Raw genomic sequence first — 72,089 nt, 5'->3', positions numbered from 1 at the left:
TGCATAGACCATGATTGCGATCAGTAACTGGAAGAACCCCCTCAGCTATAGCCAAGCGATAACCTATTGTTGAAGCCACAATCTGGTATCTTGATAAGCCTATCTTGATGCCATCAGCCCAAGTTTGAGGTGGTGAGAAGGCACTAAGCAGAGCGGACCGACTTCCATAGAATTTTCCATAAGCCTGCTTAATTGCAGGGAGGGCCTTGACAATATGGTCGGCGGGTTTTGTGAAGAGTCTAAGATACACACAGCAGATGTAACATATGGCACGAGCTTTGCTCTCATTGTTCTCGCCAGGCTGCTCCTCATCTGTCATGAACCTTAGACCTTCGGGGGCTGCTGGTCCAGATGTTCCTATTGGGGCTGTATTAGGATTGGTGTCGTAGACTAGATCTACCCTGGGAAGAACGTCAGAGATTAGAGGTCTCGAAGTGCCCCTCACACCTCTTAGATTTAAAGCACAGATTACCCATTCCCTTAAATCAGCTTCAGAAAAGGACCCATCATTCATATGAGTTTTCATGTTTGCCCACATGCTGACTATCTCTGAATCCTCTTTTGTAGGAACATTAAACAAGTTCAGACTGTTTAAGTAAGTTGCTTCAACATACGGGGTTTGTTCTGGGTTGTTTCCCAATCGGATTTTCCCTATCTTGTCCAAGCCCGCAAACATGGGATTTACATACGTAAGTGCTTCTATTGGGATATTCAGTGCCATTGTGTTCCAAGTGTGTGCGTGCGGAAACTTAGGTCTGTTGTGTAATGTGCAGATGTGATTTCGTCTCGGTTGCTTATTATCTCTTGTTTGTTGGTTTCATATAAGCAAAATACTCATGAGAGGCTTCTTTGTCACTAAGTTTTTTGTGTGGGGTCCACCCATGTGAAAAGAAAAAGTGAACCAACAAATAACACTAAAAGTAGTGTGAAATTTTTTCTTTGTCACCAAGTTATTTGTGTGGGGTCCACACTAAACCTTGTATAGCAATGCAATTGATATGCTTAATAAGTTGTATATAAATAAATATTTATACTTATATTTATATTTATATTTATATTTCTCCATATTTTAATTCTTCATAGATGTGGTGTGTAATACTTTTATTTAATAAGTATTGTATATAATAAATATTTATTTATTATTTATATTAATTGTGTTCCTTAGATCGTGTAACAAATTTGACTTCACATGGTATTCGTATTCACGGGAGTCTCTGGATGTTCAGACATTCAATCAAATATTAGATTGAAAAGAACAGTTACAGCTCCTACTCCATGCATGCTTTAATTCTTCATATAAGTCTTCACAAGTCTTCCTAGGACGTCACACGTTTTCTTTTTCCATGGTGTGGGTCCTCACACCCTCATTAATCTCACTGCATTGCTTTATCTACTTTCCACATGGGTAGACCCCACACGAATAACTCAGTAGACTAACGTTCTCATATTTATTTTATTTATTATTATTTTAAAACGATGCAAAAACAAACGTGCTCAATATCCGAAAATACTTTTAGGGGTGAACAAAGAATGGTAGAATTGATTTCACGAGAGATTGTAGGAATCAGAACTATTTGCACATGTTTACCTGGTACTTAATGACTCTACACAATATAGTCCCATCAGAAATATACAAGTTATCAATATAATGTAACTACTTATATAGTAAATGTTAAGGGAAGAGCAATTGTAAAATTAAAAATAGAAAGAAAAAAACAAATTGTGACGTTAAAATAATAATAATCAAGTACTTAATATTAGATGGACTCTTTTGTAAATTTTTTTTTTTTTTTTTTAAAAAGAATGGAATATATATATACTACGTATTAGTGGAGCATCAATATCTACTCTTTATTTATTTTTAGATTAAAATAGGTATTTTGAAAATCTCAAAATTGTTGACACCCTTTCATTTAGAGGCAAAGGAGATTGAAGCATTTGAATTATTTAATGGATAGGGATTATAATTTTAGTATTTATCTTTTAGTTGATGTAAGTTAAATATTTATATTTATCTTTAAAATTAGTTTATTTTATACTTATAGTTAGTTGGATTATCTATAGAATTAGTTTGTTTTGAATTTATAATTAGTTGTGATAGAGTTGTAACGCAAGTAAAATACTTGCATATAGGAGTTTGTTTCTATGTTTTATTCTATAAATAATCAAAAAGGCATGCTGAGATAGAGGTCCAGCACCCTCAGAATTCTTATTATTATTTGTTTGCTTCTTCAAGCCTTTCTAAGAATAGCATCCTTGCTATTTCTTCTTCATCTCTACCTCAATATCTCAACCTCTCTCTTTTTCTCTCTCTCTTCTTCTCTCCTCATTTTTTCCTTTTCTTTTCTTGCTATATCCATTATCTCCCCCTTTCTATTCTCTTGTTACGTTACTATAAATTGTTTACGGAAAGTCCTTTTAACTAAGGCATTTTTGAACCCAAAATAGGAATTTATTTGTTCCCTTTTTCTTCGTCTGAGAGTCAACTTTCTCAAAGGGACTTGTACACACAAATTTTGTAAGTCTGCAATAGAAACAAAATATGGAGCAAAATAGAATTTTATTAATTTATGAATGTGGAGTACAGTCCTTTGTAATATCTTTTACAAAAAAAAGAATGGTCATCTGATTCAATCTCCTTTTTGTTTTTGGTTGGTTGGATCCAAGGGCTGCACGAGCTTGTTCTTGAATCACTGTGGAATTTGATGAAGAACGGCACGTTGTTGGATGTGCTTGATGTTCTTCGCTTTTGGGTTTCGATTCTGAATTTGTATCTCAATTCTAAATCTCTGGATTTCTGAGTCTCTGAACTTCTGAATTCTGAATTTGTGTCTGAATTTGTAAACTTCTGAATTCTGAATCCTCTCCCCTTTTTTTCTTCCTCCAAGCCTCTATTTATAGGCTTCTTGGATTAATAGGATGATGACACGTGTCATCTCCTGATAAGGATAAAACTATAACTGGGCCGGGCCGGTTATATTGTGATAATTATCCTTAAAGATAATTATTCAAAATATATTTTATTAGGAATAATTATCATTTCATTTAATTATCTGGGCTGGGCTAATTAAATAATTTAAGTGGACCAAGCCTGGTAAATTAAATAATTTATTTAAACATTAGGCCTATATTTAATGGGTCCATCCGTTAAAACCAAAGCCCACTAAATTTTAGTGTCTACAAATTGCCCCCACTTCAAGTCCCAATTTTGACAAGACTTGTCTCTTTTTTCAAGTGAGACTTGAAGTTTCTTTTTTTTTTTTTTTTTTCCCATCTTAATTGTACTTTCCTATTTAAATTGAATTATCCAAATCCCAATACAACTTGGAGGTATCTTGTTGCCTATATATACACTCAATATTGTATGGTTTGATATCAATTCCAAAAATCTCTGAAGACTTGTCAGATCACAAATAATTGGTACGTGTGTTTCTTCTTTTCTTTTTTTTTTTTCTTTTTTTTTTTTTCTTTTTTTTCTTCTCTCTTCTCTTCTCTTCTCCACGCTTGCTAGAGCTTTTTTTTTTCTCTCTCTCTCTCTCTCCACGCATGTAGGAGAACAATTTTTTTTTTTTTTTTTCTCTCCATGCATGCAGGAGAAACATATATATATATTTTTTTTCACTCCATGCACGCTGGAGAACATTTTTTTTTTTTTTTTTTTTTTTCTAACCCCCTTTTTTTTTTTTTTTTTTCTTTACAGGGCTTGATTAGGTATAACAACTTGATTTGTGTCAACCGTAACAGGAATTGAATCCTCCTTCTAGACAACACCGATTTGAGCTTTGGTATCCATCATGGTGGTGTTCAAGTGTTTTGCAAAACAAAAGCTGACTATCTTAGAGAGCAAAAATAGTCAACGAGTCCAAGGAACGACATTAAGTGTATATGACTCACTTTTTGGTTGCAATGCTATTCAAGTGCCTGATTCTAACAATAAACATTGTTCATCTCATTGGACATGCACGGCCACATGCGAACTCACCGACTTTGGTCCTGATCAAATTAATGAAGAATCTATTGTCTCTAAAGCCTTGATACTAAATTCTTCACTTCATGAGAGAGTTGTTGAAGAAAATCAGTTTTCACTATTGGGTCTTAATGTTCAGGCGAAGGAAATATCATGGAGTATTCCCTATAAACTTCCTACTGAATTGCAATACACCGAACTATATTGGGAGTGGTTAGAAGATGTCTTGGCGCGTTTCCACGACTTTCTATCAAAACAACAATTATATGGTGCTTTATTCGCCTCCTTATTTTCCTATGATCGTCATGAAGGTGTATTCAAAGCATTCCTTGAATATTGGTGCCCAGCCACTAATACACTTCATTGTTCTATTGGCGAGCTATCAATTTCTCTTCGAGATCTATATATGCTAGGTGGTCTCCCTCACCAAGGAACAATTTATGATGAAGTTATTCCTTGTGCAGATGAACTATCAAGAGCTGGCAATAACAAAAATTCTATCCCTTTGAGTTGTCAACACCTATTTTTGGCCTTCCACAGACTTTCCAAGAAGTATAAAGGAGATCAGAATGTGAAGATATCTGACTGGATTAATTTCTGGTTTAAAGGTGCATCAAGACATGCCAAACCTTCAAAGAAATCAACAAAAAATAAAGTTCACCGCCCTATGAGGACCCAAAATCCGTCTGGTGTGATCCCTCCTGTCCGGTCGATGTCCACCAAAGAGAAAGAAGTATTTATCAACCTTGGTGTAGATGAAACATCGAGAGACACCACTTATCTAGCTGCTTTTTTAGCATGTTGGCTCTGCAAATTTGCCTTACCTGCACACCCTGGCAACATAATTCGTCCTGGGACTTTCAAGGTCGCAAGCATGTTAGTAGATGGCTGCAACATTTGTCTTTCCATCCTGGTTCTGGCCAGTATTTACAGAGGCTTGAATGAGATTGTTTCCTCACCAGATCCTGGAAGCTGCTCTGCGATATTTCCTATTCACTATGTATTCGGATGGTTGAGTGAATATTTCAGAACTAATTTCACCATTCCTAATACCAACTATTGGCCTAGAATGACATTATATGCAGGCGAAGGAGGAGCAAGATACTTTGACCATTTTGAAGCCCAAAATTTATTCAGATCATGTAAAGGAATAAACTTAACTCGAATGGCTAAAAGATCTTCAAAAGAGCGACTTATTGTAGATAATGGCGAGATGATAAAGGCTGACTTTGACACTCTAATTAATCTTCGATCATGTTATTTGACATTACGCCAAAATGACCGTCTTATCATTAAGCCGTATAGTCTACACAGATTTAGCCGACAATTTGGGTACCATTAAGATATTCCTGGAAAATTAAAAAATGACTTTCGTACTTGCACCTTAGAGGAATTTTTAAAGCATTGGAACTCATCTGTTCATTATTCTTCTGGTTGTGATGCGTTGCTTCCTTCAACTTTAAGCCACCAAAAATCCTCAGTTACCAGAGCATATGCCAAATGGTGGTCCAGCGTATATATTGATCCATTTACACAGAAAGAAACTACCTCAAAACAATCTAAACGCACGATTTCCCCACCAGAGAAACCAACTAAAATCAGGAAGGTTTTAATTAAGGGGCTGAAGTCAAATCTCCCATCTAAGCCAGTGCCAAAGTTAACCATCAAATCTCATAATGATTGTGACATTGTTGGAGGATCTAGTAGCCATCACCAAACAGCAGAAGATGTCCCACCACTAATCAATAACCGTCGCCGTCGTCAGTTGTCAATGGAGTTAGATGAGGATGTGAAAGCTTATGATGAGGATCGTAACTGGAAGCATGTCACCGACAAAGTGAGACTTGATTCAGTACAGGAATGTGTTGCCACTTCTCTTGATTAATATTTTACTGGGGTACCTAGCAGTTCACAACCTATACAGGTAACTGTTATTTTATATATATATATATATATATATATATATATATATATATATATTTTGTACTGCAAATTACCATTATTTATTATTATTTTTTTAATAGATAAAAGACAGCAAGGGATTTCTTGGGGAAGATGTCGTCATTGTTGCTAACCTAACATGTAGTGAAGAATCTATATATATATATATATATATATATATATATATATATATATATATATATATATATATATATATATATATATATATATATATATTTTGTACTGCAAATTACCATTATTTATTATTATTTTTTTAATAGATAAAAGACAGCAAGGGATTTCTTGGGGAAGATGTCGTCATTGTTGCTAACCTAACATGTAGTCTGCAAATTACCATTATTTATTATTATTTTTTTAATAGATAAAAGACAGCAAGGGATTTCTTGGGGAAGATGTCGTCATTGTTGCTAACCTAACATGTAGTGAAGAATCTATTTATATATATATATATATATATATATATATATATATATATATATATATATATTTTGTACTGCAAATTACCATTATTTATTATTATTTTTTTAATAGATAAAAGACAGCAAGGGATTTCTTGGGGAAGATGTCGTCATTGTTGCTAACCTAACATGTAGTGAAGAATCTATTTATGGACCGTCTGCCTTAGAGTTGGCCACTGCAATAGGAAAAGGTACAGAGATTTCACTACAAAGAAGCAGAGTTAGTCAACACTCGGATGTTTTGGGGGTTGCTGAAGTGACTAGTCAAGCTATGGAGGTGGTTGAAAATATTGGTAAAGATCATGTAGTTATCCCTTCTTTGATTTTAAGAGAACAGGGTCTACCCTTGCATCATGTTGCCCCTTCTGAAATGTCAATTTTCAATGCGGAAGAGATCGTTCTTGATGTTCATCGTCGTGCTGCTTTATTCTTTATTGATTTCATAAAGAATATCATACGCGATACTTCTACCGATAAAATACTGTCTCGAGCACCTAAACTTCAAACACTTTATGAAGGACTCGCAAAACTCCCTGGAGACCATTCAGCTTTGAAGAGGCAAATTGACTCATATACCAATAATGCGGCCAATTATATTGCTACATCTTCTTCATATGCCTGTATGATGACTTCAGACTCTCAATCCCAACGATTGGCCAGTATTGATGCACAGCTCACCAACGCTAGGTCTATAGAAGATGATGGTGCTAAGCGTATAGAATCACTTCAATCTAGTTTGAGTGAAGCTGAATTTAAAGAAGCTAGATTAGTGAAAGAATTGCAAGAAGCCAGGGAAGAGACTCAATGGCTTAAAGTCCTCATATCGACAACGGATGCACAGTTATCTCAGAAGAAGGAAGCCATCACCAAACTTTGGGAAGATCGAAAATCAATAGAAGAAGCTAACGTCATCTCGAATCGCGATCTTGAAGTAGTGAAGCAACTGGAAGAGATATTATGGCAAGAACGTGACGAAATTATCGCTATGGAATTTTAGTATTGATCATCATTTTTTTCCAAAAAAAAGTTGTAACTTTGAATTTTAGCAATAAAACAAATGATTTATTATCTCCATTTTATTTACAAAGATGTTATCATTATTTATTTGTTTCACCGTTCACAGTTTATACTCTTGCGGGCCAGGAGTTTATAAAGAATTTTTTTTTTTTTTTTTTGGGCGCACTGAACTTAGAATAAAAGTCTAAGCTGCCTACGTACCCTCAAAAGAGAGATCAAGTCATCACGTAGTTCAATAGAGATAAGGTTTTTTTTTTTTTTTTTTTTTTTTGCAATCACAGTTTTAACTCATGTAGGCCAGGAGCATAGTGCAGTTTAAGCTCGTACGATCAGGAGTATTGCCTTCATGGGTAGTAGCGCTTCAGGAATTTGCCATTAATGGGCCCCACTCTTACTCCGTCTTCATCAATAATGAGATATGCGCCGTTAGTATAAACTTCGTGAACAACATACGGTCCATCCCATTTGGATACAAACTTATTTCCCTTGCAATTTATGACAATCGGTCTACGAACAGCTAATACTAAGTCTCGAACTTGAAATGACCGAGGTCGAACTCTCTTATTGAACGCTTTAGAAAGTCGAGCTTGATAACACTCTAGCTGTTGTTAAGCTTCTAATCTCTTTCCATCTAATGCTTCCAGTTCTTGAAGACATAAGATGACATTTTCTTCACTTGTAAGACCTTCTTGTATGGCTATCCTTAATGAAGGGATTTGTTGTTCCAATGGAAGAACTGCTTCTACGCCATAGACCAGAGAATATGGAGTTGCTTGAGTAGGTGTCCAATGCGTAGTGCGGTATGCCCATAATGCTTCTTCCATTCGCTCATGCCAATCTCGCTTTGTTTGGTTAACTACTTTCTTCAATAGCTCACATAGAGTCTTATTGAATGCTTCTGCGAGACCATTTGCAGGGGCATTGTACATGGAGGATTTACGTTGTTTGAATCCAAATTTCTCATAAAGGTCAGTTACCCAACTGTTTTTAAAATTCGTCCCGTTATCAGTGATGATGTATCGAGGGACACCATATCGATAAATAATATTGGACTTGATGAAGTTAACCACTGTTTCCTTTTTCACATGTTTATAGGGTGCAGCTTCCGCCCATTTTGAAAAATAATCAGTTGCAGCCAAGATATACAAGTGGCCTTTTGAAGACTTTTCTAAAGGACCAACTACATCTAATCCCCATGCATCGAACAGCCATGACGTCACAGTAGGGTGTAATGGTTCCGGTGGTTGGTGTATGAAGTTGGCATAGAATTGACAGGCTTGACACCTTTTTGCATACTCCAAGCAATTTTTGACCATGGTGGGCCAATAATAACCCATTCTTTTGACCCGAAAGTGCAGCTTTGGACCAGATTGATGAGCTCCACAAATCCCAGAATGTGCCTCCTTCATTGCATGCGTTGCTTCATCATTTCCAAGGCAGCGAAGGAAAAGGCCCTCATAGGAACGCCTATACAATGTATCGTTGTAATAGATGAAACGAGGTGCTCGCCTTCGTATTTCAGTCTTATGGCGTAGGTCTTCGGGAAGCTTTCTATGTTCCAGATAATCAATGATAGGGATTCTCCAGTCTTCTTTCTCTTGTGTCCAACAAGAAACCACATCATTTTCTTCAAATTTATCCTCCAAGACTTGTGGCAAGACCCATCTTTGACATACAGGAACATCAACCAGGTCTTCATCAGTTAACGCCAATGTTATAGCTAAATTTGCCAAAGCATCAACTATCCGATTTTCTTTTCTTGGAATGTGCTCTAGTATAACGCTATCAAACCGTTCCAACAAATGAGAGGCGTAACGATGGTACGGTACTAGATCATCTTTCTTAACCTCATATTCTTTAAGAAGTTGGTTGATCACCAACTTAGAGTCTCCATATATTTCGAGGTCCGTGATGTTCATCTCATTCGCCATTTGAAGGCCGATAATCAAGGCTTGATACTCAGCTACATTATTTGAGCAGTTTTCAGCAAGTGCAAAAGAGTATGGAATGACATGTCTCTTTGGAGAAACAAAAACTACACCTGCTCCAGCCCCATCTGATCGTGCTGCCCCATCGAAAAACATCATCCATGGAGGGAGGATGTCCACAAGGAAGACTTCTTCATCAGGAAAATCTTCAGAAATTTCCCAATCGGCTGGAATAGGATGGTCAGCTAAGAAATCAGCTAAGACTTGTCCTTTTACTGCTTTTCGTGGCACATAAATAATTTCAAATTCGTTGAACAAAATTGACCACCTCGCCAATCATCCGGAAAGGACCGGCTTAGACATGACATATTTGAGAGGATCTGCCCTTGCAACAAGATGTATCGTATGAGCCAAGAAATAATGCCTCAATTTCTTAGAAGCGAAGACAAGTGCGAGGTATGTTTTTTCAATTGGAGGATAATTTCGCTCCGTCGGGGTGAGTCTGCGACTTAAATAATACAATGCCTTCTCTTTATATTCTTCATTATTCTGAGCAAGTAAGGCACCCAGCGATTCTTCTTGCGCAGCAATGTAAAGTATGAGTGGCTTTCCAGGTACCAGTGCTCCCAATACCGGAGAATTGAGAAGGTACTTTTTGATGCTATCAAAAGCATTTTGGCATGATTGGTCCCAATTAAATGGAACATCTTTTTTTAGGAGTCGGTTAAAAGGCTGACAACGACCCGCTAAATTTGAGATGAACCGACGAATGAACGCAAGTTGACCTTGAAAACTTCTAAGTTCACGTAAATTCTTTGGTGGCGGCATCTTTTGAATGGCCTCAATTTTATTAAGATCAATCTCAATACTACGATGACGTACGTATCCCAGGAATTTCCCTGAAGTCACACCAAATGCACATTTAAGGGGATTCATCTTAAGTTGATATTTTTGAAAGCGATTAAAGACAGTACGTAAATCCTGTAAATGATTTCTTCGTTCTTTTGTCTTAACCACCAAGTCATCAACATAACATTCAACAATCTTGTGGAGTATGTCGTCGAAGATCCTTTGCATAGCGCGCTGGTATGTTGCTCTCGCATTTTTTAGTCCAAAGGGCATAACTTTGTAACAATATATGCCTTTAGGAGTGCAAAAGGCAATTAACTCCTCGTCCCTCGGAGTCATTCTTATCTGATTGTACCCAGAGTAATGGTGCGACCGAGCGTGTGCACAAAATAATGCACAACACTTTAGGTTTAGAAATAATGTCAAGTGGGCACCATATTTTAAAATTTATAAAACTACTAAACACTTATACTATGGAGTATGAAGTGAGCAGGGATCGTCCCAAGAGATCTAAACAATTATAGGTTTTCCATAATTGAATTCTACTTTAGTACTTATGTGATTGCCAAAAGGGTTTTGTTTGTGATTAAAACTAATTTTAAACTAAATGATTGCAATAAAGAAATAGAGTTTAAGAGATTGGAAAGAGACTTAGGGTGTAGGATTCACCACTAAGCACATTCCCTAACTCACTCACTTTCAACTAATTGGGGAAATAATACTATGTAATTTATATGTGGCTAACAAGTGCAATGAAAAGTGTAAACCATCAATTTCAAGCATGAATTAACTACCTAATGACAATTAAACTAAGTGTAGTGCAATTCACCCATTCAAAGCATGATTTATCAATCCAAGTTTCAAATTTAACACACATTAATCTAGAAGATAATGCAATTGTGACAAAAAGTATGGAATTCAAACATAAGTATGGATGGTCTACTTACCTAATAATTGAATTGCAATTAGATTAATTAAACTTAAATTAAACTAATTAAACATGAATTTAAAACTAATTAGACAACAAATTAACCTAAACATGTAGTACCATCCATCAAATGGAAGCATTTTTCATCAATTTGAAACACAATTACAACTAAGCAATACCATGCATAGCCATCACAAGAATCAATTAACAAAGAATTCATGTGTAAAATTTGTTTATCAATCAACCACACATAAGACAATATGAGATTAATACAGATAATCAATTGGAAGAATTTAATTCATAATATTCAAGACTATACACTAATTACATAAATTAATCCCCAAAAAGTATGAAAAGAGAGAGAGAATAGGTTACATGCTTAGGGTTTATCCAACCCTAAGTAGAAGAATCAACCACTCATGGTTGATGGAGTCGAAGACATGACAATCCCTATCATCTGCTTCATCTTCTCTGAACTTTTCTTCCAAACCCTAGCCTGTTCTTGCTTTTTCTCTTTTTTTACGTGTTTTTCTAGAGAGAAAATACGATACTACGATACAGAAAAATAAATATAAAACTTTTTTCCTTTCTCTAATAATCTTTACCTAAATAAAAACTAAAACTAACCCTAATCTAATGGCTCACTGGGCCTTAAGTAACAATCTCATTAAAGCCCAACAGTTCCCAAAATGAGCCCAAAAATTAAATAAAAACTGTAATGTTGCTAAGTCCTGGGGGATCGATCCCCCACCCTGGGGATCGATCCCCCCAGAGTTGACAAATTCCTTTAAGCCTTATTCAGCTCCATTTTTGCCCCGGGCTATTTGGTTTGCTTCTCCATCTTTGGGAACATCATCAAAGGCTCGAAATTGACCGCTTTGTGCCATTGTCTGAAAATCTTTGCTTAACTCCAAAAAGGCTTAATTGGACCGTTCTTAGCTCATTTTAACTTTATTGCCCTGAAATACACATAAACATAAATTAGGACTAAAACATAAAATTAAGATAGATGCAAAGACTGAAATACCTTAACTTAGGTGCTGAAATGTGCAACATTTAAGCACTTATCAGAAGTTTTAAATAAATTTTGAGCATGTTATCAATACGCAATAGCGTGAGGTTTTAAAAAAGAGAGGTCAGTTTTTTGAAGGAGAGATCAATGTTATATTTGAAATTAGAGGGGAGATCTTTGTTATTTAAATAATGTAAAAAGAAGGTAAATGTAATTATTCTTATATATTATCTCATTGTACTGGAATTCGATTAAAAATATTGCTAATTTTTTAAGGGGAAAATATAATTTGGTACCATGCTAACTAGGAAGTACAAACATTTCTAAGAGTGTTGTTTTTTGGTTGAACAAGGTAAGGATAACACAGTGGGGTGGTTTTATGATTATTTTATTAGAACAATGAAATTCAATGCATTTAAAAATATAGTATTGATTAATTAGAAAAAAATTTTAATTTTTAATTTTTTTTAGAATTGAGAACTCCAAATAAATAATTTTATTTGTGACTTTATATAAATAAAATGAGTAAAAAATATTATTTATATACTTATATTAATATTTTCTATTAGTATTGTTGAGGGTGAAATCCACGCGGTTTGATATGACACCGTTTTCCTGTAAAGAAGAGAGTATAAGATCGATGAATCTTGACGGCACCGGTGTGGTGTCTCCAAGAGCTCTCCGATGATCAAGTCAGTCACCAGAGGTTTAAAAGAAAGGCAGGGATATAATAATAGTTTTTTGTCGTACCTTTATTGACTGGTAGGATCTCATTCTTATAGTCGCTCTCCTTCAGTTCATTTGCGGGATCAGAGGAGATCCGCTTGTGCGAGATTAGAGGAGATCCGCTTATGCGAGATTAGAGGAGATTCGTTTGTTGCCAAATTTGTCGAGGATATGATTTAACCATTTTGACTTCCTCAATTGTGCCAAGGTTATCCTTACTCTGTTGTACCACGTCATTTTTCATTATCCTTGATAATGAAATATTATCATTCTTATCCGATAGAAATATCATCATTCAAAAGTCAAAGAGATCTGATGGCTGGTCAACACTTAGTTGCCTCTATCGGTAGGTCAATGTAAGTTAGGTTTTTTTTCCCTATCAGTTGCCCCCCATTCCCAAGCTTGCTCGTCTAGCTTTGGAAATGTGAATTTTTTTTGCCTTGGGCACTGTTCCCTTGGGAAAAGTGCCCGCGAGTTACTATTCACATGAACAGTATTTTTTTTTTTGGTATCCTTATGAACTCTTCCCTTAGGTAATGTTCTCATGGGTACTCTGCCCTTGGGTAATCTTCCCTTGGGTACTATTCCCTTGGGTAATGTTCCCGAAGGTACTCTACCCCTTGGTAATGTTCCCGTGGGTAATCTTCTATTAGGTAATGTTCCCGAAGGTACTCTACCCCTTGGTAATGTTCCCGTGGGTAATCTTCCATTAGGTAATGTTCCCTTGGGTACTCTTCCCAATGGTGGAATTAATACGGATACCAAATCAAGGTTCTGTTTTGGAAAGGCATGGATTCAAACCCATGGTCAATGACTCTTAGTGATGTAAAATTAGATTTTTCTTTTGAAAATCCGATATACTAGTTGTAAACTTAATGGGTTTCAGTCAACCCATCCTTTTGGTAAGGGAATAAATTTTACGAGCTGCACTCAACTCGTCACTCTCTAATAAGGGAATGAGCTTCACTCAGCTCGTCCCTTTAGTAAGAGAATTAAATTTTACAAGCTTCACTCAGCTTGTCCCTTTAGTAAAGGAATTAGGTTTTACAAGTTTCACTCAGCTCGTCCCTTTAGCAAGGGAATTAGGTTTTACGAGCTTCACTAAGCTCATCCCTTTAGTAAGGGAATTAGATTTTTGTCAAGCGTCGGGAATGCCAAGTCCTACTGAGCTAAGCATGCTTGATGATTACTTTCTTGTCCCTTTTAATAAGGGAAGTAGATTTGCTCGAGCATTGTAAGCTCACCCTTTAATAAGGGAGTAGTTAATCCTTCGTCTCTTTACCAAGGGAAGAAGATGAAGTTGACCCTTCGTTCCTTTATGGGGGAAAGAGGTGTAGTCTGAAGGAGGGTGACCCCTTTAATATGAGAGGTAGTCTTCTCGTCTCTCTAGTAAATGAAAGAAGCTTTAATTATCTCACCCTTCTGTGTAGAAGAAGGAGTCGGCCTCTCGTCCCTTTAATGAGGGAAGATTTTGTTGTTGGCCCTTAGTCCTTTTAATAAGAAAACATTTAACAAGGTGTAGTCGGCCTCTCGTCCCTTTAATAAGATAAGTAGATTACTATAAGCTTAATATTACTACATAGGTAGGTAACTGAAAACGTAATATTTTATTACGTAAAAATTGAGGGTCATCCATCTCATTGGTGACGGTCACTTTATTGGAAAACAAAATAACTCGTGAGTGAGCTACCCTTCATTTAAAATGATGAACTGAGATGCCCCCAGTCTTTGTTTTGAATGACTTGATAAGGCTAATTCCAGCTGTGAGACAATTGTTAGTCGGTATACTTATCTGAGTCCTCCTCACGATATGTCCTATCGCTTTGGCTGAAGAATGATCTTTTATAGCTGGTATCCTTTTCATCCCGGGTGAGAGGGGCTGACCTCTTCTTGTCCTCTCCTTTATTTCCCTTCTGTGCATTCATGGCGTCTTCAGCGTTCATGTGTTTCTGCGCTCTGATCAACAACTCTGCCATGCTGGTGGGAGGTTTTTTAGATAAGGCGAACAAGAATCTGGAGGTTTGGAGTCCTCCTATGAAAGCGGTCAAAGCCACTTTGTCGTTCACCTCTTCTACCTGCAACATCTCTGTGTTGAATTGGGTGATGTATTCCCGAATCGACTGTCCCTTCTGTTGCTTTACGGTAAGCAGATAGGTGGCCGGCCTCCTATGCCTCTGACCTGCAATGAAGTGGCTCACAAATTGCTTACTTAGTTTTTCGAAGGTGTTGATGGTTCCTGACTTCAGCTTGTTGAACCAAACTTTTGCCAATCCCTTAAGTGTAGTGGGAAAAACTCAGCACACGATTTCATCTGGTACGATGTGTAAATGCAAAAGAGCTTGAAAGGTCTCCAGGTGATTGAGGGGATCTTTGGTCCCATCGAAGCTTTCGAACGAGGGCATCCTGAACTAGCTAGGCAGGGGGCATTTCATAACGACGGGGCTGAACGGTAAATTGGTCCTCTACACCAGGTCATCTATGGCGGCAGGACCTTTCCCTTTCATAGCCTGCATTACATCTTCTATTTTTGCCTTGAGATCCTCGATCTATAGGTCAAAATAGGTAACTTTCTCTATCTTTTCCCAAGAGACTTAAAAGTAACAATCTCATTAAAGCCCAACAGTTCCCAAAATGAGCCCAAAAATTAAATAAAAACTATAATGTTGCTAAGTCCTGGGGGATCGATCCCCCAGAGTTGGAAAATTCTTTTAAGCCTTATTCAGCTCCATTTTTGCCCCGGGCTATTTGGTTTGCTTCTCCATCTTTGGGAACATCATCAAAGGCCCGAAATTGACCGCTTTGTGCCATTGTCTGAAAATCTTTGCTTAACTCCAAAAAGGCTTAATTTGACCGTTCTTAGCTCATTTTAACTTTATTGCCCTGAAATACACATAAACATAAATTAGGACTAAAACATAAAATTAAGATACATGCAAAGACTGAAATACCTTAGCTTAGGTGCTGAAATGTGCAACATTTAAGCACTTATCAAGTAATAATCCATAAAAGAGAGAGCTTCATGTCCAGTGGTTGCATCTACAGTGAGCTCAGGGATGGGAAGAGGAAAATCATCTTTTGGGCATGCCTCATTCAAATCACGAAAGTCCACACAGATTCGAATCTGTCCATTTTTCTTCTTCACTGGAACAATGCTCGAAATCCATGTTGGATATTTGACCTCACGGACAAACCCTACTTCAATCAATTTGTTGAGTTCTTCCTCTATCCTTGGAACTAGCTCTGGACGGAAGAAACGTTGAGACTGCTTAATCGGACGTGTCCCACGTTTGACAGCGAGATTGTGCACTGCAATTTTAGGATCAAGACCGGGCATCTCTTTGTATGTCCAAGCAAAGACATCCATGTACTCAGACAATAATTGAAAGTAATCATTTTCTTCTGAAGGGTTTAGGAATGCACTAACAAAAACTGGTTTGGATTGATCGTCAGTTCCTAAGTTGATTTCTTTGAGTTGATCAACAGTAGCCTGCCCCCCGTCTTCTAGTGTTGGTGGAGCTTTCTCGATATCATCTGGTTGTTCACAGTCAGGTTCCTCTTCAACAGTGATGTGGTATGAAGTAACACAAGACGATTCGCCAGTGCCTTCTATTTTATCCACTTCTACTGATTAATTAGTAAATACAATGGTTCGCCTTCGAGCTTTCAATGTAACATCATTGGTGACATCTATCTCTGTCTTACGTTTCATTCGCGAAGGCACTAGGCTCTGAACCTCACTATTATTCACCACGTCGATGTTAGCTTCTTCTGACTTCACAATCTTGCTGTTTTTTTGTGGTGCATCATGGATAGTACCAATTCGAGAAAATACTGACTTTCGAGATTGAGGTTGTGCAGATTTTCTTCCTTGGTCGTGAAAGCTCATTCTGTTAAAAACAGAGTTACGAGGCAAATTGCTGATATGAGAACTTGAAACATTTGATTCTCGGCTTGACAACCTGTTGAATACAGATGTTCAATCGCATGGAGCTCTTATACGGTCAAAGACTGATTTTTGATGCCCAGTCTGCTGATCTTGTTCATCCTCAACTTCTTCAAACCCAATGTATGAGGTGCTTGACTTCTTCTCCCTCTTCTGTGTCTCATTGAGGCCGTGCACATTCTCACCGGTGACCTCAGCATTCAGTTTTCCAAGGCTTGCAGGATTTGTAAAATCATACCCCGACTTAGCCAAGAGTTGGTATGCTTTAGGATCGAATCCTTCGTCGGTCCTTTGTTTTGGAAGTGATAAATGATCAACCATAGATTGAGAAGGCCGCACGAACCTTTTTAACAGAGACTTGGAAGGTGAAGACTTCTGAATCTTAGGGAGAGAAAGAGTTAACTCTCCTTTAGGCTTTTGCATATCTTCTTTTTTCCTTGGTTTGTGACATCTTTAATTTAAATTCCTTAGTTTCAATTATCTCGATAATAGGTGCCTGCCTTTCTTGTCGCTGAGATTTTGGAACATACTTTAAAATAGGTTTCGTCCGATGTGCTTTTATCGAGACCCATCACGTTTTAGCTACCTTTACAATGTCTGTCACTGAAACGTCTAGTGGATCACTTAATGCTTCTTTTGCTTTTGTAGATTGAATCTCTTGTGTAGACGGAAGGCTTGGGATGGGCACTTCCGAAGGTGTATCATGATCGATATAGAACTTGGCATCGGCAAAATGAGATTCTGCCTCTGTAAATGGCTTATGATCCGCCACAACCTTTTGTACGCCATTTTTGTAGAATTTGAAGCACTGATGAAGAGTCGATGGAATGACGCCATTACTATGTATCCAAGGCCTTCCCAATAACAAATTGTAGGACGTTTTTGCATCAATCACATGGAATAAGGTTTCTGCTTGGAGCTCGCCAATAGTTAGCTTTGCCTGAATCATGCCGATAGCTCTCTGTCCTCCTTGGTTAAAACCTTGAATAATAAGACGGCTACGCGATAACTCGTCAATTGTGATGCCAAGATTTTTCATCGTAAATTTTGGCATTAGATTCACCGCCGAGCCACCATCAACAAGAATACGAGTAACTCTTCGTTCTTTTATGTAACCGGAGACGAAGAGAGGACAATTGTGCGGCTTCGAACCCAACTGAAGATCCTCGTCCGTGAAAACAATTGGTGCACAACATGACTCAAATGTACCTCTGACCACTTCATCATCATCAGATTTTTCAATGATGGCTGTATTATGGTTCTCTACAGTCTGGACTTCATCTTGATCCTCGTTCTTCTCATCATTAAGGCTTGTTTTCTTAGTTGAAACCATGTAAGTTGTTACAACTTCGTCATTTAGGTATCCTTTTGGAAAGAACTCTTGCAAAGTAATAGGCTTCTGACTCCTTTTGCTTATAGAGGTGTGTTTAGTTGACTGTGTCTTCTTGACCTATTTTCTGTTATGGCCAGACTGTTTATGGTGATATTGGGGTTTCTTCTTCCTTTGCCCTCTGTCAGAATAATTAGTCTGAAAAATATTAGTTTGTTGCTTCCATGGTTTCTTTCTTGTCACCAGAGTCCATCCTTCTTCATCATCCTGGGGAAAAACCCTTCTAAATGTTGAAATGTCACGTACACTCCCTTGGCTAATATAGATTGGGATTGGTTCCAATGAACCAAACTGGATAGTTGTGCAAGATACCTCCGAAGTTAAAGGTTGAGAACGAGCACTCCCCACGACAGAGGTTGTCAAAGTAGCAGTAGTATGATTTGAAGTTACAACTTCGTCTGTATCCAACAAGATTTTTCCTTGTTTTGCCAGATTCATCACCACATCCTTGAAGATAAAACACTTCTCAATTGGATGACTGATAATGCGATGATATTTGCAGTATTTTGGATCGTTGATACGTCCCATCTCTAGAGGACGTTTGCATTCAGGGAGTTCTATAACTTTACTTTCAAGTAAACATTCCAAGATGCCAGGAACATCGGAATCGGGGAAGGGGTATTATTTCTTCTCTAACTCCTTTAGCATAGGACGTTGTCTTTCCCTCTCTTGAAACTGGCGAGGCTTTTTATCATCCTTCTTGTCATCTTTAACAGATATCTTGATTGGGGTGGTTGAGATAGCCATTAAATCTTTAGCCGCATTTTTTGATGACTTGTCGCCCTTCTTCCAGTCCTTATTATCTTTGCGTGGTTCTATAGTCATGGGACTTTTGCAGTCATGGGATTTTATACTGATCTCCATGTCATGGGCACGCGTAGCCAATTCCTCAAATGTGCGAGGTTTTATGCCTTGCAGAATGTAGAGCAGGCTCCAATGCATTCCCTGCATACACATCTCCACAGCAGATACTTCTGACAAACGGTCCTTACAGTCAAGACTGAGGGCTCTCCACCGATTAATGTAGTCGATTACAGGCTCATCCTTCCATTGCTTCGTGTTAGTCAACTCTATCATACTAACAGTACGACGAGTGCTATAGAGCCTGTTCAAGAATTCTCGTTCCATCTGGTCCCAACTATCAATTGATTCTGACTTTAGGTCAGTGTACCACTCGAACAAGTTTCCTTTAAGGGACCAGACAAATTGTTTGACTAGTAAGTCCCCCTCTGTTCCGACATTGTTACAAGTCTCGACAAAATGGGCAATGTGTTGCTTGGGGTTACCTTTTCCGTCAAATTACTGAATCTTCGAAGGTTGGTATCCTACATGCATTCTCATACTGTCGATTCTCCTTGTATAGGGCTTTGAGTACATGAGAGTGCTCTGTGAGACACCACTATATTGAGCTCGGATTGTATTCGTTATCATATCTTGCAATTGTTCGACAGATAATGAAGAGACTGAAGAAGATGTATGATTGGTTTGACCAGTCGCCTGTTCTATCCCCGGCGTCTGGTTTTGACTGGTCGCTTGTTCTATCACCGGCGTCTGTTTGGGATTCTCCCTGTGAGTACCTTGTGCTGTAGAATTAGGATTCTCCGTTAGTATTGCTGTGGAAGATGTAGGTTTCCCAGACGGTGGTGGTGTGAAAGTTGCACGATTCTCGGATGGCATTGGTGTTTCACCGAAGGTCTGAACTTCCAATTTATTCATTAGTGTAGCGATTTTCAAGTCCTTTTCTTCAATAGTCTTTGTGAGGTTCTCAATGGAATGAGCCATAGTTGTTAGTTGTTCCTCCACCGTAGCAGCTCCAGTTATCATAGCAACAACCACATCTGAGTATGATAGGCCTTGAGAATCCACGTTCCTTGAAGTGATTGATTGCTTCGAAGTCTGACGTGGTGACTCTGGGGGTGAACCGACACTAGAGTGAGCATCATAGATAGAACGAAGTGAATCTGGTGGTGGAGCCTCCTCTGGAACAATGTCAAGGTTTTTGACATGTTGAGTTTTCACGTTCGCCGGTGTTGCAGGATTAGTTTTCACCACATCTTGCTGAAGTTTGAATGATGCCATCGCCTGGGACTTGCTACGTGTCACAGAGCCCGTCAAGGTACTTCCATCGCTTAATTTGGTCTTCGTGCCACTTTTCATGGTGGCTTTAGCGTCGACCTTTGCAATAGTGATGTTCTTTTGGGCTTTCTTGTCTGTCTGAATCTTAGGGGGAGCCATAGAATCTGATAGAGAAGAAACTTGATGGTAGGAGAAAGAGATGAGAGGCAAAGGTGGTCCCACCGGGCGTGCCACAAATTTGTACACACAAATTTTGTAAGTTTGCAATAGAAACAAAATATGGAGCAAAATAGAATTTTATTAATTTATGAATGTGGAGTACAGTCCTTTGTAATATCTTTTACAAAAAAAAGAATGGTCCTCTGATTCAATCTCCTTTTTGTTTTTGGCTGGTTGGATCCAAGGGCTGCACGAGCTTGTTCTTGAATCACTGTGGAATTTGATGAAGAACGGCACGTTGTTGGATGTACTTGATGTTCTTCACTTTTGGGTTTCGATTCTGAATTTGTGTTTGAATTCTGAGTCTCTGGATTTCTGAGTCTCTGAACTTCTGAATTCTGAATTTGTGTCTGAATTTGTAAACTTCTGAATTCTAAATCCTCTCCCCTTTTTTTCTTCCTCCAAGCCTCTATTTATAGGCTTCTTGGATTAATAGGATGATGACACGTGTCATCTCCTAATAAGGATAAAACTATAACTGGGCCGGGCCGGTTATATTGTGATAATTATCCTTAAAGATAATTATTCAAAATATATTTTATTAGGAATAATTATCGTTTCATTTAATTATCTGGGCTGGGCTAATTAAATAATTTAAGTGGACCAAGCCTGGTAAATTAAATAATTTATTTAAACATTAGGCCTATATTTAATAGGTCCATTCGTTAAAACCAAAACCCACTAAATTTTAGTGTCTACAGGACTAAAGTTGACAATTCACAATCGAACCACCCAAGTAGTTCTGGCACGCCCGTTTTCCATCAATTTAAGATCGGCTCTAGCCAGCCGATTTTAGGGTCAACATTTTTGGCATGCCTGGTGGGACCCCACTAGGTGAGTGATTTATAGTAAAAATATGCAGTCGGCTTCTCAACTGACATACAAATATTCTGATCAGTCAAATCAGCTGATGTACCATTATTCTAATTAGCCATATGGTTGGCCAGACAATTATCAACAATCAGTCGCTGATTATCGGCATGTTCCAGCAATCGACTATCGGCATGTTCTAGTAGTTGATTATCAGCAGACACCAACACCCGCTGATTATTGGCATGTTCCAACAGAAGCCGATTATCGACAAACGCCAACACCCGCTGATTATCGACATGTTCCAATAGTTGATTATCGGTATGTTCCAGAAGTCGCTGATTATCAGTATGTTCCAATAGAAACTGATTATCGACAGACGCCATCAACCGATTATCAGCAAGTGGTAAATCAGCATGTTACCCCCGTATCACAATCTTTGGTACTCGAGGGCAACCGATGGCCAATCAGCAAGAAAGTTAGCCAGAATTTAAGCAGAGGATGAAAACACTAATGGCTCAAATATAACGCCCATTAGTTATACCGATTCCCCATTAAAGAAAACAACAAGAAATGGGGGAGATTGATCAAGAGATTAAAGAATTGATAGCTCAGCTTATCCACGCCGAGGTAGCTCAAGGGTGTAAACGTGCTCAGCCTGTGTACAGGAAACCTTATCCTAACCAAGTGGTAAATCATCATGTCACCCCTGTATCACAACCTCTGTTACATGAGGGGCTGCCGATAACCAGTACTGAAATTGGTCCGTCTTGCCGATCTCGGCAGGAAATTTTACCAGAAAATCGGCAGCAAAGTTTACTAGAATATCATCAGTTACCAACTGCTGATTATCGGCAAGTTTCAGCAGCCGATTATCGGCAGGCGATAAATCAGTCACAACAGATAACTTATCAACAACAAAGTTGGAAAACCTATCAGCATGTTACTGATAAATGGAAGGGTACAAATCGGCTGAAAGCAAAGTGGCATATGTACCGAAATTCTTTGCCGATTGTGACATTTAATAATCGACAAAAACAATCATCAGCTGAAAGAATTATTTTAACTCGCTGTCCTCAGCCCAATTTCAAGAAAAGAAGGAAAAAACTAGCCAATGTTAATTTCAAAAGGTCACTTAGATCTCAGTTGAGAAAATCAGCTGAGGCAAAATCAATTGAAAGAAAATCGGCTAAGACAAAATCGGCTGAAAGAAAATTGGCTGAGGCAAAATCGGCTAAAAAAAAATCGGCTAAAAAATCAGTGATTGCCGGGGGGTATGTGATTGCAAACCCCCAACAAAAGTTAGTCGATCCATATGCTCCATTTCAGCCTGCCAATTATAGTGAGGTCATGTTTACCGATCAGTGGACTTTCTAGTATGATGCAGTCCTGCCGATTGAGCAGAATGTAAAATCGGCAAAGGTTATTCTACGACATATCTCGACTCCTGCCGATTATAGTGAGGTCATGTTTGCCGATCAGTGGACTTTCTGGTATGATGCAGTCTTGCCGATTGAGCCGAATGTAAAATCGGCAAAGGTTATTCTACGACATATCTCGACTCCTGCTGATTATAGTGAGGTCATGTTTGCCGATAAATGGATTTTTAGGTTTGATATAGTCCTGCCGATGGAGCAAAATGCGAAATCGGCAGAAAGGAAATCAGCTAAGAAAACTCCATCCTGGCCCAATGTCATAGAGATAATAGGCAGATCGGCTAGAATGACGCTTCACAACAATGTAATCCCTGCCGATCATGATCATGATTTGCTAATGGAGTTAGAAAAAGCAAGGTGGGGCAAGTCTTTCCTAGGTTTATAGGCTGGCAATATCGGCAAACTATCTAAAAATCTAGGAAGAAGCCTAAATCGGCAAATTTGGCTAATATGAAATAAAGATCATCTTAAGGGTGATTAAGAAGAAATGAAGCTTTGGAGCTCGTTGATTTGCAATCTTATTCCAAGTGACCAGTGCAGCTCTTGTTCAAAATTTCCTTCCAATATATTTTAAATTTCAAAAATCTTATCGGCTTGGGCGACCGACAGCCGATAACACATTTAAAATTGGGGGGCATTGTTGATACCCTTTTCGGTAAATTTTGTATTAATGACATGGCAACCAATTTGGGTATAAATTGACACATGAAAAAAGGTTACAGAAGCTACATTCAGAGGCAAAGGAGATTGAAACATTTGAATTATTTAATGGATAGGGATTATAATTTTAGTATTTATCTTTTAGTTGATGTAAGTTAAATATTTACATTTATCTTTAAGATTAGTTTATTTTATACTTAAAGTTAGTTGGGTTATCTATAGGATTAGTTTGTTTTGAATTTATAGTTAGTTGTGATAGAATTATAAAGCAAGTAAAATACTTGCATATAGGAGTTTGTTTTTATGTTTTATTCTATAAATAATCAAAGAGGCATGCTGAGATAGAGGTCCAGCACCCTCAGAATCCTTATTATTATTTGTTTGCTTCTTCAAGTCTTTCTAAGAATAGCATCCTTGCTATTTCTTCTTCATCTCTACCTCAATATCTCAACCTCTCTTTTTCTCTCTCTCTCTTCTTTTCTCCTCATTCTTTCCTTTTCTTTTCTTGCTATATCCATTATCTCCCCCTTTCTATTATCTTGTTACGTTACTATAAATTGTTTACGGAAAGTCCTTTTAACTAAGGCATTTTTGAACCCAAAAGAGGAATTTATTTGTTCCCTTTTTCTTCGCATCATCTGAGAGTCAACTTTCTCAAAGGGACTAAAGTTGACAATTCACAATCGAACCACCCAAGTGGTTCTGGCACGCCCGTTTTCCATCAATTTAAGATCGGCTCTAGGGTCAACAAAAATATAAAAACAGAGCAAATTTTTTTAGCCCAATAGAGTAATATTTTTTTAAAAAGGAGAAATTATTGTAAAAGATAATGATGAACACTTAGGGCCCGTTTGGGAAGTGTTGTGTAGCGTAATGTAGTGCTCTAGCCTAGAACAGAACAAGTGTTTTGTAGTGTGGTGTTCTGAAATAGGAACAAAACATGTTTGGCGACGAAAATTTGTTATGAGAATTTTGGAACAAAAATATGGTAGAACATGTTTGGCAATGTATTTTGTTCCAAGAAATATGAGAATAAAATATGTTTGGCAAAGTGAAAGTGTAACCAAAATCAATAAAAAAAAACACTTGTTAAATATGTTTGGTAAAGAGTGTTTTTAAATAATGTTTTAATCAATACATTTTTTATAACTTTATTAAATATAAACTAAAAATTAATTATTGTATTATTTTAATATATATATATATATATATATATATATATATATATTGTTAAAAATTTATCTTAATTTATTATAAAAACCAATAAAATATATTCTAAATTGTAAAACCTATTAATGTTGCATATTATTTTGACAGCATTATTTCAATATCGAACTGAAATAAACTTTCAACATATTACACATTACATGAAATTGTATATATTACAGACATGAGTTTCATAAAATATTACATCATTTGTCAACAGGCACAATAAAAGTTCATGAAATAAAATTAAACTAATATATTACATCATTTATCAACAACCACAATAATCAACAACAACAACATGAGAAATAACATAAAGAATATAGTTATAGTAAGACAACAACAACAACCATAAAAAATGTAATTTTGCCGATTTTGTTGAGCTTGCATAACAGCAACTACATTCTCCAACTCTTCCTCCACATGACCACCCACTTGCAGATGTTGGTGCATATCATCCAACCATATAAATGCACGAGCATGTGACTAAATCAGAACCAAGACTTGTATATTATTAGAATGCACCTGTGACACACACATGTAGTTAAAAAAATAATAATAATAATTCAAAGAAAAATGTATACCTCCCAAGCTGGACATCTATAGAATGAACGTCCATAATTCTTTAAAGTTGTAATAGTATTAGTACTGTACTTTACCTCTTCAAAATTTCTCTTACTTTACATGTCTTACGAATTATGGTATATTAGTTGTCTACTCTATAAAATGCCAAACATATTAGCAAAAAAATGTAATCAGATTGTACATACAAATTTTGTAAGTCTGCAAATAGAAACAAAATATGGGCAAATATAATATTTTATTAATTGATAATGATGGAGTATAATCCTTTGTAATATTCTTTACAAAAATAAAAGTCCTCTGATTCGATCTCCTTTTTGTTGTTGGTTGGATCTAAGGATTGCACGAGCTTATTCTTGAATCACCATGAAATTTGAAGAAGAACGGCATGTCGTTGGATGTACTTGTTGTTGATTACTATGGAATTTGATGAAGAACGGCACGATTTTGGATGTGTTTGATGTTCTTTGCTTTTGGATTTAGATTTTGAATTTGTGTCTCTGACTTCTGAGTCTCTGGATTTCTGAACTTCTGAATTCTGAATTTGTGTCATTTGTTTCTGGACTTTTAAATTCTGAATTTGTGTCTGAATTTCTGAACTTCTGAATTCTGAATTTGTATCCGAATTTCTGAACTTCTGAATTTTGAATTTGTGTCCTTTGTTGAATTTAAGAACGAACGGCACGTCTTGGAATGTGTTTGTTGTTCTTTGTCTTCAGAGAGAAAAGAATTTGTTGAATTTAGTGAAGAACGGCACGACTTTGGATGTGCTTGGTGTTCTTTTCCTTTAGGTTTTCCCTCGAGATTTCTGGTCCTTTGGATTTCTGATTCTCTCAATTTCTAGACCTTCTGGACTTTTGAGTCTCTGAATTTCTGGACTTTGAATTTTTGTCCCCTTTTTCCTTTCCTCTAGGCCCCTATTTATAGGCTTCTTGGGATGATAAAATGATGATACGTGTCATCTCCTGATAAGGATAAAATTATAACTGGGCCGGGCCGGTTATATATGATAATTATTTAAAAAAATAATTATTCCAAATATATTTTATTGGGAATAATTATCTTTTTATTTAACCATCTGGGTTGGGCTAATTAAATAATTTAAGTGGACCAAACTTGGGCCAATTAAATAACTTAATTAAACATTAGGCCCATATTTAATGGGTCCATTTGTCAACACCAAAGCCCACTAAAATTTTAGTGTCTACAAATTGCCCCCACTTCGAGTCCCAAATTTGACAGGATTTGTCTCCTTTTTCGAATGGGACTTGAAGTATCCAACTTTTCTTTCTTTTTTTTTTTTTTTTTTTTTTTTTTTTTTTTTTTTTTTTTTTTTTTACGCTTTCCTAACCAACTTTGGATTATAAGATTTCATCTTTTCCTTTTCTGATCCAACTTTGGATTGGAATTTTACTTTCCTATTTGAACTGAATTATACAAATCCTAATACAAATATGAGATATTTTGTTGCCTATATATATCATCAATGTTATAGGGTTTGCCATCAATTCTAAAGTCTCTGAAGACTTGTTAGATTGCGATCTCTGCTTGAACACATAATCGGTATGATTTTTTTTCCACTCTTCTTCTTTTCTTCTTCTTCTTCTCTTTTTCTTTTTCTTTCCTTTTTTTTTTTTTTTTTTTTTTTTTTTTTTTTTTTTTTTTTTTTTTTTTTACACTTTTTTTTTTCTTCCTTCTCATTTTTTTTTTTTTTTTTTCCATTTTTTTTTTCATGCACTCTTCCTTTTTTTTTTTTTCTTTCTTTTTTCCCCCCTCCTTTTAACGGTTTTTTTTCCTTTTTTTTTTTTTTTTTTCTCTCTCTCTCTCTCCCTCTTTTTCTTCCTTCTCTTTCTTTTTTTTTTTTTTTTTCATGTGATCTTTATTTTTATTTTTTTTTTTGTTCCTTTGTTTTTTTCTTTTTTTTTTTCCCTCCTTTCCACGGTTTTTTTTTTCTTCCTTTTTTATTTTTTATTTTTTATTTCCAGACAGTTTATGCTCATATCAAGGAGTTCTTGATTTTTTTTTTTTCCAGGTAAACAGTTTAAACTCGTGTCAAGGAGTGTCATCTTTTTTTTTTTTGGGGAGATAGTTTAAACTCGTATCAAGGAGTTCTTGATATATATATATTTTTTTAGGTAGATAGTTTAAACTCGTGTCAAGGAGTGTCATTTTTTTTTTTTTTTTTCTAGACAGTTTATACTCATATCGAGGAGTTCTTGATTTTTTTTTTTTTCCAAGTAGACTGCTTAAACTCGTGTCAAGGAGTGTCATCTTTTTTTCTTTTCTTTTATTTATTTATTTATTTTATTTCCGGACAATTTATACTCATATTAAGGAGTTCTTGATTTTTTTTCCCAGGTAGACAGTTTAAACTCGTGTCAAGGAGTGTCAACATTTTTTTTTTTTTTTTTTGGAGATAGTTTAAACTCATATCAAGGAGTTCTTGATATATATATTTTTTCAGGTAGACAGTTTAAACTCGTGTCAAGAAGTGTCATTTTTATTTTTTTATTTTTTATTTCTAGACAGTTTATACTTATATCAAGGAATTCTTAATTTTTTTTTCCAGGTAGACAGTTTAAACTCGTGTCAAGGAGTGTCATCGACAGTTTAGGCTCATATCTAGGAGCATTTCAACTTTAATTATTTTTTTACTTTGCAAGAATCAGACAGCAATCCAAGCTTATACTGGAGGGCACAGACTATCTCGTCGTCACTTTGAGGATTTTCTTCTTGGTTTCCTTGACTTAATGTCCCCTGTGATTTTGCACTTTCAGTTGAAGTCATTGTTGTAGCATGGTGCGTTTCTTGATGCAAGTCTCTTGAGTTGATGCTTATAATGAAAGATGATGCTACTTCGTCGTCCGAGCTAAGAAGTAAATTGTCTTCTTCTTCTGACTCACTTCCCTCATCTTCTTGAAGGTTGTCGGGTATATCTGGAACATCTTTCCTAGCACCATGATTTTCCATGCTAAGCTCCATGTCGTGGGCTCGAGTAACAAGCCCTTTAAATGTGCGAGGCTTAATCCCTTGTAGGATGTAAAGAAGCTCCCAGCGCATGCCTTGCATACATGCTTCAACTGTAGAAATTTCAGACAAACGATCCTTGCAATCAAGACTTAAAGCTCGCCAACGGTTGATGTAGTTAACTACGGGTTCACTCTTTATTTGTTTTGTATTTGTAAGCTCTAGCATACTAACAGTACGACGAGTGCTATAGAAACGGTTGAGAAATTCTCGTTTCTTCTGCTCCTAACTGTCAATACCTCCAGCTTGGAGGTCTGTGTACCAATCAAATGCATTCCCTTTGAGGGAACGAACGAATTGCTTGACAAGGAGATCTCCATCTGTACTAGTATTGCCGCAAGTCTCTACAAAGTGTGCGACATGTTGCTTGGGATTGCCTTTTCCGTCAAACTGTTGAAGCTTTGGAGGTTGATACCCAACCGACATTTTTAAGATGTCAATTCTTTCCATATAAGGCTTTGAGTACATGCGAGCACTTTGAGGAACGCCACTGTATTGTTCGTTTATGCAATTCACTATCATGTCTTGAAGTTGTTGGACAGAAAGTGAGGTGATAGAGGCAGCTTCAATTGTTGGATTGGCGGACACATCATTTTGATTATTAATTGGAGTGTTCTCTGGCATAGAATTAGAATGAGGAATTCGGCCTTTGCTGGACTCAGCATTGTCGTCACGCAATTTTAACTTTTCTGTCAGCGAGGCAATTTTCAGATCTTGCTTCTTGAGAGAGTGTTGTAATCTTTCAATTGCATGGGCCATAGTCGTCAATTGCTCTTCATATGAGGTAGTACTCGTCATCATGACTGGCATAGTGATGGAGTCAGAAAAAATCTTTGGCTTTGGGTGGACCAACCTTGAACTTGAACTTGTGACTGGAGTAACCTTTGAGGTTGTAGGAACCTTCCTCCTTGCCTCTAGTGAGGTGAAGGCGGTATTAGCTTGACTTGTTACGTGGAAAGATTTGGCAGATTTGACGAAATTTACTTTTGCCGCGTCGTGTTGCCTTTTGGTGGGAACGGATGCTTTGTCTATGTTTCGTATCATTGGGCTTGCAGAGATGTTAGTACCACTTGACGAAGTTGCAACCTTCTTGCCACCTTTTGTGGTGGTAATGATGTTATCCGTCACGACTGCGATGTCCTTGGGGGTATTTTTACTCTTCGTCTGAATCTTGTTGGAAGTCATAGAATCTGATGATGAATTTGTTGTGGATTTGATGTAGGAGAAAGAGATGAGAGGCAAAGGATATCCTACCGGGCGTGCCAGAAATTTGTACACACAAATTTTGTAAGTCTGCAAATAGAAACAAAATATGGGCAAATATAATATTTTATTAATTGATAATGATGGAGTATAATTCTTTGTAATATTCTTTACAAAAAGAAAAGTCCTTTGATTCGATCTCCTTTTTGTTGTTGGTTGGATCCAAGGGCTGCACGAGCTTATTCTTGAATCACCATGGAATTTGATGAAGAACGACACATCGTTGGATGTGCTTGTTGTTGATTACTGTGGAATTTGATGAAGAACGGCATGACTTTGGATGTGTTTGATGTTCTTCGCTTTTGGATTTGGATTCTAAATTTGTGTCTCTGATTTCTGAGTCTCTGGATTTCTGGACTTCTGAATTCTGAATTTGTGTCTGAATTTCTGAACTTCTGAATTCTAAATTTGTATCCGAATTTCTAAACTTCTGAATTCTGAATTTGTGTCTGAATTTCTGAATTTTTGAATTCTAAATTTGTGTCCTTTGTTGAATTTAAGAACGAACGGCACGTCTTTGGATGTGCTTGTTGTTCTTCGTCTTCAGAGATAAGAGAATTTGTTAAATTTGGTGAAGAACGGCACGACTTTGGATGTGTTTGGTGTTCTTCGCTTTCAGGTTTTCCCTCGAGATTTTTGGCCCTTTGGATTTTTAATTCTCTCAATTTCTGGACCTTCTGGACTTCTGAGTCTCTGGATTTCTGGACTCTGAATTTTTGTCCCCTTTTTCCCTTCCTCTAGGCCCCTATTTATAGGCTTCTTAGGTTGGTAAAATGATGACACATGTCATCTCTTGATAAGGATAAAATTATAATTGGGCCGGACTGGTTATATTATGATAATTATCTTTAAAAATAATTATTCCAAATATATTATATTAGGAATAATTATCTTTTTATTTAACCATCTGGGCTGGGCTAATTAAATAATTTAAGAGGGCCAAACTTGGGCCAATTAAATAACTTAATTAAACATTAGACCCATATTTAATGGGTCCATTTGTCAACACTAAAGCCCACTAAAATTTTAGTGTCTACACAGATCAAATGATAGTTGCATAGCTTTCTGTCACTAAAATTGTAATAGTTTTCTTCATAGTACACTTCATCTGTGGGGTATACTAAAATTATAATCATCATTTGCAGATGTAAGGTTCATGCTACCAACAATCCATATTTTGGAAAATTGCAAATGCGAATACCAGAATTTTGATCATAATAAAAGTTAACATGAAAAATTAGATGGTAGTCTAAATTAAATTCTTCCTTTTCCTAAGATGGAACTTGATTTTTCATATGGCCATAGAACTGCAAATTGTCGTACTTTTCCCCAGTTTTTCAATTGAAGGTGATAGCTCTGTTTTAAAATTGTGAGAAGACTCAATTAAAAAGTCCTCTGAGTATCTGATCTTTTGCTATGGCACTAATCGTGCAGCTTCCTAGATGAGGACCTATTGGTTATATAGTCACAAAACCCCAATTCCCGTTCTAATGCAAGAAAAAGAGAGAATAAAAAATTTTTTTTACATTTTCAGTCTCATTCATCCCTGTATCCATATATATACATATGTCTGACAGTGTGTATATACAAACAAATATAAATATACGATCACACACATAACCAGATATGGAAAACGATAAAAATGATTCTCACTCACTTGGTGTCGACGATGAACGTAATAGATTGAGAATCGCCTGTGAATCCGAGAGTATATAGAACAGCGGCGAAGCTTGGGTTTGCCGGAAAACGCAGAGGTCACACAGGGGAAGTTTTTCTTCAGATCTGCATACACAGTGGAACACCGAGAAGCCCGATCTTCAAACAACAAAACATGTTTTAGACAGAACACAACGAACTGATGAAGAAGAAGTAGAGGAACTCACCGATGAGAAGAAGACACTCTCGGGAAGCTTCGTATTTCGTTCAATGGTGTCGATTTCAACCCTAGATCTCGGAAAGCTTCAGACACTCTCGGTACACTGTGAATCGCCTCTGTGAATCGTCTGGCTTGAACCCTAGAAATGTTCCACCGATTCTATTTATACGTGTTCTCAGAATGCTCCAAGTTTGGGCTGTTGTTCCAAGCTCTACAGTGAATAGTGGGCCTGTTTTATTTTGGGTACACTTTGGAACACCGATTTTTTGTTCCGGAAATTGGCTCATTCTTGCAAATTGTTCTTGCACTGTTGGACACAATACAGCCCATGCCAAACAAGTTGGTGTCCTCAATAGTGTCCATTTGCATTATAGGGAACAGTACAGAACAAGGTAAAGCATCCTCCAAATAGGCCCTTAGCTGGGTGAGATTCATGCATGTGTGAGGACCACAAAGTAGGAAGCTTATAGTAGGATATGCCTAAGAGTGGCGTCATCATGTGATTTCACGTGACACACAGAGAAAATGACTATACGACCAGGAGTCTATTGTAATTTCAATTTTTATAAGTTTGAGACCTATAATTTTGTAATTATATATATTTTTAATTAATAAAAAATTATAAGTTATTAAAAGCAAAAAAATAAAGTCTCATTTAATTCTAAATTTCAAATGTGAAATTAAAAATTACATTCACAATAATTATATTTGTTATTTTGAAGTATAGGACATAATTATTTACTGAGATTCGTCGTAGGCACGTTGTATCTGCTTGGAGGCTTCCTATGTCGTGTCAACTAGAAAAAGGAAGTGCGGACAGAAAAAAAAAAAAAAAGAGGTGGAAAGTAGGTTTGGGGTAATGTGCTGAGAGAGAGAGAGAGAGAGAAAAAAAAAAAAAAAAAGTGAAAGAAATAGGATGAGCCAAAGCTTAAAGATAGTTGAAATGCATTTATATATATTGTACGGTGTGTTAAGGAAAGTGAAAAGAAGGGGAAAAAAAAAAATCTCATCAAATAACCTACTGGTACTTGTCACAAGTGGGACTTGACGGATATTGAATTAGGAAGGGGTTGAAGTGTCTATAAATAGGTAGGTATATAGCACTATTCAACAACTTGAGTTTTTGGATAAATAGGTAAGCGCCACTCATTACAATTCGTATCAGAACTAGATCCAATCCTTAATTCGCTGTCATGCCAATCGCCGGGCTCGAAGGGCATTCTGGTCTAGATCTAGGGTAAGCAGGGTGGCCCGATCGCAGCGAGGATGTTGTGCGGTTCGGGTGGGGGAGAATGTTACAAGTGGAACTTGCCCCACATCAAATTTGGATGTAGGTTAAAGTGTACAAATGGGTGGATATGCAGTACTACCCGGGATCCAGACCTGGCCCGAAAAGCGTCCAGGTCTGGACCTCGGATAGGCAAGGTGGCCCGACCGCAACAAGAACATTGCGCAGGTTTAGGTGGCGAAAATGTTACAAATGAGACTTGTTCCACCTCGGATTTGGATGGAGGTTAAAGTATGTATAAATAAGTGGGCATGTAACATTATCCAATAATTTGAGTTTTTGGATAAATGGATAAGCACCCACCCTTTACAATACTGGAATAACCCAACAACGATTACAACTTTCGGTTTTAAAATTTGTCTAATAAAGTTATAATTTTTAATTTATTTTTGAGTCTCGATGTCAAAAGCGGAATTACTTGTGCAATAACTCTCACCATACTTCAATTTGATGAGAACATCGTTGTCATATAGTGAGTGAGGATACACATTGCATGGTTATTTTTAGTTATCTTAGGTTACACGTAGATTTTTCAAATAAAATTGAATTTTAAAGTGTAATTTAATCAATTACTATCGAAGTGCAACTTATGTATAACCCTATCCAGCAAATGTGTAATGTTTGGTTAAAAAAAATTTAATGTCAAAAGAGATCACCAAACTATTATAGAAAAATAAAAAATCAAAGAAAAAAACAAATAAATTAAACATGAAAAAAGAAGAAGAAATTATGTAGTTAACTCTTTTTTAAATGGGAAAAATTAGAGTAAGAAACAATAAAGAGTGGGAAGAAAAAATATATAAAAACATTTTGGTATTATGTAAATAGTATATATTATAGAGTAAATAATATATTTGTAGCATATTGTATATTATATTATGTCAGCTCGAATTATCATCACATATCTATCAAATGAGACTGGGATTACGAATGGGTTATTGGATTAAATGTTCATTTCACCTTGGGGGGTTATTGGACGGAAGAACAAGTTTTCCTAGCAGAACTCATAGATTCTTCAACAATCATGTTCATCTTAATGAAAAACAAGAATTGGAGGTAATACACTCTTAAACACTGCCCTTACGCAATAGGAGGAAAGAGTACCTTAAAACCTCACAGGCTCACCCTCTGTCCCAGCCAAGGGAAAAATATTTAATAGACTAATTAATATTTGTTTGTTGAAACATTGGATTTTTCAATAGTAACCAGTTCGGATGAGACTTATCAGAGAGACAGAGAGAGGATGATCTTTAACCAAGCCACATCAGAGAAGTGCATGTGAAAGCATAATAAAGTTCATAATAAAGTTCATATATTATATATAGACAGACATCACTAGCTCTCTCTCTCACAAAACACAACATTAACTAATGCAACCTGCATAAAGCAATTACATAACCAAAGTAGTAGCAGCTTGATCACTAAGATCATTAATAAAAAAAAGTCATAAACATTGGTAACTAGCCAAAGCTGGTTAATATCTTTCCTAATTTCTTTTCTTCTCGGTGGTTGCGAAAGTAGCCTCTTGGATCATCCTCAAAGTCTTGCCTCCAAATTCTGGTGCCCTTTTTGCCCGGAGCATTCATATCTGGGTCGTCACGGCGTTGTTGTTCTGAGGTTGAAGAAGATGAAAGTACTAGACTTGCTGTGCCCAATGCCAAAACACCTAACCCCACCGCCATGCCAACTGCCTTGGCTACCTCGGCCTTTTGATTTCTTGGTGGTGGTTTTGAGGCTGCAGATACGAGTCTTGAGACGCCCCATGCCACCAGAACCAACACTGCCACCGCCACCACCACCCTTGATGTGCTCCATTCCACCAGACCTAGCACCGCCACCACCAGTCTCCATGCACACCACGCAATTAGACCTGACACTGCCAACACACAAACTGTAATGGCTATCTCTTTCAGATCCACTGCCTTATGATTTGCTGGAGATGAGAGTCTTGAGATGCCCCATGCCACCAGAACCAACCCTGCCACCACCACCACTCTTGATGTGCTCCATTCCACCAGACCTAGCACTGCCACCACCACTCCCAATATGTACCGTGCAATTAGACCTAACCCTGCCAACATGCAAACCACCAGGGCTATGTCTTTCAGATCCCCTTTTTTCATCGTCTCTTTCTTTGTTGATTTGTTATGGAACCACGGAAGGCAAGAGTGGAGAGCTATTTGCTTTATAGTTTTATTTGTTGGTTAACTTTTTCTTTTCACATTGGTGGACCCCACACAAATAACATGGCGACAAAGAAGCCACTCATGGGTATATTTTATATTACTATAGAAATTTAAATATAACACACTAGTTTTATTTGTTGGTTAACTTTTTCTTTTCACATTGGTGGACCCCACACAAATAACAAGGCGACAAAGAAGCCACTCATATTTTTTTTGTCGCCTTGTTATTTGTGTGGGGTCCACCAATGTGAAAAGAAAAAGTTAACCAACAAATAAAACTAGTGTGTTATATTTAAATTTCTATAGTAATATAATTGTTGTTTGCTATGCTTAATAAGTAGTATATAAATAAATATTTATACTTATATTTATATTACCATTATCTTACTCCATATTTTAATTCTTCGTAAAAGTGGTGTGTAATTCTTTTTTTTTTTTCTAACTATTGTATATAATAAATATTTATTTATTATTTATATTAATTGTGTTCCGTAGATCGTGTAACAAAATTTGACTTCACATCGTTTCTCGTACTCCATGCATGCTTTAATTCTTCACAGAAGTCTTCACAAGTCTTCCTAGGACGTCACACGTTTGGTTTTTCCATGGTGTGGGTCCTCACACCCTCATTAATCTCACTGCATTGCTTTATCTACATTCCACATGGGTAGACCCCACACGAATAACTCATTAGACTAAAAGGTTCTCACATTTATTTATTTATTATTATTATTTTAAACCTATGCAAAAACAAAGAAGAATCAAATCGAATCGAAATTATAGAACCAATTCAGTCCAGTTTTAATTTTTAAGAACTGTTGAGATCAGTTTTGATTTCATCAGAGATTGTAGGAATCAAAATTGTTTGCACCCTTAATACTTATCTAATACCTAATAACTGTACTCAATATGATCCCATCAAAGATGGACAAATTATCAAATACAATGTAACTATTTATATAGTAAATGTTAAGGGAAGAACAATTGTGACATTAAAAATAGAAAGAAAAAAAAAATTTGTGACCTTAAAAATATAATAATCAAGTATTTTTATATGGACTCTTTCGTAAATTCAATTTTTTTTAAAAAAAATGAAATATAAATATATTACTTATTAGTGGCACAATATCAGCTCCTTATATATTTTTAGATTAAAACAGGTATTTTGAAAATCTCAAAATATAAAGATGGGGCAAAAAGTTTGAGCACAATAGGGTAATATTTTTTTTAAAAGGAGAAATTATTGTATAAGATAATGATGAACAATTCGTTGGGTGTGAGGACCACAAAGTATGAACTTATAGTAGGTTGCCTAAGAGTGGCGTCATCATGTGACTTTATGTGCAATACAGACAGATAGAAAATGACTACGATCAGGAGTCTATTATAATTTCAATTTTTATAAGTTTGAGACCTATAATTTTGCAATTATATATATTTTTAAAAAGCAGTTATAATACAATTTAATAAAAAATTATAAGTTATTAAAAACAAAAAATAAAGTCTCATTTAATTCTAAATTTCAAATGTGAAATTAAAGATTATATTCACAATAATTATATTTGTTATTTTGAAGTATTGTGGCATGATCAATTTACTGAGATTCGTCGTAGTCACGTTGTAGCTGCTTGGAGGCTTCTTACGTCGTGTCAACAGAAAAAAGAAGCGCGACGACAGAAAAAGAGAGAGGTGGAAAGTAAGTTTGGGGTAATGAGCTAAAAAAAAAAAAAGGTGAAAGAAACAGGATGGGCCAAAGCTTAAAGTTAGTTGAAATGCATTTATATATATATATATATATATATATATATATATATATATTGTACGGTGCGTTAAGGAAAGTGAAAAAAAAAAAAAAAAAATCCGACAAAATAGTCTATTAGGTATTTGTTATAAGTGGGACTTGACCAACATTAAATTTGGATGAGGTTAAAGTGTGTATAAATAGGTGGACATATAGCACCACTCAACAACTTGAGTTTTTGGATAAAAGGGCAAGTGTTCACCCTTCGTATCAGAATCAAACCCAATCCTTAATTCGGTGTCACGCCAAGAGCCGGATCCGAAGAGCGTCCAGGTCTGAATCTCGGGTAGGCAGGGTGGCCCGACCGCAGCGAGAACGTTACGTGGGTTCGGGTGGGGGAGAATGTTACAAGTGAAACTTGTCCCACATCGAATTTGAATGTGGGTTGAAGTACGTATAAAAGGGTGGATATGCAGCACTACCCGGGATCCAGACATGGCCCGAAGGGTGTCCAGGTCTGAACCTCGGATAGACAAGGTGATCCGACCGCAATGAAGACGTTGCGCAGATTCGGATAGGGAGAATGTTACAAGTAGGACTTATCCCACATCGGATTTGGATGGAGTTAAAGTGTATATAAATAAGTGGGTATATAATACTACCGAAAAATTTGAACTTTTGAATAAATGGACAAGTATTCACCTGTTACAATACTCGAATAACCCAACAATGCGTGAAGGTTCATCTTTGAAAGTTAGCCTATTATTTAAAATAAAAAATGCAAAAATTGTGAGATATATTATTGTAATTGACAAACTTTCAGTGTTAAAATTTGTCTAATAAAGTTATAATTTTTAATTTATTTTTGAGTCTCGTTATAAAAAGCAAAGCTACTTGTGTAATAACTCTCACCGTACTTTAATTTGATGAGAACATCATTGTCATGTAGTGAGTGAGGATACACATTGCATCGTTATTTTTAGTTGTCTCAGGTTACACAGAAGATTTTTCAAATAAAATTAAATTTTAAAGTGTAATTTATTAAATTCTTATTGGTGGAGCATATTATGGACTAAGTCGCACTTTGACAGTAATTGATTAAGTATTTCCAAAGCTCAAAGTATGCAGCTGCCAAAGTCCGACTGGTCCAAACTTAGACCAACGTGTGCACTTTACAAGATTAAAAAGAGAAATTTTAGTTTTTGATAAATTAATTTTTTTTTCCTATTTGGTCTAGATTTGTTAGGGAAGGCATAATTATGAGATTAATTAACATCAAAGATTCATACAAATTTCCTTTAGTAGAACAGGTTTTTGCTTGCTTTCATAAAATCAGAATTGAAGAAAGGAGGATTCGATCTAGCTATGAAGGGAACAAAGCATATGCAGAGTGTTTGTATTCTTCCAACAACTTGAGAGTAAGCATAAAACCTAGAACATTTGGATGAGGGAATCGTGAAGTCAAAGACGTTCAACAATTAGAGCGGAGTGATGTGGAGTGCGTGTGAGCTTGAGATAGAGTGTGTGTACTTTACTTTGACGGCAGTGGATCGTTTCGCTCGAAGCTAGAGAGCAACTAATTCTTGGTAGTGCAAAGTGATGGAGTGGAGTGTGTGAGAGTTTGAGACATAATGGGTTGTACTTCAACGATAGTGGATCGTTTTGCTTGAAACTATGAAGCTTAAAAAGTCTCCAAGATTTTTTCCCGAGTTAGTTGAATTTTTTCTTATTGGGCTTCCACGGTAAAAGGCCCGGTGTCAATCTCTTACTCTCTTTACTTTATTTTGACTTTATTTTTATGCTTTATGGGTTTGTTATTTAATTTTATTTTTGTAAAATTATAATAAGCAAAAATCGGACAAAAAGATAAGTTAAACGTATTAAGTTATATTCCATAACTATTCCGCATAGCGCAATGCTAAAAAAATAATCACAGATTAAAATAAATCCTATCGACATAATAGAAATAGATGGTAATGGTGATAAACTGAATGTTAAGGTCTTGATTAACAAGTACAAATGTCTTGATTAGTGAAAATACAAAACCTTAGCTCAAAGATGCTTTTCCTTTTCTTTTTCTTTTTTTTGTTTTGTGATATCTTTAGATACCGAACACAGATCACTAACAAATTGTCGAATTAAATATTCAATCCATATTCATCATCATTGAAATGGATTCAGGTCAAAATCTAATCTATTAACGAATCTAATATAGATAATGAATTTAATCGTGCAATTTCAAGGGCTTAGGTCGATTAAAGGCCTAATGTGTATGGGCTGGTATTAGGATAATGGATTAATGGGCTTACAATATAAAGAAGAATGGGTTTAATGGAAGTGGGAATCGTGTGGTTATAGCTACCATTCTAGCAAACTGAGCCAAATACTGTTCGAGCCGGGCTTATTTAGTAAACTAGTCTAGACCAAAACCCCCAGCTAGCACAAACCCTCCTCCCAAAAAGGGGAGGTTGGGTGTTTGAGCTTCCAACATCTACACATTGATGTTTTGAGGGACCAATTACTGCCAATATATATAATTTTAGAATAGAAATGTTATATCACCACAATTTGTATAGGGGAAGATTTGGACCAAATCATATTATTTGAGGTTGTTGACACTCAAAATGTGTAGATTTTTTTAGTAAAGAGAGTGTGCAAATCGAATAATATTTAGACTCATCAGTCTTTAGTTAGGGAGAGCGTGCACAAGTCTATGAGGGTGTCCCCCGTCACTTGGGAAGAATCCGACTATCCTCTGAACTTTGTAGATAGGTTTTCAAAGCGAGTAAAAATATTGTCGTCCAAATACTTTCCATTCTTATGGAAGGCCGGTTATTATACATTCGTGTCATCTCTCTTTATGGATAGTTGGATTCTTCCCTCAATTTGGGTTGAAGGGTGTTGAATTAATCAACGATGCATGACATAATTCTGGTTTGACAAATTCGTTTTCGACTTGAAAGGAGTGTTTTTTGGGTGAAAATTATCTATTAAACATCCACTAGCTTTTACTTGTGGACCATGTTGGTTTTCAGTTGAAAGCTTTCGTTTAAGGCTCTGAAATTGCGTTTTCTTATCTTATAGGAGGCCTGTTGATTATTTCGGGAATTTTTATCGAGACTTAAACAAAGTCGGATTCATCTCAATTTTTATATTTAGTAGTTTTTGTTAATTAGGTTTCTTACTCTATTTTTTTCAGAATTTTTAGAGAAGCGTTATTTTAAACTTTATTTTTAGTGTTATTTTTTTCCTATTACAAACACGCACATGCCTCCACTGAGGCTCAAATTCCTGACCTCCCTTTCTCGCCTGTTGGTATTTTAAAATGTTATTTTTCTTTTGCTATTAAGTTTCTTTATGTTTTTTTTTTTCATTATAAATATAAATATGTGTATTGTAGAGAGAAAAATTAATTTTATTCATTTAATGCAATTTCAGGTTTTCTTTAAATTTTATCTCTGAACTTTATGGATTAAAGTTGTTTATCGTTCCATATGAACAACCTTAGCTTCTGCTTAAGTCAATCAATAATCAGAATTTGAATGATACCATAACATACTGGTGTAGCTCACTTCATTTTTTATATAAATCATCAATAGTCTCCACTTCTTCACACGGTTTCTTGCAGTATTCATATGTACTCTTTCATATTACTTCCCATAACTAAACAGAGTTCTATCACAATTTGATTGTACTAGTGAAAGTTTATTTTTTCACCCAATTCACATTTATACTAACAACTTTCATATATAGACACTCAAATTGCATGAATTATGACTTGAACTCCATGCTGTGGACGAACCATAAAAAGCTGAATTGGGGAGTGGACGTAAGTTGGTGAGAGGGTGAACATATATCGTTGCAGAATCATCGAAAGTGCAATCTTTGCTTCGATGATTGCAAAGTTCAAGCCCACGCAAGTTCGCGGTCCAAATCCAAATGGCAGAAATGCAACTGCAGTATTGTTGGTGGCTTTAGCCACCCCTCCTGCAAACCTCTCTGGTTTAAAAAGGTGGACATCTTCTCCCCATATTTTAGGGTCATGGTGAAGAGCTAATGGTGAAATATACAGTTCCATCTGAGGTGGAAGAACTAGCTTCCCTAGTTGAACTTCCTTCTCAACTTTCCTTTTAATGGCAGGTACCGGAGGGTACAGTCTTAGAGATTCTTCAACAATCATGTTCATCTGAGTTAAAAAAAAAAAAAAAAAAGGGGAAGTAAGAATGAAATACATCTAGTATGGAATTGAAAATATATATGGAGGGTGAGTGCTACCGTAACGGTAAGATTGTTTCGAAACAAGAAAATAGATTCTCCTTGAAACGACAGGTAGCCTTTAAGCAGAGACAAACCTACATTGACATGAATTGCCCTCCTGAATTTTTTTTATTATTGACATGAATTGCCCCCCTGAATTTTTTATATTACTAATATACTTTTTTTCAGCTATATACCCCTAAAATATTACTATTGACCCCCCTAAAATATTACTATTGACCCCCCAAAATTACTAAAAGATTCCCCCCCCCCCCCACCCCCGGGCGTTCCGTCCTCAAGTAATAATGGGAGAGGAGGATTTTACAAATTAATGCATCAAATTAACCATGACCCTAATGCATAAAATGAAAATAAAAATATGTAGGAGATTGTGGTTGGCTTACAATTTTGAGTCTTGAGAAGGCATCTGTGTTGGGTGTTTTCAGGCCAAACAACTCCAGCACCTCTTTCCTTGCTATCTCTTGCCAATCTGTATGGACAGCTAGAAGAAGAATAGTCCATCCAAGCAAGGATGTAGTTGTTTCATGTCCAGCAAAATAGAAGGTCTTGCACTCATCAACCATATCTTCTACTGAAATCCATTTGCTCTTGTCTGATTCATGATTAGCCTCCAACAATTTCCCAAGAAAATCAGTTTCTGGGCTATCTACTTCTCCAATCTTCAACGTCTCTCTTTTCTTTATAATCTCAGTTATGCAATCTCTTATACCTTGCTCAAGTTTCTCTGATTCTATGTCATCGCGGCTTTTTAATAGCTGACTGCAAACATGGATGATTAATTACTTAAAATGAGGATGAAAAAGTGTGATTCACCAAGAGTTTTTGGAATGAACCACCACCACAACAAATGTTACAGAGATTTCCTTATAGGATAGTAGGACTATTTCTCAAAAGCAGCATTTTAAACTTACCTGATGCCAGGAAACCTGATTTTGTGAGCATTTCTGGAAATTATGAGAGTCAACTTCATCAACATCTCAAATATACTCTTTCCTTCCAAGTAACTACTCCCAAAAGCTGTCTTGGAGATGACCTCTGATGTTAATATCCTGAATTCTTCAAACACTTCGATTTCTTTTCCTTCGTAATTTTTCCATCTTTCTAGCATCATCTCAGAACTTGTGATCATTGTTGGAATCATACTCTGCAAGCGTAGCATTCCAGTCGTAGTGTCAGTATAAACCATCAATCAAGAATGTTGTAAATAATTAATCGTATAAACACACTTTATGTGCTCCTTAATTGTTTCCAATGATTAGCATAGTCACCATCTTCATCAAAATAACAACAATATGCTAAAACTCAGAAAACAGTTCTCAGAAACTCAGAAAATAAAGGACAGTTTTCAGAGAACTATAAAAGACTTTTCTCTGAAAACATGCATTTTTACAACTGAGTTTTCATAAAACAGTTTTCAAAAAATTGAACCATGCAGAGTTTTTTTGTACAGTTTTCTGATTTCAGTTTTCCGAGAACAGAAAATTGTTTTCATAGTTACAAACCAATCAAACTCTTACTTTCAGGCTCTCGGCGTGAAAAACATGGTTCGCCAATTTCCTTAGCTTTGCCCACTTTTCGCCTTTTGAGGATGAAAGCCCATCTCCTAATAGCTTCTTTGCATAGCCTTCAAGCTCTATTTTTGGATAAGCATCTTCTCTATTGTTCAAAATTTCTTTGACTAGCTCTGCTTCAGTAACAACTAACTGAGCTTGAGGACCATACCAATTGAGAAAATTCTTCCCTAGTAAAAGAGAAGACAATGTTTAACTTAGTGAAATGGTGTCACAAAACTAAAATACAGAAAAATAAAAAAGAAAAAGAAAACTAGTACTATATATGTTAATAGTATGTTACCATATATGTTAACCCATGATTGCACATGAGGTAGAATTCTGGGGTATATGTTATGTGATAAATCACAAAGTGGTCTGCTCATTGATTCTCTTCTCATGTTGAAGATCTCTTTGGTGTTTCCATGGAGGAATTTGTAAGAAGGGCCTCTGATTCCCTGTGACCTCATGATGTACTGTACGCGAATAGGAGTCCACCATACTTTGTGAAGGAACCTAATCAGCGCCAAGAGGAGGAATATACAGACAGAGCATACTAAGAAAACTGCAATATTTTCCAAAACACCCATCTCTTTTCAAGTATGAATTCAAAACCAACCCATCTTTTATACACCTTAATCATGTACTAATTCATATAATTTTTTGTGTGATGTAATGGAGTTGGGAATATTCTTGTGAAACAGAAGACATACATATATCCAGTTGCCAGGTTTGGCTTCATCTGAAAGAGTAGATGATTGCCATATTTTATGAATGATAAGAAATACCAAATCCAACTCAGAAGTGCAATAATTTTACTGAAAATAATATCAAAATTTGGCTTCTTTAAAGCTATCAATTGATGTATGAAGAAGACATGGTGGTCCATAAAAAACTTAATGTTGGTTTGAAAGGGATAATTTCATTGAATTTATATAACATATATGATTTTTTGTGGATTTGATATGTGACTTTATATGTGAAGCTCAGTTGAAATGATAATTTCTTTAAATAGGGATGTAATCCACAACTATATTATATAAGAAATTTAGAAGTGAAGCTCAGTTGCTTGGAATATAATTATATAATAAACTTAATGTCATTGTTGAAAATCTGTACCAGAGAATCTTAAATCATACTTAATGGAAACACCTTTCTTGAGTCAAAATCTCTCTGCTGGTACATGGTCTATAAGATATTCAAGTTAATTATTTATAATTAAAGAAATGAGATAATTATATAGTATGCTTGTAATCTCTCCACTTGCATGACCGACAATGACCGACATTTTTTTTTCTTATTTCTTATTCGGTCATCCATATCTCAATCGAACCTTAATCTCTTTTTAAAAAATAATGGGCTTATACTGCTAGGCCACTGATTCGTTAATCTTCTTTACGAGTTCAAATACCTATAAAATGAAAGTTTAACCCACCAAATGAATCAATTTTATTAGATTAGTACCGGTGAGAGTTGTATTACGTACTAGAATCTAAGAGCATCTCCAATGGCCTCTCAAATAGGCTCTCAAACTCAAAATATAGCAGGTGGATAAAAAAAAGGCACTCCAATGAACCCTCAAACGACCTTTCATATTTTGAGATTCTCAAATATATTTTGAAATATAGCACCTCTCAAATGGCTTCTCAAACTCAAAATATAGCAAGTGGATGAAAATAGACACTCCAATGAACTCTCTCAAATGACCTCTCATATTTTGAGATTGTCAAAAGTTATTAAAATGAAAATAAGGCACTCCAATGGGTTCTCAAAATATAGAATAGTTGTTGTGTCAAAAAATAGCATCTTAGATGAAATGCACTATTAGAACATAATTGTAAAAATATAATATTTTGACACTATAACTCCTTTTAAAATATAAATTTAGTATGAAAGAATAGTATTTTGCATTATAGATGTTCTATAATGTTTCTAAAAAGACTTGTGGTATGGATTTTTTTTTTACTTTCTTTTTTTCTTTTGTAGTCACTGTAATAGAGTTGTGATCCAGTGGTTGCAATCATTACAATTTTTTCTACATACCTATAACTGCTCTTTTGTTTTAGTTAAAATCAATTATACGGGTTGAGACTGAAAGCCTCTAAAACACCACCAAGGTTCAACCCAAGCACGAAAAGCAGGACTGAAAATTTGGGTCGCGTTCCTAATTGTGGTTTTAAAGAACAGGCCCGTGATCGTGGGCTGTATCTCGGGCCCAACTTTTTTTTTTCAACAGTCCAATATTTTAAACAAGGCAACGGTCTTAAGGGCTTGTTTGCCCTGGACCAAAACCCAAAATTAGCTTCGTGCTTTGGTTTTTTTTTTTTTTTCTGCACTTGATTGGAATAAGGGCCGTTTAGGCACTGTTTGGGTCAAGGGGGGTGTTTGTCCCTACCGAAACACAAAAATAGCTTCTTCTGTTTTTTTTTTTTTTTTGGGCACTCGTTGGAATAAGAGCAGTTAGGCGCTGTTTAAATGACACAAAAAGTGACAAAACTGCTTTATTGGCCAAAAACAATTGATTTCAATTTTCTTTTTTCCTAAAAATTGATTTTTTTTTTTTTTTCCCCTTTCTTTTGATCTCTACGAGTGTGTATGTAAGATGAAATATATAGTCATTTTAAATGTGGTCGTTGCAAATATAGTTGGTTGTAAAAATAAAAAATAATTAATTAATTTTTAAAATATTATTATTTTGGAAAGCAAAAGAACACCATTGTAGCACTGCCAAATTTTGGAGAATAAAAACCTTTAAAAATAATGACGTGACAAATTTGGAGATACTCTTAGGAGCAATAATAATAATAATAGACTCCATCATGCACCATCCCAGACATTAAAGATGTCTTGCATGCCAGGTCGTAAGTATATCATTTTAAAAAAAATTGGCTCCTAATTACTACAATATGTTATCTTTGATTGGGTGGATACACTAATGCTGTGACATATATGCACAACACTCAATATCTACTCTATCAAGTATACTGGCCAGCACACAATACACTTGAAACAAAAATATAATTATTCATTCAACGCATATAAATACAAGACACATACAACATATTACATCCAAAATAAAAAAATGTAATACAATTAAATCAAGAATGCAACACCATTATAGATAATTACATTTTAGTGACAAAAGTCTTGCATAAATCTTCATCCATATATTAGGTTTAGTTCTTGGAAATACACTACACTGAAATGAAGACTAATAAGGAAAAAAGGCATTGAAAACCAAAGACAACAGGGGGAACACTTTTCATAAGTTGAAGAACCACATATCCTAGCTTCCATTATTTTACACAATATATTGGCGCCATTTAAAGATCAACAAAACAAGAACACTATAGATCAAAAAACCAAAAGTACACCTTTTAGGCCACCATGCATCTTAATTCCACTGTTTAATCATCTGTTTTATCCACGGCGCAGGCTGCGGAAATAGGCAGCAGGATCACTTTCAAAATCATCACGGAAGATTTTGCTGTAATCCCCTCACCCCCAAACTCCTTATTTTCTTCGGAGTTGAGCTTGATGACATTCAATCCCTTCCATTTGTGTGTATTTTTTAAATCGAACCTAGGACCAATAGGGTGGGGGCACTTTAGGCCTGACCCTTTTACCACTCGGACAATACCGTCACACCTCCCTTCCATTTATTTGTTGTGTGTGTGTATTTCACCATTGAATCTGGATACACAGGTGACAACTTGGCTCCAATCACATTTTCAATTTTGCCAAAATGCAGAGGAATGGAACTAAACCAATTAGCATTTAGTGTATGACCATATTGATCTAAACAAGGAGAAAGTTTCAAATCATTATCATCACGAATGATGCTAGCAAGCTTGTACTCATTCATGAACATAATAATCTTGTTTCTGTCATGAAGACTATATATATATATATATATATATATATATATATATATATATATATATGTATCTTCAAAAACAATTAATTTTTTTTTTGGACAATAACTCAACAAGTGCCAGGTTCATAAAGACAATGGCACCATACTTCATTTTTGTCATGTATGAATGTAAACTTGGACCAAGGCAAACAAAAAAGTGTCAGATTTATCCATCTTCTATACAACTTTATCATAAAAACAGTGGCACCATACTTCTTTTTTGTCATGTATGGATGTCAACTGGGACAAAGCCAAGCACAAAAAGTATCCAATTTACCGACAACATTTTCCCACTGATGATATGAACTACACCGATGACATTCAGTATATCACCATATTGATATAGACAAGGCGAAATGTGAAAATCATTACCATATTGTTTATGTGCATATGATCTTGTTTCCGGAGGAATATCTGTAACTTCTACAACACTATTTTTGGACAAAAAGTGATTGGCTCATGAAGAAAACATCATACTACAGTTTTTTTTTTCATTTAAGAATTGTCAATTGGGATCAAACCAAACACAAAATTGCCAAATTCATCTATTAATCTTCGATAAAAATTAGGGATACAAGCAGGATTGGTTTGGTGAGGAAAATATGGTGATCAAACTGTGACGAGACCAAATCTCTTGTATGTCGATTAGAAGACAATGGTAAGCTGTTGGTATTCCTTAAGTGAGAATTTCACTAGGTTGCATTTATCCTAATTGTAGCAAACAACTAGAAAATTTCTTTCATTGTTAATACAGAATTCTAGTAATTTTTTTACACTTCTATTGACCAAATCATGGAGTAGTAATATATATACCAAGAGCTGAAAATGTAAGAAATGCCAATTATTCCATCGCTGTCGTGTTGTTTTCATTGTCTCCTATACACATAGAGCCAAACATGGCATCTAGTTTATGCCACCAATGTCGACCCCATTGATTCCTCAGCCATTTATACTATATATTACTCAATAATGTACCAACTAGCCTGAATGCAGATCTATTGTTCAAGAACACAAGGCTGTGTGATTGTGCTTGGAGCCATGATAACCATTCTTTCAAGTTGTCTCTGCCTCTACCTACTTTTTACTCTCACGAGGTTCCTTCACAAGGTATGGTGGAAACCAATTCGTATACAACATTTCTTGGCGTCGCAGGGAATCAAAGGTCCTTCTTACAAGTTCCTCCATGGGAACACCAAAGAGATCCTCAAGATGAGAATGGATTCGACAAGGAATCCCATCGATTTATCACACCACGGTTACATATTCCCCATAATTCAGCCTCACACTTATTCATGGATCAAGATATATGGTAATTACAACAACTAAATTATAGTTTTCTTAATCCAAATCAAGTGTCAGAAACTAATTCCTTTTTTTTTTTTTCAACAAACTACTAAAATAGGGAAGAATTTTCTCAACTGGTATGGTGCTATACCTCAATTGCTTATTTCTGAACTTGAGCTTGTTAAAGAGATACTAAGCAATAAAGATGGAGCATACCGGAAAGTAAAGGTGGAAGGCTACGTGAAGAAGCTAGTAGGAGATGGGCTTGTTACATCAGATGGTGAGAAATGGTTGAAGCAACGAAAACTCGCCAACCATGCTTTCCATGCGGAAGGCTTGAAGGTAAATATTGATGAACTACTTCCTCAGCAAAATGAAACATAGCATTATCAATTTACATGCCATGGATTAATATCAAATAGTTGCCTTCCTATCCAGGGTATGATTCCAGAAATGATCGCGAGTGTGGAAGTGATGCTAGCAAAATGGAGGCATCATGAAAGTGAGGAAATTGAGGTCTATAATGAGTTCAAAGTTTTGACATCAGAAATAATTTCGAGAACAGCTTTCGGAAGCAGTTACGTGGAGGGGAAGATCATATTTGAGATGTTGAGTAAATTGGGTGTGATTTTTAGTAGAAATAATTTTAAAATCCGGTTTCCTGGCATTGGGTAAGCTCTCTCTTTTCCCATCCCCTCGATTTTATAAGAAATATAGTGTGTAGACCATGCTAATTTCCATCTAACATTTCATTAATCTTACTACCATGAGAGGCCTTTAGTTGTTTCATTTCCAAGCTTCATTAGGTGATCTGACATTGACTCTGATCATGGCACCAAATTTTACCACGTTAATCAAATCCAAATGTTGCAGGAAAATTTTCAAGTCACAAGATGACATTGAAGCAGAGAAGATAGATCAGACAATTCGCGATTCTGCTGTGGCACTGATAAAGAAACGCGAAGAGAAGGTGAAGTCAGGAGAATCAGAAAGCTATGGGAGTGATTTTCTTGGATCGCTTGTAAAGGTTCATCATGACGTCGACAAGAGCAGGAGGATCACAGTAGATGATATCATTGATGAGTGCAAGACATTCTATATTGCTGGACAGGAACCAACTACTAGCTTACTTTCTTGGAGCATTCTTCTTCTTGCAACTCACAAGGAATGGCAAGAGAGAGCAAGAAATGAAGTCCTCGAATTGTTTGGCAAAGAAAATCCATTTCCAGAAGGCATTGCAAGACTAAAGACTGTAAGCAAATCAAACTTAATTTCAGCTATAGAATTTACTTATATATGTGTAGATTATACTGATCAAACCATCATATATGTGTAGATGAACTTGATCATAAATGAAACTTTGAGGCTTTATGGACCCAGTACAAATATTAGTAGAAGAGTTGAAAGGGAAGTGAGATTGGGGAAACTAATTCTTCCAGCTGACATAGAGGTGCATATTCCACCTGTGGCACTTCACAGTAACCCTGAAATATGGGGACAAGATGCTCATCTCTTCAAACCAGAGAGATTTGCAGAAGGGGTGGTTAAAGCAACCAACGACAACATCATGGCATTTATGCCATTCGGTTATGGACCTCGAACCTGTGTGGGATTGAACTTTGCAACCACTGAAGTGAAGATAGCACTCTCCATGATTCTGCAACGCTACAAGTTCACCCTTTCTCCGAATTATGTCCACTCGCCAATTCAGATTCTCATTCTCCAGCCTCGAACTGGACTTCAAGTCATGTTCCACAAATTGTGATTTAGAAATTTTAGTAATTTGCTTATGTGGGTGCAAATGCTTATCAATAAAACTACCCATGATTGCCTTGATAATTGGGTGACCAAAAAATGAAAGTGACAAATTGTGTTATGTTTTCTTAATTCGCTTAGGTTGGCAATGATTAACAGGGCTTAACAAGATTAATCCTTGGAGGATATTAGCATCGACAATGACAGCCAAACCCCTGCACCAGCAAGGGCTCTCAGGGGTTGATTGCATAACTGATTATGTGCTTCATCAAAGGCTAGTTCCTCACTTCTTGTTGGTCCCATTTAGCATCTTTATCCTACCAGCAAGGGGAACTCAGTCTGTTAGTAGGGTCAAACAAGTACAACGGCATTACCCCAACTTACGGTGGGATGCAATACGAAGATAAATCTAACATTTCACATTATTTTGTATAAAGTGACTTTCTTAAACCATGAACTCAAGCCTTCACGGTGACAATTTGGCATTAAGTGTTAGTTTTACAAGATAACACTTATTCAAGGTCCCATTAATACACTATCTTAAGTTTCTCAAAACAAATTAGTGTTTCAGTCAGAAAAGCAAATAAAATAAAGTAGCGTTATTTGATAAAAATTCATCTGATGTGGAATTTTCTAAACTATCCGATCAAAAATCATAGAATACTAGAGAAAAGGTAACGGGGGGATCTTTGTCCCATAAGAGCCCCGTAATAAGTATTCGATTCAGTTCTCTTAAAGAGATTTTCTTTTTGGGACTGGAGTCTTTTATTTTGAGTCTTGCAATTTGACTAACCTTTTAAGTGTTTTTACCCTGTTGACCCAAAAAGTAGAAGAGTTTTTGTTGTTTCTGCTCATGGTTTGCCTTTTGTTCTTTGGCCTTTCTTTCATAAAATTCCGTTGACACTGGCAAATTAAACAGTAACTATTTGTGGCGGTCACTTAGACGAGAAGTCAAAGTTGGGCGACACATGAGCAAAGAATTTAAATGCAACATTGTGTTCACATTTCATATGAGAAGTATAGTAAACCGATTATTTTTAGAGTGGTGCTATTTAGCCCGACTCAGAAAAATGGACTCCTTTGCAGTCTATTTGACTGTCCAAGTGTCAAGTTAGCTGGGCGTACAATCTTTTGCCAGAAATCCCGCCTATTTCTTGCGTTTGATAAAACAGCCTATACAATAGAAAATAATCTACACAGCCATCTCCAAATCAACATTCTCCAATCATGATTGCAATCTCTCACACATATATATGTGTATATATTACGAACCAGATTTGGTTTTCTTTTTTTAAAAAAAATGCATCACCTATTATGAACCAGATTCAAATCCCCATGTCAATGCTCTCTTGCAAATCGCCAAAAAAACATTATTCCTCTTATGAAGAAACCCTATATTCATATTTTAGATCCTCCTCTTTGCTATCTTTATTCTCTTTTACTTCTTCATCCTCTGTTCTCTTCTCTCTCATCCGGCTGAGTTATTATTAAGTTTCACTAAAATTTGTGGTGAAATGTACAGTCACGTTGTCTTTTCACTTAAGTCGATTTAAAATGGGTTAAAATTTGTTGTCAAAAAAATCATTTTTCTTATTTTTATTTGGGCTTGAGTTGCTGACATGTGGCATATATATCTCTGTAGTAACTATCAGTAATGGTCCTTATTTGATATTTTTTAATAAAGACAAATCAAACCAAGCCAATTGATTCCCACGTCTATAATTTTTTGAATCCACCCGAACTTGTTGATTAATTGTCAACAAATTTAACTTATTGAGAGAAGATGGGCTAATTTAATTTCACGTTTCACTAATTTTTACGGAAGTTACGTCACACAAGTAATACGCGTAAATAGAATTTTGTGTGAGTTCCATCAATAGATTTGAAATTGCATCCATGGTGGCTACATGACATCCTAGAAATAAAAGGAAGGATTCTAGAATATTGGAGAGTTTATAAAAGTTAGTAAATTAAAAATAATTTTAAAAGAATAGAGAGTTTTGTAAAATTTATAAACATGTAGATATTAAGGTAGAGAGTTTACGGGGAGAGATCTTAACCATTAATGGCAGATATTACGGAACTATTGACCTAAATATTAGGGCCGTGGATCATATATAGATAAGAGTTACATTTTCAATCACAAGTTAAAAGAGTATAAGCAACAAATCCCCATAGATGAAACGCTCAATACTAACAACTGAAACTATCAGTGCAGAGATCTTTAGATGTAAAAATGTATATTTAAATTCTAAAATTATCCACCCTGAAAAATAATAACTTTCAATGATAATGGTTTGGTTCACCTCTTACAAGAAAATACCAAATTTTAGCCGCTGCCATAACACATTATGAGTAGGCATTTCTTTGATGATTTGTTATATGGTGTTCAATAAAATGACAGTTCAATAAACTATATGCTTTTGTTAAATTTATCTCTGTTTTAATTATTAATTTTTGGGAATTATATAATTTATTAATTTTTGGGAATCTGCTCACAGCAGATGCACATTCCACCCATAGCGGTCCATAGTAACCTGAAATATGGAGACAAAATTTCTAAACCAGAGAGATTTGCAAAAGGGTAGGCGAAAGCAACCAATGACAATATCATGGCATTTATGCCATTCCGTTATGGACCTCGAACCTGTGTGGTCTTGAACTTTGCAATCACTGAAGTGAAGATAGCACTCTCGTTGATTCCGCAACACTACAAGTTCACCTTTTCTCCAAATTATGTCCACTCTCACCAATTCAGATTATCACTCTCCAGCCTCGAAATGAACTTCCCCTCATGTTCCACAAATTATAATTTAGAAATTTTAGTAATTTTCTTGTGCTGATCAATAAAACTAGCCGTTATTGCCTTGATAATTGGGTGACATAAAAAATAGAGAGAAAAATGAGTATGTTATGTCCTATTAAAGCAGTAGTAAACAATGAACTACAAAGACTGAGGTTCACAATGAAGAATTCAGATTCTATAATTGGGTGTAATCCACCAAAGCTTTTGTTTCTTTACAATATAACGCAAGAGTTTCTAACAAGAATTTGGAAAGGAGAAATGTGAAAATCATGCATCGCGAAAGGTGGTGGCAAGTATGTCTTTGTTTGGGGTATATAACCTTCTTTTCTGAGGATTAGATAGATATAATTTTGACAAAATTATTTTAGGACAGTAAGTGCTAGGGTCATGAAGACAATGGCAACAATGTATGGATTGCCTGTTGGGACCATGCTAGCCAAAGACAAAAGCTTCAAATTTACCTATCATTTATCTATACAGCTTTATATCAATACAAATTAATCAGATGACCTAAATTTTTCCTATGCTCATATTTTCCAGGTTTCTTGTTCAAACTGTGCCAGTCCCATGAGACCAAATCTCGAGGAAAATTGAAAAACTTATACCAACTAAGCAGTTGGCATTCACAATAGGTTGCAGCAAACAAACAGAAATCTTTGTTAGCAATTACTAGTACAGTTGAGGTCGATGAATCTCTTGTGAACCTTTTAGAGTATCACTCTATCTTAGGTTGTTTTCATCAAATGCATATATTCATACCTACCGTCTAGTTAATGTAAAGACATCTATGTTACTCAAGCTTGTAATGACTAGCTTGAATGCAAATCTATGGTTCGAGAACATTAGCCTTTGTTTTAAGATTAAAAATAAAAAAATAAAGCAAACAAATACAAAACTTCGAAATAACTTTGTAATCAACCATAATCTATACAAAATAAATACAAGTAGTAATAATATAAATATTGAGAATATAACTTTCTAACTATTAATTATATAATTATCTAAAGTGTTTCGGAAGTTTCGCCGAATAAATTAAACTAATTATTAATTAATAAAATAGTTTATATTTCTCTCATGCCATTACGATGATAAGAAGCAATTGCATATGACGATTCTCACAATATATCTCAACCTATCGCAGATTCGATTTAAGTCTTAGTTAATTAAAAATTCATCCTTAATTATCAACTATCAACTATTTATGATTATTATTTACATTAGTATTGATTGCCATCACATAAATATAAATATCTATAGCGTGGACATATTTAATTTCATCAAGAATCGAAAATATAATACATTAATATTCACTAATTGTATAATACATAAATGTTATTTTAGATTAGGAACAATGTCTATAAAATCTAAGTAAGAATTGGCATACAAATCCCAACAAAAAAAAAAAAAATCATAAAGGATTCCATAAGCCGTCCCATGGATTTATTACAACACCGCCATTTATTTCCTACAATCCAGCCTCACATTTAATCAAGATATATGGTAACAAATTCTTAGCTGTAGTCCACACCTAAATCATAATTTTCTTAATCCTAACCAAAAATCATAAATAATTTTCTCTGGTTCATCAACCTGTTGAAATAGGAAAGAATTTTCTTCAATGGTATTGTCCTCAGCTCACTTGGTTACTACTGAACCTGAGCTAATTAAAGAGATATTGAGCTAATTAAAATCGATTGTTTGGAGAATTCCTCTCCTAGGAATCTCATGGATTGGCAAGAGAAGAGGAATGAAGCCAACAAATTGTTTGGCAAAGAAGCTCCAATTCCAGAAGGCAATTCAAGACTAAAGAGGTTGGGCCACACGCACGAGAGTAGTCAGGATTTCAATTTAAGGAGCTACAATGTAAAAAAAAAAAAAAAAAAAAAAAAAAAAAATATGACAAATATAGATTGTTCAAATCGAGGAATAAAAAAAATCATTTATTAGTATAAGAAATATAAATATTTGACCAATATAAGAACTAATATATTCTTTAGTAATATTTTTATTTTGAAAGCATGCATGAAAATTTCATCCATTCCCTTCATAAATTATAGTAATAAATTTAAATAAGAAGAGGAGGAAAAATTTATATATTATATGCATTGTAAAAAAAAAAAAAATGGCAAAATATAAACTTTGATTGAAGAATGGAGATTTAACACTTTCTTTTAAGGAAAACAAAGGAATTTTAAGAGCAAAAGAATAAAAAATAACCATATTTTATAATTGGCGGGGACATGGCAGGGGAATGTGCCAACTCCTGGGCACACACTGCTCTACCCTGGGCACACTGACACAAGTGATTTGCAAGAGGTTGTCCTACACAAGCAACATGCAATTAAGGTACCTCCGCAATTTTTTCCCTCTCTTATATTCAGCATATATTTCCTTATAATTCATAAATATTTCTTAGAATTGAGTTCTAAATTCTTTCACATATATTCATATGAAGATTGTGGGTTTTTGTAAAGAGGAAAGGAGGATTCTAAAACATTCGGAATTGGTAAGAATTTCTAGATTAAAAAAGATTTTAGAAGACTAGAGAGTATTATAAAATTTATAAATATATAGATATGTAAGTGTAAGATTGTGGGTTATTGTAAAGAGGAAAGGAGGATTCTAATACATTGGGAATTGGTAGGAATTTCTAGATTAAACTAAAGAGTTTAATAAAATTTATAAATATGTAGATAGGTAAGTCTATGAGTTCCGAAGGGTAGATATTAACCATTTTAGATATCAGTGAAGGGTTCATTGTAAATAAGAGATATTATCGATTAAAATATATATATATATATATATATATATATATTAAGAACGAATGAGTGAACAAAACAAGTGAGGGCAAAAATAATGGTAAAAGTGATGATTCTTGTTTAGTTCACTCCTTTCTTTGCAGTGGATGGTTTACGTGGATTGCATCCTAGAATAATAGTGATATCATCGTCATGGGAGGGTAAAATGATAAAATGATTTAGATTTGACAGAAACTTGTGAAATTGTGTACAATTGAAAATGGTATTAAAAAAAATTGAAAAAATCATTATATTCAGAATCACTCAGAATCAGTGCCTAACAAAGTTTTGTAACAGAATTCAAAAATCACATAACTATCCTGAGTTCTGACACTCTACACCCATTTTTCAAGAGATATGAAATAAAATAAAATAAATAAAACTAATTATAATAATTTTTTTATAACTAACTATTAACTAGGTCAATCTAAACATTTTGGGGTATCTTGATTCATGGACCACATAATGGCAAAAAAAAAAAAAAAAAAAATGGTTTATATACATCATGCTATAAATTGTTTCTTATCCATATGATTTCTTGACAGGCCATCAAGTTGTAAAAGAAAGAATGATAGTTTGTTAGCTATAGGATTTTACTAATGTGACATAGTGTGCTTCTTTTTCAATGTAAGTTTTTCACAATCATGGTAAAATCTTGATTTATTTAGTCATCAGCACCCCCAAGCAATTGAATTGGTTTATTTATATGCCCTCCCCAATATCTAATGTATCAGTCAACCATACAGCCTTTGAAAAAAAAAAAAAATTGAGAAAGATTGTAGAAGTGGTAAAATACATTGTTTTTAATAGTATAAAGTATAAATTAAAGTATTAAATATTTCGAGAGTATAATATTCCAGAGTTATCTCAATTCTTGAATGTGATAAGACTTATCACCACATCCATAATCCAAGGATTGACAATTTGAGAAAGATTGTAGAAGTGGTCAAATATATTGTTTTTAATAGTATAAAGTATAAACTAAAGTATTAAATATTTTGAAAGTATAATACTCCAGAGTTATCTCAATCCTTGAATGTGATGGGACTCATCACCACATTCATAATCCAAAGACTGACATTGTCACGAGTGCCTTATTTATAGTATTTAATACTTTCTTAAAGTTCAATATTGTTGTTGGAGGTGCCTGTACCTTTGAGAGTTATTTGGTACTCATCCATTCTCTTTCCTTTTATATCTTTAAAATTTTCATCTGTATTTCTTTTTCTTTTTTTTTCTTCTTCTTAATTGTCCCCCTTTTTTTTTAACAAATGATAAGAATTAACCACACATATCATCTGCTATGTGTGATAATACTTTACCACCATGCCTAGAAGATCACTGCATGATTAGAAATTTATTGGAATATTAGTAAAATATGGTGGTGGGAAAAGTCTTGTAGAAAATTAAAATAAATAATTCACTATTCTTTCTGGTTGTTTTAATTAATAAATTAGATATTTTATCATCAGTAACTTCCAATTCATCTTTGGGTGGTGAAAAAATCAGAGTAATTAAGATTTCTTGTACCGTTTCCCAAATTTTGTATTCCCTGTGATTGAAAAGGACCAATGATGAGAGTAATATCACTAATAGATTCTTCTAGCCTTTTTGTCATCTCTAGGAAATTTTGAGCTGTTGAGATTATTTAATGGCGTGTGAAGTATTAAATGCATAAGGGTATATTTGTCATATACAACATTATCCCACGCTTGCTAAAATAGGTTACTTCTTCAGAAATTACACACAGATTGAGAAAGTATTTATTTGGAACAGAGAATCAATTGTTGGGAACTGATATTGCAAAGCCTGGGAACTGATATTGCACAGCTTGTGAATCCCTTTTAGCTTTGGGCTCTGTTTGTTTAGATTTAACTATTTAAAAAAATGTTTTTAATATTTGATTGTCATAAAATATTTACTGTGAAAAAAGAAATTAAAATTTAGTAAAAATAATTTACTCAACAATTTTCGTCAAGTTATTTTACACACTCTATCTGATAGACTCGACCTGAATCTCTATCTAAACTTTTATTAAACACGTTGTAGGTGCAAAATTTCGCTCAACCAATAATGACTGAGAAAAATAAAATAACTCACTCAAAAATAATAAAAATAAATAAGAACAATGTATAGAGAAGTGTGGAATTGCTTGATCCTTTATTGGAGGTCTTAGCCTCTATTTATATACAAAAGATTGCAAAATTATGGTAAGACTCGCGTTGCTTGCCCTCCAATTCTTTCTATATAACCATTCTTTTCTAATAGAGTTCTTTCCATTGTTAAATTTTCCATACATAGAACTTGCCTTGTACAGAACTTCCTATCCGAATTTTCCTTCTACAGTAAATTCTTCAAATGGTAGGATTTGTGCATTCTTGGGCTGAATATATTTTGATCCGGCTGGGCTTGGGTAACAGGCCGGATGTTAAATACTCATATCTGGGCTGACGACAAGCTGGGCTGATGGCTTCTTGATTCGGCCTTGATGGAATGGTCTTGGGCTGTAAATACCCTCAACTTGGGCTTGAGCATGATGGGCCTTATATGTCCTTGGCCTGTAGATATGGGTAGTGGTGACGTGTGCGCTTTTTATTGGAGGGAGTTTTTTTCCCTCCACACTTTGCCCCAAATTCCATTTTTAATTGAGTGACGGCTCCTATTAAAGAGGGAATTGAAACCGGTTTTTACTTTGCTTCAGAAACGGTTCGTGGCCTTTCGTTATTACTCCGTCACACAAGATTTTGCAAGAGTTACATTTGCCCTTGCTGCACTTCTGCGTCCTTCATTTCATCGCTTCCTTCGCTTTGTCAGGTTAGTCTCGCATCTTTCTCTTCAATCTTTCATTATGAGTACTTCATCTACTCCCGAACGTGTAGACCTTGGGGATTCTGAATCCACACCTTCATCTTCCCCTATTCGCATTAGGGCTCCCCCTCCTAGGGTTTCTACAGATCGCCCTTCGTTGAATCCATCAGGTACTTCCCCTCTTCCAACCGAAACATCCACCTCAGGCTCTGATTACGTTCTTACCCATGAAGAGAAGAAAGCAATCATCTCTATTCGCCGCATCAAATTCTCTATTGCTTCGGTAATGGAAGAATTTGATGTTCCTGAAGGAGTAGACATTGCAGAATATCCCGAGGGTGCCGATTTCACCTCCGGCGAGGGAATTGAGGAGGATGAGTTGCTTCTTTCAGTAGGGCACCTTAACGCCCTCCAATTCCCTCTTCATCCCTTCTATCATTTAGTCTTCAATAAGCTAGGTCTTGCCCCCCTTCAAGTAAATCCCAATTTCTTTCGCATCCTTTCGGCGTTGTTGGTGCGCCGGAAATTAGAGGCTCTGGATTTGACCCTTGCCGACCTTCTGCTTACTTACAATATATCTAAGCATGGGACCGAGCCTGGTCGCTTCTTTTTTACCTCTCCCCTTCATCAAAGGATATGCACGAACCTTCCTTCATCCGAAAAGAAATGGAAAGAAAGGATGGTTGTAGTTAAAGGAAAATGGTTCGTGTCCCAATCAATTGCGCTTCCCATTCCGCGCAAATTCGGGAAATTAGGTATAGAATATTTAACCTCTCTTCATACCAAGTGTTCTGGCTGTTTTCCTTGCCAAGTCTTAATATTTCGCCGTATTTATGAATTTCTTGGTGTTTTTTCAGCTACATTCCCAGCCTCCGCAGCAAGGAACAGACTTTCTTTTCTTGAGGAACGAGTCTGGAGTGACCCCTCGCCTATCGAGGACCTGCTAACTTCCTCCAACGTCAAGGACATTGCTTCCAGTGCCGTTGCTGCAGACCTCATGGATCTGGCTTTACCATCCTTTGACAGTTTCCCTATGACCGAGGAGGAGATACGGCGGGCTGAGGCTTTAAAAAAGAAAGCCGGAGATGCCCAACCCTTGGTCGTCATTGGATTAACTGAGGATGAGGTGGAGGTTGAGGAACCACCATTGAAGAAATCTCGCCTCAACCCCTCTTCCTCTGGCAAGGGCAAAGTCCCCTCTAAAAGCAAAGGGAAAAAAACTGGAGAGGCCGAACCTGAAGATGAAGTCAGGGCCTTTGTTTTTGCTGAGACTGGGGCTCCTTGGACTCCTTCCTTCACCAGGGCTGACAAGTCAGTCCTACACTCAGGGGATTCTGTAGTTACAGACCCTTCAGCTGCACTGGCGGTGGCTCGAGGAATGTGGCTCCCAAAGGACGAGGAAGCCATCAGCCAAATGGGGTTGCAGCAACTACTCCCTTCTGCCCCAGTCCGGGCCATAGAGGTTCGCATTGCACCTTTAGAATTATGTTACTCTTGCTTGCTTGTGTTTCTATTTATGCTTATATTTGCTTCCCTGTTAAACAGAGTCTATACCACACCATGGCCCTCTGCGCCACTGCTGAAGCTCAATCCCTCTCCATCAAGAAGTTGGAAAAGGATCTTGACAATGCAGAGAAGAGAGCCACTACTGCCTCTACCAATCTGAAGATAGCTTCTGAAGCCAAGGATGCGTATAAGAGGCAGTTGTCAGCCTCTGAGGCTAAGGTGGATTCTCTTCAGGCCGAGGTTCAACGCCTGACCGAGGCTCTTACTACTTGCTTCAAGGCGGGGAAGCAAATGCAGGGGCGCTACTCCTGTCTGGCGCACCTGGCTAGTGCTAAGGCGTTCCGGTCTGGCTATAATCAGGACTCAGGCCCTAAGACGATGGATCCGGACGCCTTTGACAAGCAGGTGGGGGTGCACTTCCCATACGATGAAAGGCCAGAGGCTTTGGAAGCTGAAATTCGCTTTGCCGAGATGGTGAAGGCACACCTGAAGGGTACTCCTAGCTCCCCTGCTCCTGCGGCTACCTCAAGTCCTAATGTAGTGGATGCTTTTGAATCTACTCCCTTCGATCCGAAGAGGAAGTAGAACTATGTATTTTGTTTTTATGAACAGCCTGTTTTGGGATAATGAATATAACTTTTCGTTTTAGGCTTGCCTGACTTGTTTTTGCTGTATGCTTTTGATATATTTCCCTGACTGGTAATGTGTTTAAACACTAAACATTGTCTTTATACTTCGGATTTATGCTATCCGTGAAAATGCAAGGATTGTGGGAAGAAGGAGATCCTTTTAACAGTTTAGTTGATATCGCAGGATGAGTCGTATGGACAATGATTTAACTGTTAAATGAACCCTCCTCGCCTTCTACTTGCCTTCAGCAGTAGACGTATACATACTTTTTCCTTCTCATGTGTTCCTAATGTGGGGTGGAATATGATGAACTTATGACATATCCGCATACACAAGGTATTAAACACTTGGAGTCCGGAGGAAAGAGTTCTGATCTGAGTATCAGAGGTCTAAAGCGAATTACTCCTGGGCACTGAGTGTGGAGGAATATTGCTGAATAGGACACTTAGGGTCCGAAGCTGTCTCGGATACTCAGGATCCGAGGCGAATTATTCCTCGGCACTGAGTGTGGAGGACTAGTGCTAAATAGGACACTTAAGGTCCGAAGCTGTCTCGGATACTCAGGATCCGAGGCGAGGAGTATTGCTGAATAGGACACTTAGGGTCCGAAGCTGCCTCGGATACTCAGGATCCGAGGCGAATTATACATTCCCTGGCGTGGAGCCGGAGGGGGGGTTTTGCCGAGCCAAACACTTAGGGTCCGAGGCGAATGCCTTACTCTCCGGCGCTGAGCCTGAGGGGAGGTTTAAATGAATCACTCCCCGTCGCTGAGCCAGAAGGGAGGTTTTGCCGAGCCGGACACTTAGGGTCCGAGGTGAGAAAACTACTCCCCGGCGCTGAGCCTGAGGGGAGGTTGTGCCAAACCGGACACTTAAGGTCCGAGGCGAATGAATTACTCCCCGGCACTGAGCCTGAGGGGAGGTTTATCTCATATTTTTCCGCAAATCACTTATTATGAGGCCGAAGACTCAAAAATGATAGGAGGCCAAGAAAGCGAGTAACAGTGGCTGTGAAGTTCTCCATTTGTGGACTTTAGAGACCTGCCTCCACTGATACTCCCTTCTTGGCAAGCCAAATGTTGTGGACCACGCATATATGAACCGTATTTCGTTTCTATTTCTATCCGATGTGGGACATAGACTAAATGTTGTCAAAAAAGTCGGTGTAAGGAATGCCTCTGGTATTGAGCCTGACAGTCTTAAATACCAGTGGGCCCTCCTTACACCGTAATTAACTATTTGAATATTCCCATATATAACAAAATGTGGCACATACTGTTTTGTCGATGTGGGATATAAAGATTTAAGCATAGGCCATAACTCATGTTTTGTTGCTTTGTGTGTTTTGTTTGTTTTTGGTCAAAAAATCAGACGAATTTTTGTTTTGTGTCAAAAAATCAAACGAATGCCATGCATAGTAGGGCCCCCCATTTTTATAAAAAGAAACAAAAATAGAGGAAAGTGATACTGAATATAGAAGCAAAATAAAGAAAAGTGTGGCTGACTGTGGACATATTCAGCCTTATTTGTGAAGAACTTGTAGCAAAATTGACAAACTTAACTAATGAAAATACCTTTTCAGGTGTATTGCGTTTCAAGGATGCGCAATGGGACGTCCGCCAGCTTCGGCCAAACGATATGCTCCTTTCCCCACTACTTCGGTAACTCTGTAGGGTCCGGTCCAATTAGGTTCCAATTTCTTTACATGAGCTGTCTCCTGCTTCAAAACCCAATCGCCTACCACAAAACTCCTGAACCTGACGCGTTTGTTATAACTGTTACACACCTGTTGTTGGTATGCCGCGAGTCGAATTGCTGCTGCATCTCTCCTTTCGTCCACCAAATCAAGGCTATGTTCGAGTTGTTGCTCATTGTTCCCCTCCAGTACCAAGGATGTCCGAAGGGTTGGGATTATGGACTCAGTGGGGATGACAGCTTCGGATCCATATGCCATAGCAAATGGGCTTTCTCCCGTGGGTCGTCTTGGAGTGGTTCGATAGGCCCAAAGCACTTGAGGGAGATTCTCGTACCACTTTGTCTTTAATTTCTCCAATTTTTTCTTTAAGCACCCGAATATCGTGCGATTAGTTATTTCAGCTTGCCCATTGCCTTGTGGATGACTAACTGCAGCCAATTTTTGCAAGATTCCATGTTCGCTAAAGAATTTCCTTGTACTTCTGTTATCGAGGTTCTTACCATTGTCCATTACAATGACTTTTGGTACCCCAAACCGGCAAATAATGTTGCTCCAAATGAAATGCTTTACTTCTTCGTGGGTGATGCTAGAGAAGGCTTCAGCTTCCACCCACTTGGTGAAGTAATCCGTAGCCAGAAGCACATGCTCCTTTTTTTCCATGGTTTTGGGTAATGGTCCTACTATATCAATCCCCCATTGGGCGAACGGCCATGGATTAGCCATGGCGTGCAAACCTTCGGCAGGTTGGTGCTTTATTGGACCATGGCGCTGACACTTATCACATCGTCTTGTGTATTCCTCGGCATTCCGAGCCAAGTATGGCCAGAAATAACCTTGGGTTAGAATTTTGTGTTCAAGGGATCTTCCTCCGGAGTGGTTTCCACAATCTCCTTCATGAACTTGTTTTAGAATTGTGAGAGCCTCAGTAGGAGTTAAACACTTGAGATAGGGACCGGAGAATGACCTTCGGTACAACTGGTTATTGATGATTGCGTACTTAGCCGCGGTAAGCCTAAGCTTTCTTGCCTCAGCTTTCTGATTCGGGAGAACCCCTTCCTTGAGGTAGGCCTCAATTGGATCAATCCAGCAGGGCTCGCGTGGTACTTCCGGGATCACCATCACCTCTTGCCGGGGATTAATGCTGGGTTCTTCGAGAACATCGATTGGAACAAGCCGAATCAACTCTTCATCTGAAGATGATGCGGCTGCGGCCAATCGATCCGCTTCGGCATTTTCATCTCGTGGTACCTGATGGAACTCGATTTGATCGAACTCCTGGATAGCACTCTCTACAGCATTTTTGTACGACTTCATACGTTCCTCCTTGGGAGAATATTGCCCTGTCACTTGATTGATCACAAGCTGTGAGTCACTAAAAACTTTTAAACATCGTACCTGCAGCTGTTTAGCTAGCCGAAGTCCGGCAAGCATCGCCTCGTACTCGGCCTCGTTATTGGTAGATGGGAAATCTAGCAAAATTGACTGCTGCAGCTTGGTACCCTCGGGTGTTGTGATTTCAATACCGGCCCCTGCTCTTTTCCGGTTGGAAGAACCATCAACCCGTAACTCCCAGTATGGCTCTTGAAGTGTCGGTTCCTCAGGTTGATCTTCATACTCTAGTAGGAAATCCGCTACTGACTGCCCCTTGTGAGATACCTTCGGTGCATAGGTGATGTCAAAAGAGCTAAGTTCAATAGCCCATTTTGTAATTCGACCAGACAGATCTGGTTTAGCTAGGATAGCCCGTATAGGGTGATTTGTAAGTACCACTATGCTATGAGACTCGAAGTAATGTCGAAGTTTCCTCTTGGCATAAATTAACGCCAGGATTACCTTTTCTGTCTTGCTGTACCGTGTCTCGGCATCCGTCATCGTTTTACTTGTGTAAAAGATTGGGTGCTGAACCTTGTCTTCTTCTTTGATCAACACTGCACTTGTTGCTACAGCCGATACTGCCAGGTACAGGATGAGAGTGTCTCCGGGCGTTGGAGCAGAAAGGATTGGGGGTTTTGTCATGTAACTTTTCAATTGATTAAGAGCTTCCTGCTGCTGAGGTCCCCACATATCTTTGTTTTTGGATCGAATAGCATCAAAGAAAGGTTTATACTTATCAGATAATCGGGATATGAACCGGCTGAGAGCCGCAATTCGGCCGGTTAGAACTTGCACTTCCCTGCGGGTTGTCGGCTCCTGGTTCTGTATGAGTGCCTTTGCCTGAGCTGGGCTTACTTCTATTCCTCTTTTATTTACGACGTGCCTAAGGAACTGTCCTGACGAAACGGCGAAGGAGCACTTGGTGGGGTTCAGCTTCATATTGTATCTCTTGAGAGTATCAAAGACCTCCTGAAGGTGCTTCGAGTGGTCCTCTTTCCGTATACTTTTAACCACCATATCATCGATATAGGCTTCAACTGTATCGCCCAGCAGATTACTGAAGATTTTATTGACAAGTCGCTGGTAGGTGGCTCCGGCATTCTTTAGACCGAAGGGCATCACTCTGTAGCAGTAAGTGCCCGTTTCTGTGATGAAAGCAGTTTTCTCCTCATCTTCAGGATTCATGGGAATCTGATTATAGCCGGAGTATGCGTCGAGGAATGTGAGCCTTTCATAACCCGTCGTAGCATCCACCATTTGATCAATCTTGGGCAGAGGAAAGCTATCTTTTGGGCAAGCTTTGTTAAGGTTGGTATAATCTACGCATACCCTCCATTTCCCATTCTTCTTTTGAACGACTACTACATTTGAGAGCCATTGTGGGTATTGCACCTCTCGAATTAATCCTGCTTGTAACAGTTTATTTACCTCCTCGGCTATTATGCGATTCCATTCAGGTGCGAACCGTCGGTGCCTCTGCTTGACTGGCTTGAACTCTGGGTTAACCCTCAGACTATGGCATGAGACTGCAGGATCGATCCCCACCATGTCCGAGTGATCCCAGGCAAAGACATCCGAATTGCACCAAATGACCCTGATCAATGCTTCTTTATCTTCGGCTATGCAAGATGAGCCAATGTAGGTGATCTTCTGGGGGTCTCCGAGGACTACCTCTATAGCTTCGAGGGACTCCTCGGTAGGTGCTTCAGCTTCGGCTTCCTCCTCTGACTTGAGATACTTGGGCAGAGGGTACTGTAACTGCTATTTGATCATGTCTTTGGGATTCGCCTCTGACTGAGGTGACTTCGACGCTCTCTTTGCTTCATGTAGCGTTAGCATGTAACATTCTTTTGCAGCAACCTGGTCTCCCCAGAGGTCGATGACCTCTCTGCCATCCGGGGATAAACACCTCATTACTTGGTGAAGTGTAGAGGGGACTCCGTTCATACGATGGATCCAACCTCTCCCCATAATGAGGTTATAAGATGGATGAATTGCTGTTACGACGAAGTTTTCCTTCAGAGTCCTCTTTGCTGCAGTAACGGATAGATCGATCACCCCAAGCAGATTCACCTTAGTACCATCAAATCCCATTAGGGGGCCGGAAGTTGGCCTGATGGATGATAGTGAAATCCCCAACTGATCAAAAGCTATTTTTGTAATGATGTTGGCGCTACTTCCCCGATCTATCAGCACTCTCCTGATCATGTAATTCGCTACCAGGAGGCTGATGACCAAGGGGTCCTCATGTGGGCGCTGGACTCTAGAAAGATCGTTGTTACTGAATCCAATGTTGACGCTGCCTGGTGCAACCGTGTTTACCGAAGACAACCTTCGTAACTTTTGAGCCTCTCGCAGCCTGGATCTATACAACTCTTCAGACTCTTCATCATCCTCCGACCTTCCGTGAATAGCATGGATAACCTTTACCTGACTGCCCTCTACCCGTCGAGGGTTAACCTCCAGAGGTTTTACGTGCTCCTTCGTGGCGAGATACTCCACCAATTCTCCTCTCGCTATCATACTTTCTACCTGTCGCTGTAGGGACCTGCAGTCATTGGTGGTATGCCCATAATCTCTATGGTAGGCACAATGTTTGTTTTTGTCCCTCTGCTCCAAGGGTTGTTTCATGGGCTGAGGAGTCGCGAACCTCGTCTTATTCTCTTGGAGTAGGCGCGCCAAGGTAGTACGAAGAGGGGTAAGCCTGTCCTCTGTCCTTCGCCTTTTCTCAGACGCTTGGGTGGCTTGTGTGACGGTATGAGGAACCTTCTGCATCCTTGTGCTCGCAGCTTTCTCTCGAGACTTGTTTTCCACTGTGACGAGGGTAGCGTGCTGCGCACGGTGAGCTATGTTTTCCTCCAACCGAATGTAGATTTGTGCCCTAGCGTTCAAAGTCTGCATATCCGGGGGGGAATATTTGACCAAGGATGTGTGAAACTTGGTTCCCTGGATCATTGCCAACTTAAATGTTTCGATTGCCGTGGCAGGATGGCAATCTGCTATCTCCGAGGCCTCCATGTTAAATCTGGATAAAAAATCTTGCAGAGTTTCTCCCTTCCTTTGCCTTATGGTAAAAAGGCTGGCTATACTTTTCTTCTGCTTCTTATTTCCGCAATACTGGGCTAAGAACATAGTGCACAAGGTCTCATAGTCAGGGATAGACTTGTGTGGCCTATTCCTGAACCATTCTAACGCTGCTCCGGTTAAACTGGTAGGAAAAACCTTACACATCCACAGATCGTTATGATCGTCCAATGCCATCTTTTGCGCATAATGATCAAGATGCCGAGAAGGGTCGCCTGCCCCATCGAACTGGGTGAAGGATGGCATAGTGAACTTCTTCGGCCTCTCCACAAGGTACACCTCGTCAGTAAAGGGGGTCTTGACCAAGGAGTTCTTGTGCTCTCTAGCCATCTCGGCTGGTGTCTGGACTCTCAAGAGCTTTTTTTCATCGAATGCATCTTGTACACGTGCGCCATCTGGAACGCCATTGGACCATACCGTAAGCCTATGGCTGGACTCGGCCTGTTCGTCCTGTGTGCGATGCGGGAGATTATCCGAAGCAACCGCCTCGGACCTCGTCCCTTGCTTTTGCTGCGCCTCACTAGGTTGAGCCCCGTTGGGTGGTGTCTCGTTGGCTAGAGGCTCGTGAACCGGAGGTAAATTCCGGGTGGGAGGTGGTGCCGCAGCATCGCCTGGTGGTGGTTGTGGCGTTAGCCTGGCCATGGCCGTGTGCAGCGTATGAGTCTGCTGCTGAAGCGCAGCTATCTGGGCGACACTCGTATCGTTTGCTTGCCGGAGTGTCTCAAATTGGTGCAAGAACTCTTCTCGCATCTTTTGCATCAGTTCTATCTGTTGATTCATTGCTAAATCTCCGTTTGACATTCCAGACACGACTAAAGGATTTAATTTGAAGAACAAGTGGGAGTATATTTGTATACGTTTCCCACAGACGGCGCCAAAGTGTAGGTGCAAAATTTCGCTCAACCAATAATGACTGAGAAAAATAAAACAACTCACTCAAAAACAATAAAAATAAATAAGAACAATGTATAGAGAAGTGTGGAATTGCTTGATCCTTTATTGGAGGTCTTAACCTCTATTTATATACAAAAGATTGCAAAATTATGGTAGGACTCGCGTTGCTTGCCCTCCAATTCTTTCTATATAACCATTCTTTTCTAATAGAGTTCTTTCCATTGTTGAATTTTCCATACATAGAACTTGCCTTGTACAGAACTTCCTATCCGAATTTTCCTTCTACAGTAAATTCTTCAAATGGTAGGATTTGTGCATTCTTGGGCTGAATATATTTTGATCCGGCTGGGCTTGGGTAACAGGCCGGATGTTAAATACTCATATCTGGGCTGACGACAAACTGGGCTGATGGCTTCTTGATTCGGCCTTGATGGAATGGTTTTGGGCTGTAAATACCCTCAACTTGGGCTTGAGCATGATGGGTCTTATATGTCCTTGGCCTGTAGATATGGGTAGTGGTGACGTGTGCGCTTTTTATTGGAGGGAGTTTTTTTCCCTCCACACACGTAAAATAAAAATAAAACTAAATATATTTTAAGTAGTTAATTTCAAAATTTTGTTCATCACAATTGCAAAAATTGATTGAAATACTTTTGTTGCTTCCAAAGTTTTTATTACATTACCCAAACAAGGGAAAAAAATAATAATAAATAAAATATGTATCAAAATATTTTGATTAAACAAGACAGACTAAGATGCCTCAAACTATTTTCTTTTAAATACATTAACTAATCTTTATTAAGATACCTATTACCAAATGAATCCATATGAGAGCGTAAGAGAAGCCACGTGGCAGCACCCCACATCATCTTTCTTGATCAGATAGCAATAATGATAGAGAGAGCCAATCATGCAGGTGATGAAGAGTATATATATAGAGAGAGAGAGAGAGTGGGGTATTTGATTCAAAAAAGACCCTTTTTTGACAAAGTCTCTTTCTCCTTTAAATTTTATTGATTTGTTTTCCTTTAGGTCATTAGAGCAACTCCATTTTCGGAGCTTTTGGTCAAAAAAGGATGGCTAAAATCGCTTTCAATATTTGCCTACACTAGCCTTCCTTTTGAATAAAAGATTGTAGCAATCAAATGGATAAAGAAATGTGGATTTTTGGAATTTAAATACCAATAATTGTGTTTTGCTTGCAAGACCAACACACTTCTCTGTCTCTCTCTTTGTCAATCGAAAATCACCAAAGGTCTTGGCTGACTCTGGCTTGGTTCAATTAACTGCAAAATATAGGACAAACTTTTATAATTATTGCTCAATTCTCATAACCAAACAAGAACTTGTGACCATTACAAAGGAAAAAAACATGGAGTTTATTTTTATGATTTAATTTTTAACAAATGATGCTTACGCTAATTATTTTTATATGCAACTGTTTCGATGGTTTGAACACATATATTGAAAATTTAGTAAGAAAATAATTATATCATATGTTACAAGACATTCTGTGCACAAGTGAAGAGTGAAGATCATCACACTTGAGATATGGTTCTCACAAATTGTGTGGATCTCATCACATCTGGAGTGATGGTCACACTCCTCTACGTGCATGAGACGTCATTTGGCAAAGGAGTTGATCTAAACTATAAAAATAATAGAAAGTAACAGAAAATAATATCAAACAAAAAATAACATGGGACTAGGTTATTAAAATTAAATATATTAAGTGAAACGACATGCAATAGAAAAGATTGAACAAGGAGAATTTATATGTGTGTGACTTCATTCATATGTGACCCTCTCCAAAAAAAAAATGATAATCCGAGAAAAAAAATGCATTATTGTTGTTGTTGTTACTCAAAAATAGGAATAGCAGTTGTTGTTGTTACTCAACCATAGACATGCCATCAACATCAAAAACAATCGAAAGGTTCACAAACCAAACTAAATTCCAATTATCTGGTCTCCATATGATATTTTATTCTTAAAACTTCACATCAAAGTGTTGGTGAAAAACCTAACAATAATTAAGCATGTGACTGAATAAGTGTATACATGTTAGCTGCCATCGTCATTGCTGACTTCAAAGGGGTATTGGGTGGTCAAGGTTGGTGCCTAAAAAAATGCAAGATTTGAATCTGATGACATATTTTCCAAACATCAATATGTTTCCAACTGGGTCGTAGTCTGTGTTTGACCCTTTGAAATGTGAAATACTGTTCTTCAAATTTGTGGACAAAACAATCAAGAATCGAGTCAAACATAGTGTGCATAGTCTACACTTGACACCGAAGAAAATAGAAACAGCTCATTCGTGATAATAATAATAATAATAATACTAATAATAATAAAACAGCTCATTCAGATTGAAAATAAATAACAGATTTGACTAATAATAGGGCCAAGAAATTAGAGGCTAGAAAATTACTATTTACAAATGTTTTAATCTAACAGTGTGTTTTCTTGTCATTACTGGATTTGGGTTTTTCATCTCTGCTTCTATGGCTCCATTGTGAAGTTGGATCCATAGTAACAAATATAGGTAAGAAGAGAGCAAATTGGGCATATTTACAAGCACTTCAATGTCCTTGAGGGTTTTATTTCTCTGTTGGGACATTGCTGTGGAAGTGGAACTAAGTCTTGGTCTTGGTCTTGGTCTCGGTCTCCCATTCTGAAAGGGCTGAGAACTGTGGTGAGGATTGCTGTCAAGGGGTACCAATGTACATGGGGGTTGAACTATGATTAGTTCCTTCAAGAGTAAGACCTAACCAGGGCCAAAGTTGCAAAAAGATCTGGACTTGAAGAGACCACCAAAGAGGAACCTGGTTGGAGATTCTTGTGGAACTTGATTCACATCTTCAGGGCTGCCTTTGACTTGGAGTATAGTCTGGCCGAGTTCTTGTCTAATAGAATCTATGATCTTAGAATCAACACGGTAACCGGATGCATCACACACGTAGAACGTATTAACAGCTTTGCCTGCTCTTGTTGCCACTTCTGCTCTGGTGACGTTGAGGCTATTCTCACGGAAGATGCGAGTGACATCGGACAGCAGCCCAACTCTGTCGGTAGTGCATAATTCTAGCTTTAAGCCCTGGATCGAGAAGAAACAAATGAATTGCCAAAATAAAGTATTAAGCCTCTCTTAGGAACAGAAAACCAACAAAACAGTGTATAAATTATATTGATGTACAACAAGAATTCTTTAAACATTGCAGGTCAACATCAATGTAACAATAGCCATCTCTAACATAATCAAAGAACATCACTCCTTAGAAAAAACAAGTTGATGTAAGGAAACATAATCTGACAAAAAATAGAGCATATCGTTCTAAGAGTGAATCATATTGAACACATCAGTAAGACACAGATCCAACAATATGAAAATTTGGGATGCTGCAGGTCCACATCAATGTGACAATACATCTCTAACAAAATCAAAGAACATCACTGCTTAGGCAAAACAAGTAGATGTGAGGAAACATAATCTGACAAAAAATTAGTATTATTCAAGTAGCAAATTGTAAATCACAAAATGTGAGACTATTGACCACCTAATTTACAATTTCTAGATGAAACAAGTGAAAAGAAATCAGAAAAGGTTATCTAACCAATTGGGTGTTCTCCAATAGATGTTGAAGCTGGAAAATTGATTGGATACCCAGCTTTGTGAAAAAACTATATATGGGATTATTGATAATAAGCTCAAATGCACCACTTAGCAGGGCCAATAAAATAATCCTCAAATTTTAACAAAAACTCAAGAATTTTAATGTGCATAGTGCCCTTACCTCAGATACTCTTCTTTCTATTGCCGCTTCGAGACATTGAATCAGTCTTTGTCTCTCAGCATCGGAGTTCACAGGGGATCCATCCACATGTCTGATGCAGTATTCCTTCAAATGACAGCAGAAAACAATTTCAGACTCGATACTTAGACCAAAACAGAGTATATTAAGTCCCAAGTCTCAAGACTCCCAAACTTTATGCATTTCCAGGCATAGGGAAAAGATATACCTGAAAAGCTTCTGGCCCCTCAGCATCGACATTTCCATGAAAAACCACGTATTGCATGTCTGTCAAAGTGCAAACTATATCGAAGAGAAGTTTTGACCTGTCCTTACAACGCACAGTGACTACCGAGTAGTCTCGGTCATACCAATTAACAACATTAACATTTGGTCTTTGCTTCTCATTGGAGGATTCATCATCATAATCCCGGTCATAGTCTCGATCCGCAAACATCATTTGGTGGAGCCTTCTCTCTCTGTGAGTGACCCCGTGAGATACTACGGTCTTAGCTTCCCTGGATTTGTTGCTACCCTTGAGTACATTGCAGAGAAGTTGCTTAATCATTGACAGCCTTTCAGGGTCAGTAATTGCGCTTCCAGTCTCCTCATCAGTTACTTGCATCACAGCTGCAGCCCGGGTGTTGTGGGTCCAAACCTCAGCATTAACCACATTGCATCTGAGGGAGGTGAGGACAGCACTCATCTCAGAGAGTAGTCCTGGCCTATCACACCCTGTTAATTCAATCGACGTGTGGTCCGTTGACGGTATAACCCCAACAGATCTCATTGAAGACATAAAGCATGAATCTGGCCCAAGAGACTGAACAACAAACCAAGAATCAGGTCAATTTGCACATAAAAATGGAAGAAAAGTGAAACAAAAGCATTGGGTACAGTTCACCTTCCGAATATAATCCAGAGTTTCATCATCTGTAACCTTGTTCCCATCTTGATCAGTAACATTGAAGACTGGAAAAAAGGCAGAAATATTATTCTTTTAATACCAAAAAAAAAAAAATAACATAAAATTTCTTCACCATTAAAACAACAAAATTTCAGAGAATGTGAAAGCAAAAGGCAAGGTAACTACCATCCATGAACCACCCTCCATCAGAAGACATATAAGCTTTAGTAATGACAAGATTAAGATCAGTTAGGACTTGTACAACTTCTAGAAGTATTCCATGTTTGTTAGCACAGTCCACCTGCAAGCAATATGGAATAGAAGATGTACCATAAAAAAAATCATAAAATTAGAAGAAAAAAAAAAACCCAATAATTATAACTTTGAGTACACAAGAAGGGACTAAACAAGAAATACCTTTATAACAGTAGCATTTTTGTAGGATTCGTTATCAATCACA

General features: G+C 37.1%; 3 protein-coding genes across 3 annotated transcripts in view; 1 reads left to right on the top strand and 2 right to left on the bottom strand.

The window, feature by feature from the left end:
• Positions 1-40,096: 40,096 nt before the first annotated feature.
• LOC132294762 (cytochrome P450 CYP749A22-like) lies at positions 40,097-43,137 on the bottom strand. The gene is made up of 5 exons (XM_059792737.1): positions 42,683-43,137; positions 42,346-42,569; positions 41,740-41,972; positions 41,212-41,587; positions 40,097-40,736 (listed from the first exon to the last, which is right to left on the bottom strand). Exons 1-5 carry the CDS (start codon positions 42,966-42,968, stop codon positions 40,308-40,310), a joined length of 1,548 nt encoding a protein of 515 aa, XP_059648720.1. The 5' UTR covers positions 42,969-43,137; the 3' UTR covers positions 40,097-40,307.
• Positions 43,138-47,301: 4,164 nt separating this feature from the next.
• LOC132286687 (cytochrome P450 CYP749A22-like) lies at positions 47,302-49,417 on the top strand. The gene is made up of 5 exons (XM_059789055.1): positions 47,302-47,603; positions 47,697-47,920; positions 48,017-48,249; positions 48,452-48,830; positions 48,915-49,417. The coding sequence occupies exons 1-5, from the start codon at positions 47,333-47,335 to the stop codon at positions 49,341-49,343; spliced, it is 1,536 nt and encodes a 511-aa protein (XP_059645038.1). The 5' UTR covers positions 47,302-47,332; the 3' UTR covers positions 49,344-49,417.
• A 19,862-nt stretch (positions 49,418-69,279) lies between these two features.
• The window catches only part of LOC132294761 (ACT domain-containing protein ACR4-like), a 4,146-nt gene continuing 1,336 nt past the window's right edge, over positions 69,280-72,089 (bottom strand). Inside the window, exons 3-8 of the mRNA XM_059792736.1 lie at positions 72,047-72,089; positions 71,816-71,930; positions 71,627-71,694; positions 70,952-71,545; positions 70,726-70,830; positions 69,280-70,028 (exon numbers count right to left, since the gene is read on the bottom strand). The exon at positions 72,047-72,089 is cut by the window's right edge and continues 3 nt beyond it. Coding sequence (XP_059648719.1) covers positions 69,699-70,028; positions 70,726-70,830; positions 70,952-71,545; positions 71,627-71,694; positions 71,816-71,930; positions 72,047-72,089 — 1,255 coding nt within the window. The 3' untranslated portion in view covers positions 69,280-69,698. The remainder of the gene's footprint in view (positions 70,029-70,725; positions 70,831-70,951; positions 71,546-71,626; positions 71,695-71,815; positions 71,931-72,046) is intronic.

The sequence above is a fragment of the Cornus florida genome, unplaced genomic scaffold, assembly GCF_030987335.1.
Source record: "Cornus florida cultivar Cherokee Brave unplaced genomic scaffold, ASM3098733v1 CherokeeBrave_3.0.0_Hap2_Chr02, whole genome shotgun sequence".
NCBI lineage: Eukaryota > Viridiplantae > Streptophyta > Magnoliopsida > Cornales > Cornaceae > Cornus > Cornus florida.
This window is presented reverse-complemented; position numbering and strand designations above follow the sequence as displayed.

Bases quoted from the DNA above. Each gene is read 5' to 3' on its own strand.
- LOC132286687 (XM_059789055.1), top strand. From the start codon at position 47,333: ATGATAACCATTCTTTCAAGTTGTCTCTGCCTCTACCTACTTTTTACT. The intron at 47,921-48,016 runs GTAAATATTGAT...CTTCCTATCCAG, and splicing joins TCCATGCGGAAGGCTTGAAG to GGTATGATTCCAGAAATGAT. The intron at 48,831-48,914 runs GTAAGCAAATCA...ATATATGTGTAG, and splicing joins GCATTGCAAGACTAAAGACT to ATGAACTTGATCATAAATGA.
- LOC132294762 (XM_059792737.1), bottom strand. From the start codon at position 42,968: ATGGGTGTTTTGGAAAATATTGCAGTTTTCTTAGTATGCTCTGTCTGT. The intron at 41,973-42,345 runs GTAAGAGTTTGA...CTACGCTTGCAG, and splicing joins TTCACGCCGAGAGCCTGAAA to AGTATGATTCCAACAATGAT. The intron at 41,588-41,739 runs GTAAGTTTAAAA...CCATGTTTGCAG, and splicing joins ATCAGGTTTCCTGGCATCAG to TCAGCTATTAAAAAGCCGCG.